Source organism: Sciurus vulgaris (genome assembly GCF_902686455.1).
Source record: "Sciurus vulgaris genome assembly, chromosome: 1".
Taxonomy (NCBI): Eukaryota; Metazoa; Chordata; class Mammalia; order Rodentia; family Sciuridae; genus Sciurus; species Sciurus vulgaris.
The window spans coordinates 176,640,409-176,712,497 of NC_136461.1; the positions used below are offsets into that span (position 1 = coordinate 176,640,409).

General features: G+C 43.0%; 1 protein-coding gene across 3 annotated transcripts; it reads left to right on the forward strand.

Moving 5' to 3' along the window:
• Positions 1-9,461: 9,461 nt before the first annotated feature.
• Positions 9,462-59,090, forward strand: ODF1 (outer dense fiber of sperm tails 1; the record flags this gene model as incomplete). Of its 3 annotated transcripts, none has more annotated exons than XR_013762667.1 (3): positions 9,462-9,574; positions 19,120-19,266; positions 58,579-58,695. XR_013762667.1 is itself a non-coding variant. In XM_079132505.1 (2 exons), the coding sequence occupies 2 exons, from the start codon at positions 49,986-49,988 to the stop codon at positions 59,018-59,020; spliced, it is 762 nt and encodes a 253-aa protein (XP_078988631.1). In that variant the 3' UTR covers positions 59,021-59,090. The 3 variants fall into 3 exon arrangements, 1 of the variants encoding a protein (XP_078988631.1); XR_013762668.1 differs by lacking the exon at positions 9,462-9,574 and adding an exon at positions 15,775-15,873; XM_079132505.1 differs by lacking the exons at positions 9,462-9,574; positions 19,120-19,266 and adding an exon at positions 49,986-50,305 and having other exon boundaries at positions 58,579-59,090.
• Between the last annotated feature and the right edge of the window lie 12,999 nt (positions 59,091-72,089).

Consider the following 72,089-nt stretch of genomic DNA (forward strand, 5'->3'; position numbering starts at 1 on the left):
GAGCACTGAATCAGAAACTGAGGTGAGAGGGAAACAGGCAATGAGTAGTGTGTGCTTAACCCTCAAGGTGACTGTGAAGGTCAAATGTGAAGACAGTGCTCTAGAGGGGAGCCACTGACAACTACCATGGCATACAAGGGGCACTCAGGACATTCTCTCAGAGGCACAGGAGTACACTGCTCTCATCTTGACCTTGATACTTCCTGTCATCTTGACCTTGACCCTCTGGGTGTATGGTTTTTTGGGAATAAACATTTTCACTAGAGAGCTGGCATCAGAGTGCTGTGTGCATTTCCCAGAAAGGTATCTTTTTATTTTATGTTATTTTTAAATTTTGAGACAGGATGGGCCTGTGCCACCACACTCAGCTACCAGACAGGTTTCTTTCTGAACAAGAACTTAAGCAGAAGATTCCAGGGGAGGCCCAGGAAGCAAAACTTGTCTGCAGATGAACATCCGCCCTCATCCATGGAAGTGGAATTTTTAAAGAGAGTCCTGTTGCTCTAGGGATGGTGATGTTAATATTTCTTTTTCCAACATAAGCAGAGTGAGAGACCTGCGCTGCTTCACGCCTCTGTATTTCAGAGTCAAGCTGATTGTGTTTTAGGATCCCTCCTGTTTCCCCTGGCAGTTACAGAATAGGTTAGGTTAAAAAACAAAACAAAACAAAACCCCACCTTGATAGATTTTTCATGGCTTGAAAATAATTCCAGAGCTAGATCATTATTTCAGCTGTCCCTGTCAGCAAGTAACCTTAATGAGTACTATTCTGTGATTTATTGTCAAGTCACATTTTTTGGTAAATATTTTTGTATAAAATATTTAAGGCTACATCTGACTTTAGGTCATTGGAAGGGATTAAGTTTCCTCTAAACGTCTGCTGCATCCTCCAGGGGTTTGGCCACTGTGCAGAATTCAGGATGCTGCTGACAAGAAACTCAGCTCTCTCAGAGGCTGGTGGCTTGTCACCTCCACCCAGCAGAATTTAGCATCAATTGGAAGAGATGCAGCAGCTCTAAAAATGTTCACATTTCTTAGTTAAATTTCCTCTATTTTTCTGCCTTTGCTAGACATCAAATTCAAACTTGAAATACCAGAATGCATTTTGGTATTTCATGTACAAAGCCATCTGACTCCTATCCTGAGGATAGGAGGCAAAAAGGGGCTTCATGGGCCTTGGATGGAAAGGCTCTGTCCCCATTTGGTGGCACATGCCTGTAATCCCAGTGACTCAGGAGGTTGAGGCAAGAGGAGCACATGTTCAAGGATGGTCTCAACAACTTAGCAAGAACCTGTCTCAAAATAAAAAAATAAAAAGAACTGTGGATGTAGATGAGCGGTAAAGCACCCCCAGCTTAAATCCTCAGAACCCAAAAAAGTTAAAGTAAGAGAAACCCTAAGGCCTTCCAGCAAGGGGCGACAGAGGCTGGTCCTACAGCCAGCAAGCCGGACACTTTGGCCAGTCTGCCCACCACGTGGTCCCTGCAGGAGAACACACAGCACAGTCCTTCTGCAATAACAAATGGGTTTCTGTAAATTTCCTGTGTCAGGCTGAGAGAGGCTGATTCTGAGGACAGAAACGCTGACAGAAGCTGGGCTTCCTCAGCTCAAGTTTCAAGTTCCACAGATTGATTTGATTTAGTTACATTACAGTGCAGGATGCAAACTGAGGGCCCTTGAGCAGCTTTTATACACACACGTGCACACTCCAAACCTTTCTTTAAAGGCAGCTCTATTTATTATTTTCATAAGTCTTTTTGGTTGCTCTATCACACATAGATTCTTTTTTCTCCCTGTTTAAATTTCTGCAGTGCTGGGGACTGCACCCAGTACTTTGAGCGTGCTAGACACGTGCTCTACCACTGAGCTGCATCCCTAGCTCTCTGCCGTACATTTCTACTTAGTTGTTTTGAAGATAAAAACTAGCCAATCAGGGGCTATTCTCCAGTAGTGTAGAGTCTTAATCTTGGGTTTACTAACCCCCTGAAATCATGCCAAATTGTATGTATGTACATTTCCCCTAGAATCTAAAGGACCTGTCTTTCATCAAAGGGTGAAAGAGGGCCTAAGTGTTTAAGAACATAAGTCATGGCCTGAGATGTGGCTCAGGGATAGAGTGCTTGCCTAACATGTATGAGACCCTGGGTTCAATCCCAGCACCACCAAAAAACCCTCAACTCACCTACTTGTTCAAATTTTAAAGTACAGCAATGAGTAATTTATATTGCCTGCATATGGAATTTTCCTGAAGAACCATGGTCAAAGTTTTTCACTACTCTCTTCCCATTCAACACATGTAATACAACATATCCGTACATCCAAAACCAACTACACAGTTATTTTCTGAGTAAGATAACTCACTTGTTAATATAGGAAAGTGAGCTTTTAACCTTCCTTTCAAACTTCCTTGAAATTCAGTTGTTAATATTTGTCCTTCAAGGTTTTAAGTTTTTTTTTTTTTATTATTCATTGAAAGAAAGAAAACATTACAGAGAAAGATCTAAGCTGTCTTGGTTCTTAGTTGAATTATCCTTTCCAAAAATAACTACAATGATGAATTTAGCACATGTCTCTTTAGCCCATTATTTAAAGCTTCTCTCTATATGTAGCCCCGAAGAATATATGGTATTGCTTTTGTATCATATGACATCATACTTAACATATCATTCTGCAATTTTCCTATTTATTTATTTATTTTTGCAGGATTGAACCCCAAGCTGACCTACCACTGAGCTATGTCTCCAGTCCTTTTAATTTTTTTTATTTTGAATCAGGGTTTCACTAAGATGATGTGGCTGGCCTTGAACTTGGGATCTTCCTGCCTCAGCCTCCCCAGTAGCTAAGACTAATAGGTGTGTGCTACCATGCTCAGCTAAAAAGTATGTTTTTGAAATCTATTCATATTAATATACAAAAGTCCACTTCATGGACTGGGAGTGTAGTTCAGTGGTAGAGTGCTTTCCTAGCTTGTGTGAGGTCCTGGGTTAGATTCCCAGCATTACATGTTTGTACATGCACACACACATGTACACACACACAATCTAGCTCATGCATTTGCTTTTGCTATGTTGTATTTTAACATTTAAATCCATTGCAGTTTATTCATATATCATTAACAGATAATTGGGTTTTAAGTTATCAGTTTTATAAACAATGTAACAACACATCTCCTTGCATGAGTTGTCTTTCTTGCTTGGAGACTCAGAAAGGGTCTCCCTCTTAGTAAATGCTTCCAAGTGGGTCTCCAAAGTGGAATGCTTCAATTTCTTACAGGGCTGAGACCTTCTGGGAAACTGAGGCAACATGAAGTTCCCCCCACCAAACCCCAATTCTTGAAGTTAAATCAGAAAGATTTCAGACATATCTCTCAGAGCAACAGGTATTTGTTTATTAGAAGGAATAGGTAACAAGTATTAATAGTCAATATTCCACTGGATATAAGATATTATACTAAATATCTTTGCTTAACACTTTGCATTTCTTACCTAAATACTTGTTCAATGGTGGTGCTTTTACAATCAAAGAGTACTTTGATGCAGGGACCATGATATAAAATAATAATAATAATAAACAGACCTTTAAAAAAAAAACTGGCATATCTCACTATGAACAAATTGTTCCAACACAGATCTTTCTCCTATGGTTTTCTTGAAATATGATCTGATACCATAAAATTAACGAATGATTCAACAACAACAAAAAAAGAAGGAATAGGAAAGGAGAAAAGGGAGAAAGGGTCTTTCCAGAAAGAAGAGGAACAGGGTACTTCCTGCCCTCCAGTTTTATTGGGAGTCCCAGAGAAGTTTCTAGAGAGACCCACCCAGGTCCACCTCTTGACTTTTGACTATCAGCAGGATGACATCTGACTTTTGAGTCCCACTGCCATGACAATTCTAGGTCACTTTGGCCCATGCTGACCAGTTCTCATTGGAAGCTGTTCTTACAGATTTTCTGCTCAGAGGATGTATCCTCATCTCCCTGAGTCCCAAGATCCGGTCTATGTAAGGGTAACGAAGTTGCCCCCTTCAGGGTAACTGGTGTTCTTCTTACTGGCGTTTCAGGGTCTAAATTTCTCCTGCAGTTAACGATAGTTAGGTGAGGAATGTGACATATCCTGTTGACTTAAGGCAGGCAGGGCTGCAGGTAAATTGCTTTTTAATAGTGAGAGCATGAGGGAGTGGACCCATTTTACAGAATTATCCCCTTAACGTTGTCTTCCCGCCATTTGCATCTGTCTGTCCCCTATCAAACAGACACTTCTCCAGCAGCATCTGAGACTGCATGAACTCTTTCCCCTTGGGCTCAGATCAGAGTGCACCTGGTCTGAGACCTACCTCCTTCTAACTCTCTGTGTTCAGGAAGCTACTTCTCTGGGCATGGAGACAAGAACCCTTCAAATAAAGGCATTGAGGTTCATCCTTCCCAAATTCTTTTCTGTTTCTTTTTTCTCTTTTTGGTACTGGGGATTTAACTCAGAGGTACTTAATCACTGAGCCACATACCCAGCCCTTTTTGTATTTTATTTACAGACAGAGTCTCACTCATTTGCTTAGGACCTCGCTGAGTTGCTGAGGCTGGCTTCGAACTTGCCATTCTCCTGTCTCAGCCTCTTGAGCCACTGGAATTATAGGAGTGTGCCACCATGCCCAGCTTCCCAAACTGTTTTCAATTCATGAGACACTGGTAACTTGCTGTGGTCTGCATGGTTGGTTTGTGCTCCAGCCCACTTGATAAGCTGCTTAGTTATTATTTTCCCCTGACTTGACAAAACAAGTGAAAATTTTTATTTGCTTACACCTGTGTCCTAATCTGACCCCACCCAGGGACCTGTTACTGAGAAGCAAACAGCATCTCCTTAGTTTGACCTCGAATTACCTAAGGTCAATACTGCTGTGTAGTTTGGCTTGTTCATTCATTACACAAGTATTTTCCGAGTACCTGGGTGAAGGTGGCAAAGAAATAAGATAATACTCATAGCAGTTATCATCTATCGAGGAGACGCACCAGCAGCTTATCTCAACCAGTCCCTCCAATCTGCCTGTGAAGTAGCTACTATTACTATCTTCAGTTTACAGAGCAGAAACTGAGGCTTTGGGTTCTGGAATATCTCACTTGCCCAGCCATAGCTAGTACTCCAAGCCACTTTTTGTTTCTAAATACAATGTCTGAATAACTATGGTTGTCCCTTGGTATCCCTGGGGGATTCCTGGTCCCCTTTGGATACCAAAATCCTCAAGTGCCGAAGTTCCTTCTATAAAATGTGTAATATTTGCATATAACCTACGCACATCTTCCTGAATACTTTGAATCACCTCTAAATTATTTATAATATCTAATGCAATTTAAATGATATGGAAATAGTTGTTATAACAGGGTTGTTTCAGTTAGCTTTTTTGCTGCTGTGACTAAATGACCCAACCAGCACGACTGTAGATGAGGAAGAGTTTATCTGAGGGCTCATGGTTTCAGAAGTCTTAGTCCATAGAAGGCTGGATCCATTCCTCGGTGTTTGAGGTGAGGCAAAACATCATGGTGGAAGAGTGTGGCAGAGGGATTGAGCTCACATAATGATCAGGAAGCAGAGAGAGAGACTCCACTCACCAGATTCAAATATATACCCCAAAACCACACCCTACAATGCCCCACCTCCTTCAGTCACGCCCTACTTCAGTTACCACTCAATCAATCCCATCCAGAGATTAATTCACTGACTGTGTTAAGGCTCTCACAACTCAGTCATTTCTCCTCTGAACCTTCTTTTTTTATTTTTGTATTAGGCTTGAACTTAGGACTCTTCACCATGGAGTCACATCCCCAGCTCTTTTTAATATTTTATTTTGAGACAGGATCTCACTGAGTTATTTAAGACCTCACCAAGTTGCAGAGGCTGGCTTTGAACTTGTGATCCCCCCTTCTCAGCTTCCCAATCTGCTGTGATTACAAGGGTGCACCACCTTGCCCAGCTATTATATTAGTTTTTAGGGAATAGTGACAAGAAAAAAAAGTCTGGGTATGTTTGGTACATACACAAATTTAGTATCTCTACAGTTGTTGGTTGAGTCTGAAGATGTGGAACCCACAGATAGGAAGAGCCACCATATCTTATGCTTCCATGATGTGGTAGGATTTACTCTGGGTGGAGTTGGGATGCTTCGTCCTTTTGGTCGAGAGCATCAGAGGAGAACATGGAAAGGCAGTGGCTTTGGGAATAGGCTTAGAAAGCCAGTTCACATTTTAATGGGAAATGATGGTGGGAAGGGTGGAGAATACACAAGGGCACTAGGTGCGGAAAAGCAGAGTATGTTGGGGAATGATGAACAACAGGCAGCGGAGGAGTGGAGTAGGATGTAAACAGAAAAACCAGTTGGGATCTGATCACAGAGGCCTTGGATGACAGGCAAAGTGATTCAACCTAATTTAGTGGAGAGGATGAATCATCAGAGACTTGAACCAGGCAGTAACAGAATCAGGCTCAGCAGCAAGAAAGAGAATGAAATTGGAATGGTGGGAAGAGCGGGGAAGTGGGGAGAGGTGCAGGACGGGCTTGCCCAGTATCCATTTCCACCTATACTGATAACGTCCAGAAGCTCAAAACTACAATTCGTAGCTACCTCCAGACAAGCAGTGGAGCTAGCACGGGAGGTACAGAAACAGCGTGGTACCGCAGGCACTTACTTGTCCTTCAGGGACTTCTGCAGTGACAGTAGAGGGCTTTGCAATTTTTGATGGAGGGAGTAGGATTCCAAGAATTTGGGGGATTGTTCCTGGAAATTCTGCTTCAAATATCTTCACCAGATTTTTCGACAATTGGCTAGTCACTTGAGCCTGGGTTCTGCTCTAACTAGCTTGAGTGACTCTGAGTCTGCAAAAGGATCCTAAGTGAGGAGGCCATTGCAGCGAGGGAGGAGGGAAGCTCCAGGACACAAAAAAAGGGGGAGTGGATGAGCACATTTTGGAGGTAGAAATGGGCAAGTTGAAATGGATCCTTGTGGGGTGGAGAAAGTTGACAGATGATGCTGAGGTTTTACCCAGGATGCTGTGGGAAGTGGTAGAATTATTAAAGGGCAAAACCAGTGGATTTCTAGAAGTGGGCTTAAATCTAGATCTTTGGGAGGCCTAAATTATAGGAGGTGAAAAGAAGAGTCAATTAAGAATCATTTACCTCATTGGTCATGGTAGTGTATACCTATAATCCCAGTGACTCAGGAGGCTGAGGCAGAAGGATCACAAGTTTGAGGCCAGCCTTGACAACTTGGTGAGAATGGTCTCCAAATAAAATTTCAGAAAGGGTTGGGGATGTAGATCAGGGGTAAAGTCCCCCACTCCCCGAGGTTCTATTCTTAGTATTAAACAAACAAACAAAAGGAATCAATTACTATTCTAGAAGGCTTTCTGCACTAAAGCTGAAGCTCCATATGAACAGGTTGCTTGTCAAGTTTATTCACTATCCTAAACTCTTTACCTGGCTCAGTGATTGGCACATGGCAAATACTCAAGAAATATTTATTGAGTAATAAAGTTGCAAGAGGAATTATGGGAGGAAAACATTTTCAGAGTAAGGGGGTAGGAAATAGTGTAGGAGGGTTAAAAGAGACTGAGAAGGGAGAGGCTACTGGATATGATGATTGGTGATATTAGATGGATAAAGTAGAACATTTTTAATGCACTTCTAAAATAAATTGTCATTTATGATCCTAGGGATTGAACCCAGGGCCTTTTACCATGGAACGACATCCCTAATCTCTTCATTTTTTATTTTTGAAACAGTTCCTGAGGCTGGCCTCAAACTTGCAATCCTCCTGCCTCAACTTCCCAAGTTGCTGGGATTACAGATGTGTACCACCACACCTGGGTTAAAATCAGTTTTTAAAAAATTGACATAAAGAAGTATACAGAAAGTGTACAGCCTATATGTACAGTTTAATGAATTATTGCAATCAAGTAACCACCTTAAATAAAATAATGAAATAGCTCAAGCTTGTTAGAAGCCTGTCTCTTAACTCCTCTCAGTCATTAACCCCCACCACCTAAAGGAAACCGGTATCTTAACTTCTAATATCACAGCTCAGTTTTGCAAATTTCGAACTTTATTAGAGTCATGAAGAATATATTCATTTGTGTCTGGCTTATTTTGTTCAAAGTTATTCTTGTGAAATTCATTCATGTTGTTGTACATAGAGGTAATTTATTCATCTTAATTGTTATATGTGTTCTATAGTGTAAATATACCAAATGTATCTGTTCTGTTCATGGACATTTAGCTTGCTTCCTTGTTTTAACCATAATTACATCTCCTATGAACATTTTTATACAAGTGTTTAATAGGCCTATGTACACATTTATATTGGATACATATCTAGAAGTTAAATAGCTGGAATATAAGGTATGAACGTGTTCAACTTTTGTAAGTACTATTGAACAATTTTCCAAGTGTTTGAATTAATTTCTATTCCGTCCAACAATTGTATTTTACAATTTTCCTACATCTTCTCCAAAAAGAATTAGTGCTTTTTGGGTCCTGTTTAAGAAACCTTACCCAATGTCAAAGTCATGGAAATAGCCTCACATTTTATCATTGAAAAGATTAACTGGTTTGTCTTCCCATTTAGATCTATAATGTGCTTGGAGGCCATGTTTATGTATGTTGTGAGGTAGGGGTCAAGATTAATGTTATTCCATTTGAACAACCGATTGGCCCAGCACCATTTCTTTCTTTCTTTTCTCTTTTTTTCTGACTTGCAGATTTATTTATATGGAAAGTTGTAACAAAATATAAAGAACAATCACAATTAGGCATTAATTAACAGGTTGTTTTTTCTGAAAAGACCAAAAGTCATACTACTCACATAGTAGTCATCTGTTGCTATGTAGCAAATCAACCCAAAACTTCAAGGTATAGAGCAGCAATAGTTGTATTATCTTCCAGAATTTAGTTGGATGTTGCTGATGTGGGATCTCTCATGAAGCTGCAGTCAAAAGATGGCCAGAGCTCAGACTGCTAATGGTGACTATCTGGGTGGCCCAACACCATTTGAAAAGACTGTTCTTTTCCCACTATTCCACAGAATCATCTTCTTCTTAGATTTTATGTCCACATATATAAGTCTGAAATTTTGATCCTAAAACTTTGCCCTCTGAATATTCTTTACTCTTCATTTGCTGAAGTACATATTAATGACCAGTCACTTTCTCAATTTGCATTGAACATGAGATTCATAATGCATGTCAGGCTGGATTGTTCTACTAGGATCAATGTTTCCTAGAATTCCTTTCTTTGTATGATTCTGGGTTGAGCTGACTCAAAAGTGAACTCATTTGTGATTTAGAGATTGTGCTCCTCTAAAGGTTACTGGTGAGAGGTGGTGAGACAGACCACAGACATGCCAGCAGATTCCAGTTGGCCCTTATTCGTCCCAATTCCTGGCCCAGCTACCCTTTCCATTTGCCAGCTCTGCCAACAACAGCAACCCCAGGACGGCCAGGGAATGCTGTGAGAGCTCACAGGGGCAGCAGTCATGAAGAGCCAGCCGACTGGACGTGACTGGGTTCCAGATTTCCCTGCAAGCCATGGCGGGTTAGTGACTTTCCTCTGACTCTTCAATTTCCTTTACCAGGCCCTTACCTCTCTACTTCCTCCCCAAATTGTTTTTAAGCACATTTTTTGTAATTAATTCCTTATCCCATAACTCTTAGTGTTTCTGCCTCCCTGAATGAATCTTAACTGAAACACATATGTTGAAATGATCCACAAGGTATAAAAGTAACTAAAACAATGGTGCATGGTAAATTTTTAATTGATGAAAAAATTGAAGAGCTGCTTAGTAGTATTTTGGGCTGACATTCACACTGCTGATTTTGAAATGACACCTTGAAGCTGGCTATTTACTTTATCACTCTTCTTTCCTTCATCTATCTCTGACTTCCTTGGATCATTTCCCTCATCTTTATACCCATATTCATCTTTCCCTCCAGATTATAAACTCATTTACAGGTTGGTTTTACTCATTGTTACATTCCTCTTTATCAAAAGGGAAATGTAAACCCAGTGCCACAAGAATTCCAGGATGAAAGCTGGGAGCAGTGGTGCACACCTCTAATCCCAGTGACTCCAGAGGTTGAGGCAGGAGGACCTCAAGTTCAAGTCCAGCCTGAGCTACTTGACAAGACCCTGTCTCAAAATAACGGTAAAAAGGGCTGGAATGTAGCTCCGTGGTAGAGCAGTTACCTAGCATGTGGGAGGTTCTGGGTTCAAAAATCCCTGGCGATGCAACAAAAGCAAAACAATAACCACCACCAAAAAATTCCAAGGGGAGAGGATTAGTTCTGGCTGGAAAAGCTCATAAAAGTCTCCTTGGGGTGCTGGCACTTAACCAGGGCCTAAATGTCTAACAGGACCTTGCTAGGCAGGAAAAAAGAAAAAAAAGGAACAAGAAAGAATAGGCAACATTGGTCTGTGTGGAATGTGCCAAATACTACGTTAGGGCTTTATGTGTTGACTTGCTGATTTTCACTTCAATTCTATGAAGCAAAGTGCTACCATATCTTCATTTCATAGATGGGAAAACTGTAACTAGATGGGAACCAGTAACTAGAAAACTATCCCATCACCACAGTCCCCTACTAAGACCCAGGTGAAGACTACAGGTGGGAGTTGGTTTGTCTAGAATTTAAGAGCTCTTCCTTAGGATAGCAATTTCAGAAGTTCAGTATGGTTCTTGAATAGGTAAGGGAGACCTGAAAAAAACAGGAGGAATTTTAATTTGTGAGACAGGAAGAAAGAGGGAGAGAGAGAAAGACAGAGAGAGAGAGAATGTGTGTGTGAATGCACTTGGTGGTTTTTGTGCTTTGTTTGTTTGTTTGGCTTTCTCGAGAGAAAAGAAGCAAGAAGAGAAAAAGAAACAAGATTAGAGACAATTATGTAACCTGGCAGAAGGCACCAGAAATGGCTGAGGGATGTTTTTTTGATCATGTCCAAGGAGGCTCAGGACAGCTAATGTTCACTTTTAAGTAGCCTGATTTTCTGTGATGTAAGTTTCCCTTCTGCCTGAGTTTTTAGTAAAAGTAAAGTCTGCTACACACAGAGATGTGTCAAAGTGAATTTATGGAAAACAAAACAAAATGGCTCAGTCTCACACGTGAGTTATTTAAAACAGCAAGATGAACCATAAACTGAACTACTCCACAGAAGCAGAAGATCAGAACAAGAAGTACCCCGAACAGCCCTCTGCTGGGAACTCGCAGAAGTCTTTGAAAAGCACCGGGCTTTCCAAAATCTGTGGAATGGGATATTTGAGACAATCTTCTCTGGATCTGAAAGGGCAAGAAGTTTCCTGCTGCTGGGCGTGGTAATGCACACCTATAATTCCAGCTACTTGGGAAGCTGGAGCAGGAGGATTGCAAGTTCAAGGCTAGACGGGGCAACTTGGAAAGACCTTGTTTCAAAATAAAAGATAAAGAGTGCCAGGGGTATAGTGGTAGGGCACTTGCCTAGTGTAAGGAATCCCACAGAAACCACGCGGGACACGGGAAATCACATAAGGGAGTTTATTAAGCAAACAGAGTGTCTCCCTGCAGGGTAAGAGAGAAAATGAGAGGAAAAGAAAGGGAACGAGAAAGGGCGCGTGCTAGAGAGAGTGGAAAGCGAGGAGGAGAAAGTAAGCAAGTGTGTAGGAGAGAGAAGCAAGAGAAAAGATGGCGGGGTAGCTACCCTGAAGCAGTTGAATTCTGCTGGGCTAACAGGGGACCAATAACGGAGAAGGATACTTGCAAGCTGACTGATGAACCAATAGCTAGCTAGGATGTTCACAGACTGACAGTAGTTGGGAGGCCGGGAAATGGCTGCACCGGAAAGGGTGCGGGGAGCAGCTTTGTACGTTACACCTCACCTGCACAGGGTCCTGTGTTCCATCTCCAGCACTGCAAGGGGTAGGGGGAAGGCTCTCTCTGACACTTCATTACTTAAGGAAGTGGGTGTCCATAAGGAACCTAGATGCAGGAGGTCTGAACCAAAGGAACTTCTGGAAGGACCAGTTGAGGTTATGGCTGGAGGGTGGGGACCAAAGAGGAGAGCTAGAGGAAGTTGCCATGGGAAAGACACTCATGGACTTCAACATCTATTTGGAGACAGACACAAACTGTAGAAAAGAAGCAAAAACAATACAGGAAGGTGTTTAATTCAGTGTCAAGGGAAGGCTTCATGTGGGTGGTGGATCTGTTTTAAAGTCTATTCACCATTTAGTTATTTTGAGTGACCTTTGGTAGTGGAGATTTTTTGTTGCTTTGTTTGTTTTTTAAGCACAGACCATGTGGCCCGCACCCTTAAATCCCAGTCACTCAAGGAGGCTGAGGCAGGAGGATTCAAGGTCTGCCTCAGCAAATAGGTGAGGCCCTGTCTCAAAATAAAATTTTAAAGGAAGGGTTGGAGATATAACTCAGTGGTAGAGTGCTTGCCTGGCATGCCTGAGTCCTGGGTTTGTAATGGTGGCCCATTTTGTGCTTTGAATATAGCTCTTGCTGCTCGGCCACTACGACTTTTAAAATGGACACATTTCTTTCTCTTTCTCTCTCCCTGCTCCTCCCTAATCTCAGGGGAAATAGAATTACCTTTCTTGCCCATCCTAGGCAGAGTTATCTGTCCTTGAGCACACACCCACCGTAGGAACAAAGTAAACCAGACTTTGGGGATGGCACCAGAAGATCTCAGAAGTGACCATCTACCAAATTAACAAGTGAATTACAACTTCAGATAGGAAATACCTTTGAATCACCTCTCTAAAAGTCCCCTATGGGCTGGGGAGATAGCTCAGTTGGTAAAGTCCTTGCATCACAAGCACAGGGCCCTGGGCTCAATCCCTAGCACTACATACATACATACATACATACATACATACATACATACATACATACATACATAAATAAAATAAAGAGCCCCTGTTCCTGCTGATGGGAACAATCTCAGGGGAGAGGAGTCTTCTGTGTTTCTTCTTTGCTAGCAAAGCAGCAAAACTTCTTTTTCCTTTTTCTCAGAACCATGTCCTCATTATTGGATTGGCATCGGGGACAAGGACCAAGCTTCCAGTAACAGGTTCAATCCCTACCTAATACTGAGGAAAACCGAAAGAATGCCGGCAAGATCTTTTAATGTGCAATTAGCCGGCCTCGTAGAGTCTTGGAGACACCTTCAACATTTAAGCTTGAAAATACCCCTTTCCAGATTTAACTGTCTTTCTTTTAGTGCCTGCTCTTGTTAAAAGGGTTTTTGCTGTTGTTGTTGTTTGTTAAATATTTAAATGTCAGGGGCGTTTTTCTTTTGAGAGATTCTCAGCACGGCTTTGTTTCTCCACAGAGGCACGGTTCCGCAGCTGCGCACTGCAGAGCTGTCGTGCTGACCGCGTGCCTGAAGTGGAGTGACATTCAATTTATTTTTCAGACTTAATTAAGCCTAAATCCCACAAATGCCCTCACTCCCTAACCATCATTTATGATGAACGATAAAAGCAAATGACTTGAAATAATGAAGAAAAACTGCAAAACAACGTTATCTTAGGGTTTTGTCAGAAAACACTGAATCCTCCAAAAACAGTTAATGGAACACCAAAGAGCTGATACCCACCCTGGTACTGTGGTAGAATGGCTGATGGAGATCTCCTCTGCCCATAGGCTGCTTTTGGACATTGGGATAGTCCCTTCTCTTCCCCAATGAAGGGCTCTGCTGTGGGTCCTGCTTGGTAACAGCTTCACTGCAGGGACTGCTGCTGGGCAACTCACTTTTTAAGATTGTCTTTCTTTCCAGGTCTGGGCAGCGTCCTTGCCTCTTCCTAATCTTCCCAAAAGCTTGGTCCTTGTCCCAGATGTCATCCAATAACGAGGAAATGGTTTTGAGAAAAAAAAAAAAAAAAAAAGGAAAAAGAAACTTTATTGCTTTGCTAGCAAAGGAGAAACAAAGGGGACCCCTGTCCCGGAGGCTGTGATTCTGCCCATCAGCAGGAACAGGGAGCTTTTAAAGAGGGACTCAAAGGCTACATTCCCCATGTTCTCTGTCGGAGTTGTCATTCACTTGTTAATTTGGGAGATGGTCATTTCTGAGATCTGGTGCCATCCCCAAAGTCTGGATTACTTTGTTCCTATGGTGGGTGTGTGCTCAGGGACAGATAACTCTGCCTAGGATGGGCAAGAAAGGCAGTCCTGTTTCCCCTGAGATTAGGGGACGGGAGAGATGAGGGAGGAGCAGGAAAAGAGGAAGAGAAAGAAACATGTCTATTTTAAAAATAAGTTGCAGTGGCAAAGCAGCAAGGGCTATATTCAAAGCATAAAGTGGACCATTGTTACACTAGGTTCCTGAGAATTTCCTGGGGCCTCATGCCCTGAGCATCTGCTTCTGTAACATTAGGTAAGTGTATGGATTGTTTGCTGACCTCAAATGTGGTTGCTACTTAGCACTGTCTCAACACAGATCTAAACCTTGGCTCCTTATAGTTGCCATTAAACGCCTCATTAAAGAGGTATTTGTGTGTATGAGAGAGTAGCCAACTCCATTGATGGTTTGGTAAATCGACATAATCAGCAAGGCTCTCTTACAAAGCTTTCTGCCACTTTGCAGATTGCCTGGCTCTTGCTCTCTCACTTTCTTTCCTCCATTTCTTTCACCTAAAATTCAAATTCTTGCTGGGCGTGGTGGTGCATGCCTGTAATCCCAGTGGCTCAGGAAGCTGAGGTAGGAGGATTCCAAGTTCAAAGCCTGCCTAAATAATTTAACCACACCCTGTCTCAAAATAAAAAATAAAAAGGCTTGGAGATGTAGCTCAGTAGTTAAGCACCCATGGATTCAATCCCCAGAACCAATAATAATAATAATCATAAAAAAATAAAATTCAAATTCCTATTTGTTAATGTACAACAATCTCAGTCCTTGCTCCTAACTCAGCTCCAGGCATTACTTTGAATGGGCTTGGCTAAATATCAGTCTGATGAAGTTCTCAGTCAAAGAACATCTGCTACCCCTGCCCAGTGGAGGATTGTGATAGTTTTTAGATGTGTCCACGGATTCACGGACACTTCTCTTTTCCAAGGGTGGCACTTATTTCCCCTCTCCTTTAGCATGAGTTCATCTTAGTGACTCAATTCCAACCAGTAAAGTGTAGCAGAACTGACATGTGACTTCTCAGGTGAGGACAAAAAAGGCACCTGACACTCTTTCAGATCACTCACCCTGGGGAAACCAGCTTCCCATTCACCAGGATGCTCAAGCAGGTGTGAGATCTGGGGCCCAAAGGAACTTCCCCCCTCCTTTCCTCTTTCCATTGCTAACTATTTCCACCGAACTCCACAGCTCTAGGTCAAGGAGCAAAATGTAGAAGTAGTTGAAATGGAGGTGCTGGGTCACAGTGGAGGAGCAGAAATGACAGGAGACAATCAAGCGTCGCAGGTCATGGGCTCCAGAGTCAGAAAAGCCTGAGTTGGAGCCCTGGTTCTGCCTTTTACCACCAGCCTCATTAGCCTTCTAAAGCTTCAGTTTGCTTATCTGTAAAATGGGGTCTTATCTCCCTGGAGAAGTTATAAGGAGTAAGTGTGCTGAGGTGCTCGTAGCTGGGTAGTATTTATAGTGAGAAATAGTAAGTCTGGGGACCATTTTCAGAATACCACATTTAGCCTTAAAGGTAAAATTACCTGAGTTTTAAGGAAAGCAGCTGGAAGGAAGAACAAAATGGAAAGTTAAAAACAGTTAACACTGGAGTGGGACAAATTCACAGCCCCTTGACAAACAGGAAGTGAGGGGGAAGGGCCCACCTGACCAACAGGCAGAAACTGCAAGATGCTCTGTGCCCAAGAGGACGTCCTGCCACAGGAGAAAAAGAGAGGTGAGGACAACTGAAGGTATGTGTCTTTAAATAACCCAATAGGAGACAAGAGGTGTCATGTAGGGGTGACATTTGGGAAGACTGCACACCCATAGTACTCAGTCAATGAGGAAGGGGTGGGGGAGGGACCTTATACAGTAGGCAAAAATTGCTGATTGTAGCTTGCTCTGGGTGCACATGCTCACCCAGACACCTGATCTTGCAGGACCATCATTAAAAGCCTCACTTTCTCTGCCTTTTACCTCTCAGTTCATTCTTTTGGGTTTGTTCAAATAAGCATGTTTCTCTTATTTATTTATTTATTCGCTTATTTATATTTGGAGACAAGTTCTGGCTAAATTGTGGAGGCTAGCCTGGAATTTGTGATCCTCCTGCCTCAGCCTCCCAAATCGCTGGGATTACAAGCATGGGCCACCATGCCCAGAAGCCTGGGTGTTAAGGCCTGACCCAAGGGAAATATCCACTTGAAAGTAATTATTATGGTGATGATTATTGGTTGGACTAATATTATTATTGACTGGTAGTGTGCCTAGTTAGCTCATTACATAAATTATCATGTCTGACTGGGAATGTGTAGCTCAGTGGTAGAACACCATTGCCTAGCATGCATGAGGCCCTGGGTTCAATCCCCAGTTTCAAAGAAAAAAAAAAAAAAAAAAAAAAAGCCACAAACACAACAATGCAAAACAAACATAAATGATGTCAATTTTAATGCTCACACAGCAGCTTAACAGGTTGATGTATTATAGTGGTTGAATGCTGTCCTCCTGAAAGATATCCAAATCATATGCCAGGTACCTGTGACTATGACCTTATTTGGAAATAGGGTCTTTGCAGATATAACTAAAGATCACAGATTTGGGGATGAGATCATCCTGGATCTGGAACAGGCCCTAAACCCTAAATCTAAGGACTGCTGTCTTTGGGGCGGGTAGTACTGGGGCTTGAACCCAGGGGTGATTTACCATGCCAAGCTATTTTTGACTCTAGAATAGCGCAACACTTCATTCCATAAAACAGAGTTTTTAAGTGTTCCAATGAGCCAAGAAGAGGTTGGTTTTATATACAGAAAAGGCCTGAAGGAAGTAAAAAATTGAAATGAAGAGCATATTTTTCATTTCAAAGTTGCTTTCTTCAGCAGGCAGGACCAGGGAGACAGAACAATAGAACAATATCGAGCTGGTTGACATCAGCTCTCTGTGTAAGGGTTAAGGCAGAGGGACCTGCACGATCTTGCCAATTCAAACTGGCCTGGGGCAGAGGAGGTAGAGCAGGCGCGTAAGTGCCAGGCCCTGGGTTCCATCCCAGTACCACACAAAACAATGACAACAACGAAAATAAAAACAGACCTGTTTGGGAACTTTGGCTGCTGTTTCTCTAATCCTTGATCCCTTGGAGGTCAGATAAACAGCTCAGTTTCAACTACAAGTAGAACTTCAGTGAGAATGGTTCCATTTTGGTTTTCAGCTCCTCTGCTGGGGCCTGGTGCAGGAGAAAGCAATGGCCTCTCTAAATTTCACTTAATAGTTGGAAGAATTCTCCCCAAGAGCCTTTGGAGGGAACATGGCATTGGTGACGGCTCCATTCTGTACTTCTGGCCAAGAGAGTGTCTGGGTGTGGTGGTGCAGGCCTGTAATTCCAGGGGCTCAGGAGGCTGAGGTAGAAGGATCGCAAATTTAAGGCCAGCCTCGTTAACTTAGCAAGATCTTGTCTCAGAATAAAAAATGAAAAGGGTCAGAGGTGTAGATCAGAGGTTGAGCACCCCTGCGTTCAATCCCCAGTATCCCCCAAACAATGAGAAGATAAATTACTATTGTTTTATTTTTATTATTATTTTTTTAAAGACAGGACTTGATAAATTGCCCAGACTGGCCTTGAACTCATGATCTTCCAGCTTAGCTTCTTAGCTGACTGGGATTACAGAGTTACAGCACCCACCATCCTGGCTCTCCTTGTAATGTTTTAAACTGCCAAGTTTGTGATTATTTATTATAACAACTTCTAGGAAAAAAAAACACATATATTTACCCCCACTTTATAGATGAGAAAAATGAAGCCTCAGAAAGATGAACAAATTTGCTCAAAGTCTGTTTTCACACAAAGAACCAATTTACCCTAGTTACACATGAAGCTACTAAGTGCCCACCAGAGAAATGATCAGGAGCCAAAACAAGAAAATTAGGACAAATGTGTAACTCCAAATCTCTCCTAGAGAAAGGAAAATAAGTTCACATCATTTCACTTAATGTGCAACTTTGCACAAATACCAGAGCTCATTTAATTAGGTCAAGAGTAACCCTGTTGGAAGGAGAAAGTCAGCAAAATTGAACTCTGGATAACATGTAAAACAGTTCAGCTCAACTCTGCAGAAGAGACGGCTCAGACCAGCCCCAAAGACCAATGACTGAGACTCCTGGGAGACTTAGAGCAGATTAAATTAATAGAGCAATTAGGGACAGGAAACAGGCTAAGCCTCTTAAAATCTGGGAATCGAAGGGGAAAATTTCAGAACAATTTGGTTTGTTGGAAGGAATGGAGTCCTACACTTTAATTTCTCTTTGTTTGGTTTATCAAGATGCTGAAATGGCAAGTCTGAAGAGCAAGAAATAATCACAGGTTTCTTCAGAGATGCAAACAGCAGGGAATCATTAATTTTTAAAATCCACTCATTTTCCAAGGAGCCAGAGTCCTGCCTGGTCTTGGGATTTAATCAATTCACAGAGCACAAGGAACAAGTTTCTCTTAATGTGCACTATTGTTACCCCATGAAGTTTCTCTTGCCTTTCTTTTTTGGGAAAAAAAATATATTTTCCATAATTGCAAAAATAACAAATGCTCAATGTACAAAACTTGAAAAACTTGAAAAGGCATAAAGAAGATAAAAGGAAAAAATAAACACCAAAATCCCACCTCCTTTATCTTGAAATGCATTCTTCTGGTAATTCAGATAGAAAGGCAAAGATTTATATGATCTGAAGAGAAAGTAGAGTATTCGTTATAAGCATGTCATTCAAAACCACACCGTAGCTGCTTCTGTATGTTCATGGGAGGGGTGGCATGACGACAGAATTCAGATTTGTGAGGAGAAAAAATAATTAACATTTAACAGTATTTCCTCTGTGCCAAACACTAGCTAAGCACTTCATACATATCAGCTCTAAGAAACCTATGCCTACCACCAGGTTCAAAGATATTCTGCTATATTTAACTCATTTAATTCTCAGTACCCTTATTAAATATTAGTGTCATCCCAATTTTGTAGATAAGAAAACGGAGGCACGGAAAGAATGGTACCCCACACAGCCGGTAAGTGGCAGAGCCCACATTCACACCAGAAATTGCTCTGGAAGCTTCCGCCGTGCGGTGTTAACATACCTTCTTCGAAAACATGGAGATGACGACATGACAGGTAAGAGTCTCCCCTTGGCCTGGGGTACGTGTAGCGCGGTTGCCGAGCATTTGCCCAGCATACGCAAGGCCCTGAGTACAATCCCCACTACTGGAGGGATGGGGGCGGATCTGTCAAGCCGGCATGGTGGCAGACACCTGCAACCCCAGCTACTCCGGACCGCAAGGCAGGAGGGGCATCGAGGGTTTGAGGCCAGCCATTTAACAAGACCCTGCTCAAAATAAAAAAGGCTGGGGATGCAGTTCAGTAGTTGAGTAGAGCATCCCTGGGTTCAATCCCAGTATGAGGGGGACGGAGTTTCTTTTTCTCTTCTGTCCCAGACCTGACGTGTCAGAATCGCGTAGCGGGTCCTGATTGTCATGCCTGAAGGTGAGGACCACGCACAAGATGAGGGTGGAGGCAGGGAGCCTGAAGCTGGAGAACCTAGAGGGGCGTGTTTTGCTTGCTTGCTTGGACCAGCATCGGGACAGGAAAGGCACCACTTGGCGCTCCCATCTTGAGAAAAAAACCACATGCTCACTGGCCTTGTGCAAGTAGTTTTGGAGAATCCAGCCAAATAGCTTCATCCCACTTCGGAGCTGCAGCATCGAAGGGGAAAAAGAAGTCTGGCTGGGCCGAGAGGGAGCCCCTGGGACTCTGGATCAACTTGAGGTCACCATGCATTGTAATGTCCACAAACCTGGGCGAGAGGATATAACCAATTTTATTTCAGTCTCAAAGGACTAAATAACCTCAGCTGACTTCTGGGAAGGAGATAAATTGTGTATATATACATATATATTATCTGTAACATATATATTTTGGGTTTTATGTAGCATACATGACATGAAACAAATACAAGTAGATATGTAAAAATTATTTCCAAAAGTGACATTAGCAGGGAGTGCTGGCACTTGCCTGTAATCCCAGACTGAGTCAAGTTCAATGCCAGCCTCCACAACTTTGCAAGACCCTGAGCAACTTAGTAAGACCCCGTCTCAAAATTAAAAAATAGGGCTGGGTATGTGGGTCAGTGATAGAACTGCTTGCCTAGCATGCTCAAGGCCCTGGGTTCAATCCCCAGTACCTTGTGATTAAATTCCTGGTACCACTAACAATAAAAAGTGGCATTATTTTACTACATACGTATATATTATGTAGCATATATTATATAATATATAGTATATAATGTAGAAATATAACAGGTAGTATGTTATAGGTATATAGGTTATAACATGAAATATGTTATACTAACACAATAAAACATGGTGTTTATAAGATGTACAAGTACATTTTAATATAATTTTTATTAAAGTGCAACATTATATATGATTTAATGTCCTTCCCTTTTTTTTTTTTTTAAACAAAATGTGGTACTACAATATTTTTGTACACTATTATTGTAGTCCACTACAATATTGTGGACTGGGGATATAGCTCAGTTGGCAGAGTGCTTGCCTCACATGCACAAGGCCCTGGGTCAATTCCCAGCACCGCAAAAAAAAAAAAAAAAATTGCGGGGTGTTTTTTCAGGTAATTGATCTCCCTAAGTAGCTCAGGCTGACCTCAAACTTGAGGTCCTTTGGCCTTAGCATCCCAAGTAGATTGGATTACAGGCATGTACAAGCATACCAGGCAATTTCGCGGGAGTTTTTACAGAGGAGTGTACTGTGACTGTTTTATAATTTTAGTAATATAATCATATCCTTATATATGTGTGTGTGTGTGTGTGTGTGTGTGTGTATTTTTTGGCAGTGCAGAGACTCAAACCCAAGGCCTAGTGCATACTAGGAAAGTACTCTCCCACAGAGCTATACCACCAGTCTGATGTATTGCATATTCTATACAGAAGTACAATAATTTGCTTAACTTGTCTCTTATTTTGGTTATTTGGGCTGTTTGGGCTATCATAAATAATGGTGCTGATGAACTTATATATTTAAAAGAATTTATAAACAGGTAGATCTCTGACTTGATGCATACTGCTGGCACCAAAGAGGGCTTGACAGGAAACAGGTGATGCCATAAAATTGAAAGGTGTCTAATAAAAGGAGGAGGAATGAAGATGTAGCCTGGGGTGCGGGGGGGGGGGGCAAGAATGGAGGAAGGAGGGACTGTATAGAGGGAAAAGAGGGGTGGGAGGGGTGGGAGGAAGGAAAAAATAACAGAATGAATCAAACACCATTACCCTATGTAAATGTATGAGTACACAAATGGCATGCCTCTACTTCATGTACAAACAGAGAAACAAGGTGTACCCCATTTGTTTACAATAAAAATAAATTAAAAAAAAAAAAAAAGATGTAGGCTGGGTGTAGGAAACCAGCCAGGAACGGTGCAGTGCCGTGGGGATTTTACCACCCTCTGAATGATGCCATTCTCATGTCATTTTCTATTTATCTTATTGTGAAGTCAAGTATTTTTTATGTTTAGTTTTCTTTTGTGACTTGCCTTTGGTTTGGGGGGTGGGGGTTCATTGTCTTCTGCTTAGTTTGTGGGGCATTTTTTTATCATAGTATGTTAATTTTTGGTTTGTGTTTCCCCAAATATTTTCAGTAAGTTTATTTATTAATTATTATTATTATTATTATTATTATTTGCAGTGCTGGGGATTGAACCCAGGGCCTTGTGCATGCAAGGAAAGCACTCTACCAACTGAGCTATATCCCCAGCCCTGTAAGTTTATTTTTTATTGGTGTTTTTTTGTCATTTTGAAATATGGGAGTTCAAAACTTTTGTTTGTTTGGTTGGTTGTTTTGGTACGGGAGATTGAACCCAGGGGCACTTAACCACTGAGTGATAGCCCCAGCCCTTTATATGTGACAGGGTCTTGTTAAATTGCTGAGGCTGGCCCTAAACTTGGGATCCTTCTGCCTCAGTCTCCAGAGTAGCCGGGATTACAGGTGTGTGCCACCATGCCCAGTCCAAAATTTCTATGTAGCTACTTCTATTAATCTTTGCCTATGTGTTTAGAATTATGCCAATTTCAACAAGATTATAAATAGAACTTGTAATCTTATAGTTTCTTTTTTAACCTCTAATGCTTATCTTTTGGGGGACTGCTGGGGATTAAATCCAAGGCAAGTGCTCTACCACTGAGCTACACCCTTAGTCCCTAGTCCTTATTTTCTTAACCAGAGATATAGTTAAAACTTTGATTATCAATTAACCATTGAAAAAACTGAACATGATTCCTTCCCCCATAAAATATTAAAAAATTTTTTTTTCTTTTTGTGTTTTGGTACTGGGATTGAACCAGGGGCATTTTACAACTGAGCTTACATTCCCAGCCCTTTTTACTTTTTTATTTTGAGCCACAGTCTCACTAAGTTGCTGTGGGCCTCACTGTGTTACTGATGCTGGTCTTGAACTTGTGATCCTCCTGTCTCAGCTTTCTGAGTCACTGAGGTTACAGGTGTGCACCACTTCACTCAGTACAGACACAAGTATCATTGTGAATGATTGCCTTGCCTGACCTTGTGGTTTTCCATTATAGCTTCAAAGTAGGGAATTCGACTCTATTTTTTTGTTGTTGTTGTTTTTCTTTCCTTTTTTTCCTTTCTTTTCTTTTCAAGCAAATTCAGCTTTTAGGCATCGTGAATATGATAAACTCTGCTTCCTAAAGTGGACGCTTGCCTGAGCTGTGGCAGACATGCTCTGACTCAAGACTTCAAGTAAAGTCAGAGAGCTATTCCAAAAACCACCATTAAGATGGTCAAAATAGATTAAGTAGAGGAAAGATAGATTTAAAAAACAAAATCAGAGCTGGGGTTGTAGCTCAGTGGTAGAGCGCTTGCCTAGCATGTGTGAGGCCCTGGGTTCGATCCTCAGAACCACATATAAATAAATAAATAAATAAATAAATAAATAAATAAATAAATAAGTGGTTTTAAAAAAAGAAACAAAATAAATTCATAGAATATGACAAAGATATAAAATAACATATGAGCACAAGTGTGGGGCCATTACTTGGGTTTAATCTGACTTTACCACTTACAAGCTTAACAATAAGAAAAACCGTTTTCCTTTCTATATGCACACTCTCTTCCTTTCTTTCTAGTATATCTTTTGTTTTTTTCTTTTTCACACTTGTTTACTTTTTTTTTTTTTTTTTTTTCAGGGCTGGAGATTGAACTCAGGGCCTTGTGCTTGAGAGGCAAGCACTCTACCAACTGAGCTATATCCCCAGCCCTTCACACTTACTTTCAATATTTCACTTCTGACACCAGATGTGTGGATTCCGTCCCCTGCACATCAGTTCTCCAGGGAACACCAACCAGAAGACCTACACTTCAGTGCATTCTGGCAGTCTCTGCCTGTCAGTGTTAGATCCCACAGGTGAGGGACTCAGTCCTGCAAGACACTCGCACTTCAGATGCCAGTCACAGATGGAGGCCTCCTGTGCTTCTGCGCACTGCCTGTGAATCAGGGGTTCCCACAGGCTCCTCCTCCAATTCCATTATTTGCTAGCATGGCTGAAAGATCTCAGGGAAATTCCTAAGTTACCAGTTTATTATAAAGGACATTTTAAATGGTATAGAATAGGGAGAGTGGAATTTGTTACCATCCAATAGTGAATATGTTCAATTAAAATTATATAGTCATCTCTTGATATCTGAGAAGAATTGATTCCAAAACCCTGGAGATACCAAAATCCAAGGATGCTCAGGTCCTTCATATTAGACAGTATAGTATTTGCCCATAGTCTACACAGTCCTCACATACACCTTAAATCTTCTCCAGATCACTTATTATGCCTAGTACAATGTAAATGCTGTGTCAATAATTGTTATACTGTATTATTTAGGGACGAATGACAACAAAAAATAAAAAAATAAACCTCTATAGATGTTCAGCACAAACACAATGTGTCTTTCAATACTTGTTTTCTTCGGGGTGCTGTAGACTGAACCCAGAGCCCTACACATGCTGGGCAAGTGCTCTACTGTCAAGGCTACATCCCAACTGTGGAATATTTTTGATCCTTGGTTGATTGAATTGTGGATAGGGCACCTCTGGATATGGAAGGCCTACTGTACGCTAGCAGTACTGATCACTTTCAGCATGTGGTAGTACCTATCTCTGTGAAAAGACATTTTCAAAGATTAAATGAATAAAATTTCATTGCAAATTAGTATTAACAGGTCACCTCTGCCATCGATTTTGATGATAGGAAACTCTAATTCTGAATTCCAGTTAAACAAAATGTTATCCTGTCCCAAGAAAGAACTTTATTCTTCCTATTAGTAGACCTAGATTATTAAACATTGTACTCTTTTATTTTTTTTTTCTGTTTTCTCTCTTTTTATATAAGTACCTACAACATAACCCCTATTTTACCCCATGGCCTACAAAGTTATAGTATTTGCTGCCTGGTCCTTAACAGAGAAATTCATTGACTTCAAATCCAGGAAACATATTACCAAAATGTGACAGAAGTTTTTTTCTGGATATGTAGATTCTGAATATTTTATTTACTTTTTATTCTTGCTCTTTGTGTTTTCTCACTTATCTGAAATGGACATGTATTACCTGTGTAATAAGCAAACTGTTTACAAAATCAGTTTTATAAAGAAAAACTAGCTGGTGTGGTGGTGCATGCCAGTAATTCCAGCAATTCTGGAGGTTGAAGCAGGAGGATTGAAGTTTGAGGCCAACCTGGGCAATTAATCAAGACTCTATCTCAAAAAATAAAAAATAAAAATGGCTGGGTGTAGCTCAGTGGTAGAGTACCCCTGGGTTCAATCACTAGTACCGTGAAAATAAATAAATCGCCCTGTGTGGTGGTGTGTGTCTGTAGTTCCAGTGATTTGGGAGGCTAACACAGGAGGATCAGAAGTTTAAGTTTGAGGCCAGCCTCAGCAATTTGATGAACCCCTAAGCAATGGCGTGAGACCCTGTCTCAAAAAAACAAAAAAGGACTGGGAATGTAGCTCAGTGGTCAAGCATCCCTGGGTTTAATCCCCAGCCTCTCCACCAAAAAAAAATATACACATACATATATATTGATACACATAAATCTATGTGTGTGTGTGTGTATACACCTGCACATACAAACATATGTATTTTTATTTTAGAAATATATAAAATAAATGTATATATTAAGTGTACATATGCTTATATATATGCACACACACGTATATGTCAGCGTGAACAACTATTCCTTCAATCAAGTTGATAAACAAGTACTAGAAGTACTCTGTTCTGTTTTTGTTCTGGCCCTGGGGATTGAGTCTAGGGGTACTCTACCACTGATCTACACTTCTAGATCTTTTTGTTTTTTGAGTCAGGGATTTACTGAGTTGCTGAGGCTGGCCTTGAGCTTGTGAGTCTTCTGCCTCAGCCTCTGCAGTCCTGGAATGAGAGGTTTGTGCCACTCTGTCTGGCTGCTGTTCTGCTCTTGCCAGGCAGTAGGCTCCTGTCTGTGCAATTCCTTGTGCATTTCATCAGGAGTGGGCAATCGCCTTATAACAGACTTCCTCTAAAGAGCAGCCCTTGTGTTTTTGTAGAACCACATCAACAGCAGAGAACTTGCAGAAGGACATTCTTCAGGGCCACAAGGTAAGTTGGACCCGACTTTTAAGAAGCCCAGCTTAGCCTCCTAGAGGGGCAATCAGGTGGCCTATGGGCTGCCCTCTAATTGCAGTGTGTGACATCCCGTCCCATGAGAATGCTCTGTAACAGACGGCACATCTGATTGAAAGTAACTATCCCAAGATTACTTTGTTGTTGTTGTTCAACTGTAAATAGATCTTCTTCTATTGAATTTTGCCTAACTCTGTCCTAATCTGAAATGTCTCCAAATTCTTTTAAAACTCTACAAGGTCTTTGCATCCTTGTTGTTTTAAACATTCAAGTTCTCAAGAGCCCTTAGAAATATCTCAAGGATATTACTTTCATAGGAGTCTTTCTTTCTCTCTCTTTCCCTCCCCCCCCCCCCCCCTCCCCCCTCCCCCCCCCCTTTCTTTCTTTCTTTCCTTTTCTTTTTTCTGTAACTGGGGATTGAACCCAGAGGCACTCTGCCTCTGAGCTATATCCCCAGCCTTATTAATTAATTAATTTATTCATTTATTTAAGACAGGTTCTTGCTAAGTTGCTGGCCTCGCCAAGTTGCTCAGACTGGCCTCAGCCTCCCAAGTCTCTGGGATTATAGGCATGCTCCACCATACTTGGCTCCCAGTCCTTTTCATTTTTTATTTTGAGACAGAGTCTCTTTAAGTTGCTGACGCTGTCTTTGAACCTGCGATCCTTCTGCCTCAACCTTTCGTATAGTTGAGATTACAGTCTTGCATCTCCATACTTGCCTGGACCTCTTTTCTGTTTTGGGGGGCCAGGGGAGGTACTGGGGATTGAACCCAGGAGTGCTCTACCACTGAGCTACATCCCCAGTCTTTTTTTGTTTGTTTGCTTCTTATTTTGAGACAGGGCCTGGATAAGTTGTCCAAGATAGCTTTGAACTTGCTATCCTCCTGCCTAAGCTCCTAAATCATTGGGATTACAGGCATGCACCATGCACCTTGCTCTGGACTTCTTTTCCTGAGGGCCCCAGAAATATAGTTTGGTAGATCCCAATAAGCGCTCACAGAGTAGTTGAGCACTGCTTACTGGAGACAAGGGTACTTGTATGTTGAGGAATGAGCCTGCACTATTCATTCAGATCGGGCTGCATCTCCACAGCAGGGTCGTCTGGTCACTGGAAGATCGGTGGCTTGTCTCATAGAGTAACCCAAGGCAGCATGGGACAGACTGAGTCTGATCCGATAGAGGACTATTCTTTTTCCTTTTCAGAAAGACAAAGAAAACTTCCCCTCCCCTTTTCACATTTTTTATTGGTGCCTTATAGTCCTACGTAACGATGGGATTTGTTGTTACACATTCATGCATGCACACAGTACAACAATATAATTTGGCCAGTGTTACCCCCCCAGCACTTCCCCTCCCTTCCCACCTTCTACCTGGTCCCTTTCCGGTCCCTTTCCTCTACTGATCCCCTTTTGGTTTTCATAAGATCCCATCACTCCCCCAACTTTCTCTCCCTTTTCCCTCTTTGGCTTCCACATATGAGAGGAAACACACAACCCTTGACCTTCTGGGTTTGGCTTATTTTGCTTAACATAATGATCTCCATCCATTTTCCTGCAAATGCCATCATTTCACTTTTCTTTATGGCTGAATAAAACTCCATTGAGTATGTATACCACATTCTCTTCATCCATTCATCTGTTGATGGACACCTAGGCTGTTTCCAGAGTTCAGCTATTGTGAATTGTGCTGCTATAAACATGGATATACAGACACGTATCACTGTACCATGATGATTTTCTTTAGAATAAATATCAAGCAGTGGTATAGCTGGGTCATATGAAATACCAAGTCTTTTGAGAAACTTCCATACCGATTTTCATAGTAATTATACTAATTTACAATCCCAACAGTGTAAAAGTACTTCTTTTTCTCCACATCCACTCCAGCATTTTAAAAAATTTATTTATTTTGATTCATGGTAAATAAATGGGGTACAAGTTGTTTCTCTGGTTGTACATGAAGTAGAGTCATACCATTTGTGTAATCATACGTGCACATGGGGTAATGGTGTTTGTTTCATTCTGTTATTCCAGCATTTATTACTATTTGTATCTTGTTGGCTGCCATTCTCATGGGTGTGAGAAGAAATCTCAGTGTACTGTAAATTTGTATTTCCCTCATTGCTAATGATATTGAACTTTTTTTCATATATTTGTTGGCCATTTGTATTTCTTTGTTTGAGAAGAGTCTGTTTAGCTTACTTGCCCATTTATTAATTGGGTTATTTGATTTTTTGGTATAAAATATTTTGAGTTCTTTACATATTCTAGGTATTAACCCTCTGTCAGACAGAGTAGCTAGCAAAGATTTTCTCCCATTCTGTGGCTTCTCTCTTCACATTCCTAATTGTTTCCTTTTCTGTGCAGAAGCTTTTTAATTTCATGCTGTCCCATTTGTTAACTCTTTACATTATTTCCTGAGCCTTAGGAGTCCTTTTGAGAAAGTTGTTGGATGTGCTGGATGCTGGAGTGCTGATCCTTTGTTTTCTTCTAGGAGTTACATAGTTTCTGGTCTAATTCTGAGGTTTTTGATCCATTTTGAGTTGACTTTTGTGCAGAGTGAGAGAAAAGGGTCTAGTTTCATTCTTTTGCTTGTGGATAACCAGTTTTCCCAGCTCCATTTATTTAAAAAGGCTATCTTTTCTCTCAAGCTTGTTTTTGGCACCTTTGCCAAGAATCAGATGGCTGTAGATGTGTAGATTTGTCTAAACACAGTCTTTGAAATGTGCAGATTATAAGATCATGGGTAATTCAATGTTTATCCCTGAGAGCTCACCCCTTGGGTGCACATTAAACAACGGAGATTATTTTAAGGCAGAGGGATTTTAAAAAAAAAAAAAAAAAAAAAGAATTCTGAAATATGGCTTGGCCCAAATACAAATTAGAGAATGTAAACTTGTCCTGTACATCGAAAGGTAAATGAACAAAGATCTGATTTTCTTCCCCCTACTGTCTTAAAAAAAAGATAATGCAGTTATTCAAGGGTTCTTATCTTCAGCAATTATTTAAGGATTAGCTCTCAAAATCACTTGGGACTGAAGGACGAAAAGAGATCTCTCCTTTAAGAGAGTCCTAAAGGAGCAATAAACTAGTGGTAATGGCTGACTACGTTCTACCTCATGGCAACGCATGGCAACCGGAACCTGGTCAGTGTCAGCCATGATTGGCAGATGCTGTCCTGGCTATCCCCAACTGCAGGGGCCTTCCCCGTGTCTGTTCTCTATTCCATAATCTATTGCTTCCTGTGTCACATAAAAGACATCTGTGCTAAACTGTTTTGGTTTCTGGAATTCTAAATCTGGCATGCACTCTGCCTGGTGAACATCTGTAGTTTTCTTGTCCCCTGCTTGTGGATACCCTACACCTGGTCTATGCAAACAGTTTAAAAAACTTTTTTAAAGACTTGATTTTGGTCATTTTCCTTTGTCCCTCCAGTGGGACACTTTCTTTGCTGCTGCTTGATTCCACTGGGGACTCTCTGGAAAGTAACCTTGTAACCCTCATGTTGACTTTTGCTCCAGCCTACAGAAAAGCCTCTGACAAAGAGTTCTAAAAACCACTTAGAAATTTTATTGAAAAGCTTTGGAAAATTCAAAGGAGTCTTTCTCAGTTTGAATGGTTCTAGAAATTGCTCTTTGCCCTACTCACGGAAGGGCTATCTCCGATTAAAAACAAAATAAATTAGATTACAAGGATTTATCAACTAGATCTCCAAAATATGATTTTCTTAACCCTTTACAAAAGAAATTTCCATTTGAAAACATGTCTCCCTCCGTGGATTAGCTCTTAAAACAGGAAAAGCTATTAAGCCAGCATCTCAAGCCCCATCTTTAAAAATTTGCTTTCACTGGGGCTTGCCTATGCCCACAGAATTTATGCTAAATAATTGTTTTGAGAGGTAAGTTTTCTACTTTGTTTCAACTAAGGCAGACCACAGTTGAAATAGATTAAATTAATAAAGTAAATAAACCCTCATATAATTTTGTCTTTTAAGAACAAATGCCTATAATCCCAGAAACTCAGGAGGCTGAGGCAGGAGGATCACAAGTTAGAGGACAGCCAGGGCAACTTAGTGAGACCCTGTCTCAAAATAAAAAATAAAAAGGACTGAAGATGTGGCTCAGGGGTAGAGCAACCCTAGGTTCAATCCTCATTACAAAAAAAAAGAAAAAGAAAAAGACCAGGTTCATCTGTAATAAGGCTGACTTCTGTCCTTCTCCATGTGAAGGTGACCCCAAAGTAGTCTAAATTTAAGCCCATTTCTAGTCTTGTTCAAAATGATAAATTTTTACTCTAAAGATTATTGTGATCCCAAAATAGAAATATAATGCAAAACTAATTAAATGTTTGAGTAAATTATAAAAGATAAAGATTGCAAAAGAGTTTTAAAAAGAAATAGAATTTATACAAGATTTCATGTGTGATTGAGTTGACAAATTATGGGGTTTTTGTACAGGCTAAAAGATACTGAAGGTACATTAGTGTTATTTTTAAAAAAGCATGCTTCTAGGTTCAAAACTATTATACAAACTAAATATCTTTTTGCTCATTATTTTGTTTCATTTTGTATTTTCCTTGTAAAACTTTATAACTATTTACTCTCGCTCTTTTGAAGAAATACAATTTCTAAAAGAATAACCTGAATTACCTTGAGATATAAGTCATCAGAGGACAGATAGGATATGACACTGACTAGCTGGGCACACACCTATAATCCCAGGGACTTGGGAGGCTGAGGCAGGAGGATTGCAAGTTTGAGGCCAGACCCAGCAATGTAGTGAGACCCTTAGCACCATAGAGAGAACCTGTCTTAAAGTAAAAAATAAAAAGGGAATGGGGCTGTAGCTCTGTTATTTTTGGGGTATCCATATGGGGTCCAGGTCCTTAGGGTCCCAAACAAAGAAAGGAACAAGACACACAGAAGTATCTGGCAAAGTACTGATTTATTGAAGGTAAAGATGAAAGTAACACTCAGTAAAATAGAGCAGAGTGGGCCTAGCAAGAGAGAGGCTCGAGGTCCAGATGTCTGGAAACCAGTGTCTTACGTGCTGAGCTGTGAGGTATCCTCTTCCCATACAGACCTGATGGAAGACCTTACCCTATTTTTCCCATTGCTTCCCTTGTAATACCTCATTGGAATAGTGTCCAATTTGCCAGATCTGTGGGGTAATCCTGTAATCCCTGTGGCTTGGGGGCTGAGGCAGGAGGATCACGAATTCAAAGCCAGCCTCAGCAACTTAGTGAGACCCTAAACAATTAATGAAACACCGTTTATAAATAAAATATAAAAAAGGGCTGGGGATATGGCTCAGTGGTTAAGTAGCCCTGTGTTCAATGCTTGGTACGAAAAAAAAAAAGATAGTGTCCAATTTTCCACAAAGGTTATTTTAGAATACAGAACCTGTGGCAGTAGTTGTCATGGGTGATAAGTCCTCAGTGGCAGGAGTTGTCATGGTAATGCGACTTATCATAAATAGGGACATGATGACTCATCTCCCTGTCTTGTCCTCTATTTTTCTTGTACCCTAACTCCTGACATCTCGGAGTCCCTGAACTCCTACCTAATAGCTCAATGGTAGAGCCTCCCTGGGTTCAATCCCAGTCCAAAAAAAAAAACACAAAAAGAGTTAAAATTAAAACTACTTCAACCCTGGTGGAACTGGCCTTTTGGGTGGTCAACACGATATATAAACCCCAAAGTCAAGGGTAATGAAAAAATAGCCAATATTTTGATCCTTGCCTCCACAGTCTGTCAGGCATTATGAGACCGTTCTAAGGGCCTCCCAAATCCAGTGAGTCCCCCAACCTCCTGATCAGGAGTATGAGGACCCTAGGGAACAGGAAGTCATCCAATGTATGTTCTGCAAAGAAGAGGGTCATTGTAGAGGGAAATGTCCTAATGCTTCCAAGGGAAGCCAGACCCTGATCCATCCAGACAGATGTTATAATGGGTAGAGGAAAAGACCAAAGGAGCCAAGAGGCTTCTCACAGGTTTTTGAAAGTAACCCCTTAATAGTAGAAAGGAAACAGGTTAATTTTTTGCTAACAGATTGGACATTGGCATGTTGGGAGTAGTATATCTGTAAATAAGTACATCCTACTTTAATTTTTAAAATTTAAAAAATGAATTTAAGGCTGGGCACAGTGGCACACGCCTGTAATCCCAGTGGCTCAGGAGGCTGAGGCAGGAGGATCATTCGTTCAAAGCCAGCCTCAGCAATTTAACAAGGCACTAAGCAACTCAGTGAGACCCTGCCTCTAAATAAAATACAAATTAGGGCTGGGGATATAGCTTAGTGGCTGAGGGTCCGAGTTTAATCCCTGGTCACTGCCCTGCACTCCCAAAAAGAATTTCAAATTATTTTAAAATGTGTTATTTATTTATTTTTTTGTACTGGGGATTGAACACAGGGATTCAGTCTACCTTTCCTTTTCCGTATCCCCAAATTCCTCTCCCCGTCCTCTCCTCACAGGCCTGCAGCAGAATAAGCAACTCACCCCACGTCCTTGGCTCGTGCCCTTTGCCTGCAGCAAAGGAACACCAGGGCTATGACCAAGTGCTGGAGACACTGGCTCAAAACTGTAACTCCCCCAACTCCAACTACAGTCCAGCCCCGCAAGCAACCCTCTATAAGTAACAACACCCCACTCCAAGGGCTTGCTGTCTCTCTGTCTGGAGAGGGTCACATTGTCCCTTTAATGTGAATTCCTTGCGTAACCCCAAAAGCTTCTCACCCTCAAGATGACCACCTTTTCCTTTGTACTCTCAGGATGGCCACGTTCCTCCCTGAATTACCCCAAAAGTTGTCTCTCTCGAGACAGACCACATTCTCCTAGCGTGTGTATCTGCTTTCCTAAATAAATCTGTTGGTGCCTGTAACTGGTTCATACTGGAATTCTTTTCCATCTTGTACTCCTGAGACCCCATTTGTCCTTGGTTGAGATCTATCTGGGAGCTCCTCATGAGCTCATTCATAAATTTTCCCCTGTCATTTCCAGGTGATGCCTAATGTATTTTAGTGTTTCCACCCAATTTCCAGAGCATAACACTGAGGCCCATGACTCAATTGAATCTTATCTAAGTGTCTGATTGGAGAGTCCACAGTGTGAACCACAGCCCCCTCCCAGCTACACACAGCAGCAACTCACACTCTGGAGTTCAAGTACGGAGGACTGCAGAGACCTTCACCTTGAGAGGATTCACCCCATCACAGTACCTAGAAGGAGTCTTGTCCCCTCACACATGCCACTACAGGAATGGCTCGTCCACCTGCCAGGGCCTCTTCCCTGCCACACCAGATTGGTGGCTTGTTCTCACTGGATGTCAAGTACGCAGCGATCTCCCCAACCCTGCATGTCCTTTGTCTCAGGGATCCATAACCACCCTCTGCCTGAGTCTTTATTAACACGACAGGATCACCCAGCACCTTTTATTTTTAGGATCACAAAGTGTTCAGAATAAGATATTTTCCTTATTTTCATGTGCTCATGACTGGGAAAATCTGAATCACAAAGACTGCTAGGATCACAATGATTCCGAAGATTATGCAACAAACAATTCAAAGCCATGGAGGGGAGAGGCCTGCCTGGCTGGGGGGTGGGGGGAGGGAGCTGGTTCAGAACCAGGCACAGAGCGCAGCTGCACCTGGGTTTCCAAATCCGCTGACCTGGCTGGGAACGTGGGACTTGCCGATCTGCCTGAAAACAGCTTCTTCCTAGCAGGGCCATGAGTGACAGGCAGGGAGGCGACAGCTGGGCTGTTTCGACGTGAAGCTCACCCGCGTTAGCCATTTCAACAGTGATTTTAAAAGCATTTCAAACACTAGGAATAGCAGTTTGTCACTTTCTCTGTTGTTGTTGGGTTTTTTTTTCTTCCACAGACATATTAATATGGATGTGGCTAGCGGGTTCCAAGCTTTGAATCGTGCTCATTAAGTCACAGCTGGCTGGGAATATGTGTCAATCCTGTGCCTTTATTTCTCAAGTCGATTGTATAATGAAATTAAAATGGACTCCTCCAGCTACCCCCTTTCCTGGAAGCAAAGCAGATTCGCCCTCTAGGGAGTAGATACTGTGTTCCAGTGATGCTCTATTCTCAAAAGAAATGCATATGTAATTTCGGTAATTAAAACATTTAATGTGGTGATCACCCTCACAAAAAGAAAACTGCTGGAATTACCCTGGTGTGGGAACCTGCCATCCAGCTGTTACACCCCCAATGCCTTCCCTTTAAGGGAACAGCCCACCTGTTTGGGATGTTCCCTTGTCACTCATCATGTCCAGCTTTTCTGAGTGGAAGTGTGGCCAGCCAGATGGCCCCCCCGAATTACTCACTTTCCTCAGCTGAAATACAGGGTTTGATTTCTGAGATGCGGTGATTTTTAAAAAGAGAGAAGGAAAAAGCTGTTCCTCCAGAGGAAGGTCTTCAGGGAAGAGAAAACCTGAAGGAGACCAGACATGTCACGAAAAACTTCTGGGTCTGAGTAAAACTAGAAATATGAAGCAGGGAGCAGTGGTGAACACCTGTAATTCCTGTGCCTTGAGAGGCTGAGGCAGGAGGATCGAAAGCTTGAGGCCATCCTGGGTAACTTAGTGAGAACCTGTCTCAAAATAAAAACTGGGGATGTAGTTCAGTGGTACAGTGCTCCTTGATTCAATCCCTAGTACCACAGAAAACAAAACCACACAACTATAGGAACAAAATATTAGTGACATCAAGTAAATTCACTTGGGAATTCCTGGCCCCCCACTCTGGACCAACTGAAAAAAATCACACAGGATTCTGGGCAGAGACTCAGGAATTTGACTTTTTAACAAGTTCCCAGGTGGTTCATTTGCAACCTAGAGTTTCAGAGCCACAGAGATGAGGGCACCCACACTTTGTCAGCAACAGTGGGCTTGGGGTGTGGCCCTGAGTCACTCAGGAAATGACAGTGTCTGACCTTTGACTAGGTACTGCTGAGCTCACCTGGCAGTCTCTGTGCTTCATTTGGAAATGACAAATTAGAGAATGATATGCAATTAAAATTTTCATGAGGCAGTTAATCAGTTGCTCCCTCTTGTACTTCAAAGCCAGGCTTTGTGTCCCTGGGTAATCAGGCAAGTCACTGGGACTCCCCCTGTTGTGTGGATTGGAGGCTGATGGACCAGAAGCCACACGTTGCCTGTCAGCCTCAGAACAGGCCAGGCGAGTCCTGTAGCCCCACCCGTACTGGGTTCTAACTCTCAAGCTGCCACGGAGGAGCCCAGCATGTTCACCTGTGTTTCTGCAGTGGCTTCTAGATGCCAGCCCTACCTACCCCTGTCCTGAACTGGCCTGTCTATGGCAGAGCCTCCTGAGGAGGCGTCATGGAGTGACTTGGAGGTTGAATCCTGAAATCTTACATGTAGCCATCCTCTCTGGGGCTTGGGAGCCACTGTGAACAGACAGCACGGTTGTTGTATCACGAAGTTATTAGAAATAAACCCATAGAGAAGCCAATGTAAAGAAAGGAGTCCTCACATGGAAGGGGGATTGATGCGTGATCTACCAACAGTGAAGCCTACCAGATGTTCTCATAGGGGACTGCAATCAAGGAGGACCAAAGAGAAGCCTTCAAGGGCGGTTGTGTCATTCACATTTATTTTGTTCCCATTTAGCACCAGGAGCTTCCAGAAAATGCTGAGATCGGTGGGATGGAGAAGATTCTAATTGCATAGGCTGCGGTCTTTTGTAGGGAGTTTATAAATTCTCTTTATTAAAAAAAAAAGAGAGAGAGAGATATTTCATGGGGTGCAGTCCTGCACTTCTGAATTCAAGCAACTCGGGAGTCTGAGGTAGGAGGATCACAGGCTTGAGACCAGCCTCAGCAATTTAGCAAGTCCCTAAGCAACTTAGCGAGACCCTGTCTCAAAACAAAAATGAAAAAAGTTGGGGATTCAGCTCAGTGGTAAAATGTCCCTGGGTTCAAGCCCCAGCACCAAAATAAGGGAGAGAGAGAGGGAGAGAGAAAGAGATTTTCAGTGGTGTGCTGTAAGCGCACACTTTAGAGGAAGGGGAGAGAAAGATCAAGCCCTGATTTGTACTGCTCGCTGATTTTCTTGGGATAAATACTCCCCTCTATGGGGGAGCTATTGTTGCTTGTTTGTTTCTGGTGCTGGAAACTAAATCCAGAACCTTAAGCATGCTAAGGACATGTTCTACTGTTGAGCTGCACCCCCAAGCTCTCTGTGGTAGGTTTCAAACCACCAGTGAGTTGGAAAGAGATGGAGCTGGAAAGAGATGTGCACAGCAGACTTTCTGCTGCCTGCCAGGCACGCGACTGTTCCAGCACACCTCTGGATAGTTCCCATGCTTGTAGGAGATCTTCCTGCGATTATCCAGCAGCATTTACAGCATCACCAAAATGTGGCCATACTGAAATACCAAAGAGATGGGGATAGCAAGGCATTGAAAGGGCTCTCTGACAGTGCTGCTGGGTACTTCTTTTCAGGTTTGCAGACACCAGAATTAACAGCCAAGCTCTTCTTACCTGGACCAAAAGTCAGCAGCCTAATTTCCTAAGGAAGCGGAAACATGCAGAGGAAGCAGGAATTAAGAATTTCAAGTAGAGGAAGGGGCTCTTTGAATTCTGCAACTGATCATTCAGAAAAGACAAAGAGTTCACAATAAAGGAAATGGAGATGCTACCCTTCTGCCCTAGTATACAGATGGCAGATTCTTCACAGCTGCAGCCCAAGGCAGAAGGGAGAGGGTTAGGTATTACACACTCTGAACAACCTGAGTTGGAGTGGACTGAAATCTCCAATTACTCATTCAAATTTGTGCCTAAGGAACCAGGATGTTCAATTATGAATTTCAAGTACTTTAAAAAATGGCTCCAGGGAGAGATGTGAAACCCATGATGGATAAAAAATTAACACATTTTCCTAGGTAGATTAAAATGCAATAGGTAAATAATGGGAAAGTTAGAAAAGGTTGCTGGGAAATTGTTCATTGGCATGAGTAAAGAAGCAATGTGGGTGGGGGTGGGGGGCATGGAAAAGGCAGATCCTGGTCCTGGTGGGAAATATCTTTTCCCATTCCAAGTCCTCCTAGGAAGGGACGGCTTTGACTTTGAAACAAAAACCCAACCCTTCCTACAGTGCTATTCCTATGTTTCATTAATGTGTAAAACAGATTTAGGAGTGAAGAGTTTAAGAAGGGCAGAAGAACCCATGGAGTGCTATATTTTCAAGTCATTTGCTGTTTTGGAAACCTAAGCCCACCCTGTGTGTGTGTATTTGGGGTGGGGTGAGGGCCAGCTAGGAAAATATTATTTTATTAAAAAAAACAAGCTAGTGAGATCCGGCCATGCAGTATGCTACTAAAAATATTTGCTCCTGGGATTGGCTGACAAGTGGCATGACTGGAGCCAGCATGTGTCCCTTCTCAACTTGATATTCAGTGATATCACTCAGATAGCTTGAAATTGGCCCTAGTGGGAGTATTGACACCATAGTAATTAGCAAATCCTACAAATCAGCCCATTTGTCCCTGGAGAGCTAGTTGTTAAAGATCTATCATCACACAGCTGCCGGCAAGTTATCCTACTGAGAGGCTGGATCATAACCAACCATGTGTGTTAGTCAGCTCCGGCTGCCTCCACAAAACACTGGGTGGCTGAAAAAACTGAAATTGATTGCTCACACTTCTGGAGGCTTGAAGTCCAAGATCAAGGTGTGAGCAAGTTTATTCTCTCCAGAGGCCTTTCGCCTTGGTTTACAAATGGCCACCTTCCCACTATGTCCTCCTGTGGCCTTTTTGTGCATGCACATTTCCAGTGTCTCTTCTTCTTATGATGACACTGGTCATAGTGGATTAGGGTCCAATGCTTATGATCTCAGTTAACCTTAATTACATTTTTATTTATTTATTTTGCATTATTGGGGATTGAACTCAGGGGCGCTCTACCACTGAGCTACATCCCCAGCTCTTTTTATTTTTTATTGGAAATGGAGTTTCACCAAGTTGTCCAGGCTGACCTTGAGCCTGTGAGACTCCTGCCTCAGCCTTGGGAGCTGCTGGGATTATCGGTGTGCACCATGTGGTCTGGCTCAGTTATGTTTTTAGAGGCCCAAGTTCAAATACTGTTTACATTGATGGTTAGAGCTTTAACATATGGATTTTGGGAGATGAAATTAACTCCATAACATCATGTGGCAGGCACTTGGGAATATGCATCTTATTTTTAGGTAAGCCAATATTTACACTCCCAAGGAAGGTGGATTTCAAGGAATTGCAAGTCCCCTCTCATGGTGGAACATGGGAGGGGGTGATAATTCTGTGAAGTAAAGGAGTCTTCATCCTGGCAGTGGTACTATTAGGAATTCAGCTCTTAGACAAGATGACAATGGTCATTTTTTCCCAGGGACCCCTGGTGCTGAATTCTGTTATCATTTAAAACTTTGTAGGCTAAAGGGGTGTGGTGGTGCACACCTGTACTACCAACAACTTAGGAGGCTGATACAGGAGGAACCCAAGTTCAAGGCCAGGCTTAGCAACAAAAACAAAACAAAGCAAAACTATAAAGGACTGGGGATGTTGCTCAGTATTAAAGCACTCCTGGGTTCAATCCCCTGTATCAAAATCCTAAAACAGACAAAAAATGACCTTTCACAGCAAAAGAAGTGAGCATGTGACATCAGTTGGTGCAATCAGAGTGAAGCTCTGGACTCTTGGTAGTTGTGTGATAGATACTGTCATCCAGGTGTAGTTTAGGAACTGTGGACCCTTGTTATTGCTATTAGCCGTCTCTGATCATGAGGAAAGCAAGCCTAGGCCGAAGCCAATATTCTGAGGAGGGCAGAGAAATGTACTTAGAGTCTCCCTCCACTTAAGAGAAGGATCTTGCTAAATTGCCCAGGCTGACCTTGAACTTATGATCCTCTTGCCCCAGCCTCCCAGGTAATTGAGATTACATGTGCCACCTGACCCAGTTTAAAGCTATGGCCTCTATCAAACAGTACCTGCAGCTGGGTATACAGACGAGTGGATTATGTATGTTAATTATGTAAGTTAATGCTATAATTTAGATGTGGTTAGAGTGTGTACCTTAAGACTTCATGTGTTGAGACGGGTGTGGGTGATGCACACCTGGAATCCCAGCGACTCAGGAAGCTGAGGAGGGAGGATTGCAAGTTCAAGGCTAGCCAGGGTGACTTAGTGAGCCCTGTCTGAAAATAAAGAATAAAAAGAGCGAGAGATGTGGCTCAGTGGTACAGCATCCCTGGGTTCAATCCTCAGTACACACACACAAAAAGTCTTCAGTGCTTTCTATTTGTTTGTTTTTGGTACTGGAGATTGAACCCAGGAGCACTTTACCACTGAGCCACATCCCAGAATTTTAATATTTTATTTTGAGATAGGGTCTCACCAAGTGGCTGAGGCTGGCCTCAAACCTGTGATCCTCCTGCCTCAGTCTCCCGAGTCAGTGGGACAGCAGGTGTGCACCACAGCATCCGGCTTCTGTGTGTTATTAAGAGAAGGAGTGGGCTGGAGCAGTAGCTCAGGGATAGAGCACTTGTCTAGCATGTGCAAGGCAAGGTTCTGGGCTCCATCTCCAGTACAAAAAAAAAAAAAAAAAGAGGGGGAAGGAGGAAGTTGGCAAGTAGGAGATTGTGAACAGAGCAGAATTTCCGAATTCAAGATGTGGGAGGTAAAGCAGTTCCAGGAATCAACAGAAGCTGGAGGACTTTGGAGGAGGATGTCAAGGTGAAGGTAACTGAAAGCAAGAGATTCAAGAGGCCAAGAATCTAGACAGGTGCTGGCCTGGTGGCTGGCAGGAGTTAGAGGGAAGAGCGAGCACGACCCAGTGAGGATGGGAAGGAGAACTGGATGAAAGACCACGTCCCCTACCACAGCTGCCCCTGCCATTGCCGTCACTATCTGGGAACATCCTGAGGAACAGGAGGCCATTTCTGGGAACATCCTGAGGACAGAGGAACCCAGGGCCTCCCACAGGCTAGGAAAGAGCTCCACCACTGAGCTACCTTCCCCAGTCCTTTTTATTTTAAATTTGAGCCAGGGTCTTGCTCAGTTGCCCAGGCCGACCTCAAACTTGTGACTCTCTTGCCTCAGCTGAGTAGCTGGGATTACCAGCATGTCACCAAGCCTGGCTAATAAGCCATGTGTCTTTGGGTGGCATCCCTCAGGGTTGGGCACCTGCAGCCCTCTGCTGGGGTTCCCCAGTGTCCCTCGGAGCTGTGTGGACTGACTCTAGAAGGCCACAGCAGCCCACGCTGGTCCCGCTCAGGGACCACCCACTCTTGTGCACCTTCTGCTCCAGCTCACTTTGCCAAGGTTCCTGGTCCTCCGGCTTAGATGTCACCCATAGGTTCCTACTCTTGTTCCCAGGGCAGTGCTCACTTGAGTACTCTGACATCCTAGCCATGGGTGGGGCTTCTGGAAATGGCACTGCCTCCCGCAGCTTCCTGTCGCAGCAGTGCTCCTGGATGCCACTGTTAGTTTCAAGAGGACCTCTCTCAGCTCAGCGCCGAGCATCTGGGGCCATAGCCAAGTGATGGGCTGACAGATCTGGCTCCATGAGAATGTTATAGCCAGACTATAAGGGAAATAACCAAACAGACTCCATTTTGCTCTGAGACTCCATGTTATGTAGGAAATAAGCTTCTCCCATGGGAAGACACCACCTCTGTACCCATCATCTGTTACTTAGCCTGACATGTTTAGCAATACAAAATGACAATTCTCATGTAATGAAAAATTGCTCTCTTTTGATTCCTATTGCTCCTAACCAATGTACCATGTAAATGGTAATTGTGTGGATGTTAGTAACCATTCTTCAGTTTATACCTAGGTAAGGGACATTTTGATCCACTTCCCCCTCTATCGATCACATGATGTTAGTTTGTAATTTCGAATCATAACAACAGACACTTATGATTGATGTGATTTTTGGTATAAGAACCCCTACAACCCTATGGTCAGGGCTGTTCTCCAAATAGCCATTTTTTAGGGGCATTGTGTGAGGCAGTCAGCTGGCCGGCTTAATAAAGACTCTCAAATTTGGACTTCTCAGTGGTGAGCGGTCTGTTCTTAAGTTGCGCCCCATAACAGCCAATGTGCTGAGGCTAGATGCTACCAAAGCTCTGGTCTGGTCTGTGGGACCTTTGAAGAACCAAAGCTGTCCCATGTTTCAGGTTGGAGTGGGGAGACCCTTTCCCCCCTTTATTGAGTGTGATCTAGCCGCTGGCTGGGTTGCCGCTGACCTGGGCACTCATGGGGAGCCCTTTGTGCAGACCCAAGGTGCTAGCTGAGATCCCAGTGGGACGTTGTTGTTCGCACAGTCTCCAGAGGCCTGAATTCTGCTTTTGTCCTTCGACATCACCCATCTGCTATATTCTGCAGGCCAGCTTGATCCTACTAGGAACCTCAACTCATTCTTTGATTTTTTCTTGAAAAACAGTTCTACTCATACAGATGATCTGTGATGATCATTTGAGATGTGCTAGATATTACTGAACATTGAGGAGGATATGGAAGTTTATATCATAACAACATATATTCAAGGAGACTGGGCATTCTTAGCGTTCAGAATAACTCACTACTGACTGCATATGGGTACTCACACATTTTTGTTGTTCTTGTTTTGGTACTCAGGATTGAACCAGGGACTCTACCTGAACTACATCCCTAACCCTTTTTTTTTTTTTTTTTAGTTGTTGATGGACCTTTATTTTATTCATTTATTTACACATGGTGCTGAGAATCGAACCCAGTGCCTCACACATGCCAGGCAAATACTCTACCATTGAGCCACAACCTCAGCCCTATTTTTTATTTTGAAATAGGGTCTCACTAAGTTGCTGAGTGTCTTTCTGAGTTGCCCAGGCTGGCCTCAAATTTGCCAACTGTCCCAGCCTCCCAAATTGCTAGGATTACAGGCAGGTACCACCACTCCCACCTGGCTGTAAGGTGGTCCTAAGATCAAGAAGTTTGAGAACATCTGATGAAGATCCAGCAGATGCTGTTACATTTCCTTCCCTGCCCATCTCCCCACCCCACCTCCTTGGGCTGTCCAGTCCACAGCTCCAAGCAAAGCTTCTGGCATATTCATCTCTCTCTGCTGGGCTCCTGCTGGGAGGTAAGAAAGAGTCAGAGATCAGAATGTGTCCCAGCTCCTGGGAGCTTTCCCTGGAAAGCTGAGTCAGACAGAACACTAGGTAAAAAGAGGGTTTCCAGACTCCACATTCTTTCCTGTTAAATGCAACCCCAGTTGGAGGTAGAACAATCTGGTAGAAAATCCCCTCCCTGTGCAGACAGTCCTCTGCAGGAAGACTTGTTCTCCTCTGTAGGAATGTTCTGTTCTGAATCTGTGGTGTGAATCAGAGAGTTCACGCTCCTCCACAAAACAAGCTAGCCCTGCCTTCTGAGGGAAGCATTCTTGGTGAGAAACATTCTCCTGGGAGAGAAAAAAACTTTCATTGTCAAGGAAAGCAAGAGAGTTTCAACCCGTGAAGGGGCACTTAGGAAGCAGTCCCTGTCATCCCAAGGCAACTGCAGGTAGGACATCGATGCCACAGAGCAGGGAAAAGCCCATTTTCCTTCCTTCCTTCCTTCCTTCCTTCCTTCCTTCCTTCCTTCCTTCCTTCCTTCCTTCCTTCCTTCCCTCTTTCCTTCCTTCCCTCTTTCCTTCCTTCCCTCCTTAGGTCTTGCTAAAGTGCCCAGGCTGGACTTGAGCTTTGATCCTCTTACCTCAGCCTCCCAAATAGCTGGAATTACAAGCGTGTGCCACCACGCCCGGTCACATTATTCGTAATTTTATTTTATGTTTTATTTTGCAGTACTGGAAACTGAACCCCGTGTGCTCTGCCACTGAGCTAGATCCTCAGTCCCTTTCATTTTGTAGTATTTATTTATTTTTGGAACACAAACACTAGTATATTTCATGTGCACAGACATGTAAAAGAAAAGACAGAACCCAACAGAGACATAGCAGGCAATGGGTACACAGACCAGTCATGTGTCTTTCTCAAGAGCTTAACAGTTGGAAGACAGTCCTGCCCATTTCAAAGGTCCCCTTTTGCTGTTCCTCTAAGTCTGGGGAACCCCAGGGTAGAAGGTACATTCTCTGCCTTAGCCAAGGCTCAAAAGCTGCCCTTTATTTTGAGGAAGGGTCTTGCTAAATTGCCTAGGTTGGCCTTGAACTTGGGATCCTCCTGCCTCAGCCTCCTGAGTCACTGGGATTACAGGCTTTAGCCACTACACCCTGTTGTCACATTGTTTGAATGACAAAATGTACAGCAAATCAAGCTCTAGGTGTGTGGATAATGATAGAAGCAGAAAATCTGGGGGTTAGAATCCAAGGCCTTGTGCTTGCAAAGCATGTGTTCTACCTCCAAGCTCACCCCAGCCCTGGGAAGTTCTTTTCTTTTTATTTATTTATTTTTGGACTGGGGATTGAACTCAATGCCTGGTAACTTCTAAGCAAGTGGTGCCCTACCACTGAGCTACATCCTCAGACTCCTCTTTCATCTTAAAGCTGAAAATCAAAAGAAATTTTTTTCTCAAAGGTCATTAGTCTTCCAGGACAAAGAGGCTGGAGCTGACTGTCCAGGGGAGCCCTGGCTCTTCCAATTCCTGTGGGAACTCTCTGCTCTGGTGTCTGTTATGGTTTGGATGTGAGATGCCCCCCAAAAAGCTCACATGTGAGAGGGTTTCAAGTTCGAGATCAGCCTGGGCAACTTAGTGAAAGTGAGACAGGGTCTCTCTAAGTAAAATACAGGAGGTGGATGTTTGGGATGTAGCTTAGAGCCCCAGGACGCAATCCCCAGTACCCCTCCCTCCCCCACAAAAAGATTCCTTATTACCTTTAGAGCCAGAGGGTGGAACACAGTTTGTACCCCAGATAACTGTTCATCCCAGGTAAATCAGAGTGTTTGGTCAGCCTAACACCCTATCTACTCCTCAAATCATTCAAACAAAATTTTTTGTAGTGCTGGGAATTAAACCCAGGAGGTCATCCATACCAGACAAGGCCTCTGCTACTAATCTATGCCCAGCCCAGGATCCATCCTTCCTTCCTTCCTTCCTTCCTTCCTTCCTTCCTTCCTTCCTTCCTTCTCTCCTTTCTCCCTCCTTTTCTTTCTCTTTCTTTCTTTCTTTCTTCCTTCCTTCCTTTCTTCCTTCCTTCCTTCCTTCCTTCCTTCCTATTTCTTTCTTTTTTTCTTTCTTTCTTCACTTTCTTTCTTCCTTCCTTTTTCTTTCTTTCTTCTTTCTTTCTTTCTTTCTTTCTTTCTTGTTTTGGTATTAGGGATTGAACCCAGGGGTGCTCTACCACTGAGATACATCTCCAGCCCTTTAAAAAACTTTTTAAAATATTTTTGAGACAGGTCTCACTCAGTTGCTTAAGGACTCGCTAAATTACTGAGGCTGGCCTTGAGCTTGCAATCTCCTGCTTCAGTCTCCTGAGTGGCTGAGATTACAGGCATGTGCCACTATGCCTGGCTCCTCAAATACTGATGAAAAATTAGCTCATGTATTTATCTGACATGTAAATTTCGCCTGACTCCTTCTCAATAATGTCTGAATCATCAAATTTGCTGAAATAAAAAGGAAGATAGGTTCTGAGCTGCTCTCCAGCTTTCAAACTGCCAGGCAAGAGCAACCTCCCCACTGCAGCAAAGTGGACCCATTGGCACAGCTGCAAGGACAGTATTTCATGCCTTCCTCCCACTTAACGTTCACCTTGTTGCATAGGAAGGTATTTGTTTAAGATCCTATACAGCTGATGGGCTACAGGATGATAAAATTCGATAAGCCAATATGGTGGGTCACAGAAGTACTGTCACTCAAACCAGTAAGTGGGTACCTCAGCCCACGGGCAAGGCTCCATTTCTGCCATGCTTATCTGCCCAGGGTGATCCAGCTGTCACTCTCTGCTCAGTAGGAAGCTGGTCGAGAGACATAAATTTTCCAGAGCTCATAACCTGGAATTCTGACCTCAATGAACCCCATCTTGCTCTTAGGATAATGTTCATGGATGGGTCTTCCTGGGTATTTCCAGTCATTTCCCCTCGTTTGAGTCACTATCCTTTGTCCTGTACACACAGGGCCTTCAGGACGGCAACTATCCTGATGTAGCCAGAATGGGTTAAGAGGGAGGACTGAACTCACATGGGAAAATGTCCCCTGAAGCAACAATTTAGCCTGGAGTGTCCTTCCATGGTAGGTCAAAGGGGACAGGCTATCATTCCAGTTGGGTTCTTTAGTCAAAAGAAATAGAAACTGACTGACCAACTTAAGAAACTCAGGAATTTATTGGAAAGACAGAGAGGAGCTCACAAGCCCAGAGAAAAGTGAGGACCATTTTGAAAATGACAGCACAGAGCAATCAGATCCACTGTCAGAGTTCATCAGCTCCAGCCATCTTTAGGCTTCGTGTCTACCTGCCAGACCCCAGGGCCTTGACGAGGACTCGAGGACTGGATTGACCTGCTCCGCTTCTGTGCTTTTCCTTCAGCAGGACACCTTTATTGGTAGGACCTAATGGAGAAGGGTGAGAGTAGGAGAGGAGAAAGTGATTCCAGCAAAAGAAGGTGCTGTGGATGATGGGCAGGCCAAAAGCAGATGTCTATCACACAGGAAGAGTCCCCTGTGGCCTGCTTAGAGCCACGGTCTTAAAGCCCACCTGGATTTCAGAGACAGGGGACCAGGTGAGCTTAGTCATTTAGTGCAAAGCTGACGGTGTGCTAGCAGTGCGGTACTGGAAAGTGTTTCATTATAAAACTGATGATACCCTCCTCGAAGAAACTTAGAGACCACAAAAAAGTCTAGAGAACTCTGTTGTTGTTTTGGATGCTGGGAATTCGAACCCAGGGCCTTGTGCATGCATTGTACCACTGAGCTGTCCCCCTCAGGCACAGAAAAGAGAATTTAAAACACCAGCTATAATTCTACTTCTTAGTGATAACCACAGTTTTTTTAAGGGTGTTTCTCTCCTTTTTCATGAAGTGGAGATCACGCTGTGTATATGATTTGGTATTGAATGTTTAAGCATGAACATTAATCCCACAACTGCTAGAGGAATACCTTCGTGACATTGGCCTAGTGAACAGACCTGACCTGTAGCTGCCCCATCGTGGAAAAGGCAAAAGGGACACTGAGGCCCAGGAAAGTGTTGGCCAGCTTGGGAAGTGGCCAAGGCCTGCCCTTCATTCCAGAGGATGTTCTCTCTGGACACAAGCCAAGGTGCATGGGAACTTCCATGGACTCTCTTGTGTAGGGAGGGGATTGCCACCTCCTCGTTAGAGCCCATGGAAGCTCCTTGTGTTTCTGACTCAGGAGATGAGCCCATAGACTATCCTCATGGGTTTTAGTAGGTTCTGATGAATTTCAACATTGTCCATCTGACATGAATAGATCACATTTCCATCTATTCTCTACAGCAGGCGCTACCTTTTATTTAGTCACTCTAAATGATGTTAAGAATATTCTTCATGAAGAGCAAAATCACCAGCAAGGTGGTGTAAAGGGAGAATCCTAGTTGAAATACAGCCAGAGTCATCTTAATAATGCACCATGGAGATTCAGATGTGTGTATTTAAGCTCTTGAACCTGTGTATTTAACAAGTAGAAACTGAGAGTTTGCCTGTTTCAACCTTTGCTGACATTTGCTAAGGGATGGAATTCAAGGGGATAGGAGAGTTCAAAAGTCTGTCATCCAGAGCTACCGAACACCTCCTGCAATTAACTCTCAGGAGAGAGTAGCCATTTTCCTATGAGCAAGAGTTTGCCTCTCAGGATTGGGTAAAAATTGGATAAAATCTTTTTTTTTTTTTTTTTTTTTTTTTTTTTTTTTTTTTTTTTTGAGATCTCACTCTCACTATGTTGGGTAGACAGGCTCAGACTTAAAGTTCTGATTTGCCTCCTGAGTAGTCGGTACTACAACCACATGTCACTACCCCCAGCTAAAACCACTCACGAAGGGCATTGGCTTTCATCCACAAAAGAATATTTTTCGACTTTGCTGTTTGATCCATTCCGTGTGACTCGAGGGGCCAGCCTCTTGTTCCAGCACCTCCAGGGACACTTGTTTTCTTAGCTAAGACACTCATCTGCGCAAAGGGGCCTCTCAGGTCAAGGCTGGGGAACGCCAAGCCACTGGGAGAGCCAGGCTTGGTCTCGTGACACACGAGGGACTTCGGCTGGGGACGCCGGCCTCTGACTCCTCCTTCTATCAGCCTCCTGAGCTCCTTCATTCCACTTCTCCAGGTTTCTGGTCATTCACGGAACTGGGGCTCCCTAGTTCACACCTCGAGCCCAGCTTCCTTCAACTTCCAGACCCACTTAACCACAGGCCACGCCCCAGTTCTACCCCAGGGTTGTCACTAGCCCCTCCTGTTGACCACGTCCCCCAAACTTATCCCTCTTGGTTTCTTATCTCAGTGGTACCAGGAGGATGCCAACTAGAGACCTGGGAGTCACAATTGATTCCTCCCTCCATTTTTGTTCTGTCCACTAAATTGTTTAATTCATTCATTTGGTCGTTCAATGAGAAAATTTTAAGCACCTACTGTGTGCCACTTATTGCGTTAGGTATAGAGTAATCAAGATCCCTGCCCTTGTGGCTTTTAGTCTAGTTAGGGAAACGAACTAGACTAAATTAGACGAACTAGACGAATTAGACGAATAAGTTTATGTAAGAAACGTGTGGAGTTATGAGAGGGTTTGGTCTGGGGAACAGAGAAGGCTTCTTCTAGGAGGAGCATGTAAGTGGAGGTCTAAAGGATGCTTCGGGAATTAAATAGATCGAGGTTCTAGGGTGGGAGTGGAGAGTCCAATTTCCAAGCAGGCAGAGCAGCAGGTGTATAATGTCTATGCCATGGAGATTCAGATGGAGAGAGTGCAGAATGACCTTCGAGGAAGTATGTGGCCTTCTGGGGAGGCCATTGTGGCTGAGGTGCATGAACTGGAGTAATAATGATGGGAGAGGAGATTGGGGAGGTGGGCAACAACCCTATTGTCAGCATCTTATAAGGATTTTTTTTTTTTTTTTTTTTTTTGCAGTACTGAGGATGCTTTGCCACTGAGCTACAGCACAGCCCCTTTTATTTTTAACTTTGAGACAGAGTCTCCTTACATTGCTGAGGTCTCACTAAGTTGCTGAGGCTGGCCTCAAATTTGGGCTCCTCCTGCCTCAAACCTCCAGAATTGCTGGGTCACAAGTGTGTTCCGCCACACCAGTATCCTTTTTCCTTTTCTTTTCTTTCCTCTCTACCATGGAGCTACACCTCCAGTTCTGTTTATTTTTTATTTTGGGACTTTATCTTACTAAATTGCCCAGGCTGGCCTCAAATTTATGATCCTCCTGTCTCAGCCTCCCAAATCGCTGGGATTATAGACATGTACAAACACACCCAACAGATTTTAGTCCTTCTTTTAAGAGGATAGAAAAGACTGAGAACTTTTAGGTTAACAGGTGGGTGGGTGGGGAGGCTGAGAGATGATAGAGCTATATATAAAACTACTCTGGCTACGATGTAGAGAACAAACAGCTTGAGTGAGTGTGGGGGGATGCGATCCCACCAGCTTCCTCCTTGCCTATATCCCTATACCCATGATCCCCAGTCCAGACTGTTCCTGTCTCTCTCTCACTCTCTCTCTCTCTCTCTCTATCTATCTCTTGATACAGAGGATTGAACCCAGGGTGCTTATCCACTGAGCCACTTCCCTGGTTTTTAATTTTTTTTATTTTGAGACAGAGTCTCACTAAGTTGCTGAGGTCCTAACTAAATTGCTGAGGCTGGCTTTGAACTTGTGATCCTCCTGCCTCAACCTCCCAAACCGCTGGGATTACAGGCGTGTGCCGCCATACCCAGCTACCTTTCAACTTTCATCAATAAAGCAACCTAGCAAGACCCTGAGCAACTTAGACCCTGTTTCAAAATAAAAAATATCAAGTGGTAAAGCACCCCTGGGTTCAATCTCCAGTATCCCCCTCCCCGCAAAAAGACTTTCATCAATTAAAAAAGAAAACTGATGATCCTTCATTGGGCTCAAAATACAGTTCAAACTTTTTAGTCTGGCCTTCAAGTCCCTTCCAACCTGGCCATTATCTCCCTCTCTGGTGTCCACTTGTCCTCAGGTACTCTATGCTTTAGTCTGTGAAAAGGCGAGTCAGAGCCGGGCAGCAGTTCAAGGGCAAGGAGAAGTAACACAAGCCAAGTCTGAGGCTGCGTCCATGGCCCAGGAGGTCCATCCAAAGTAGAGCATGGTACACTGGTTGGGGCGAGGGTTTCAGGCCATCATCCTCAAGAGTGTCAAGGACCAACACATGGGAAACACTTGGGGACAAGGCATGTGGTGGCCTGGATGCAAGACCAGAGGTATAGTTGCTGAGAGTTGGTGACTGAGGACAGGGCTCTGAGCACAGAAGGGGCAGCTTAAGGGCAAGACCCCCACCCATGGACAACTGAGGTCCCAGGACAGCCAGGACCCCCAGCAAGCCAAGATCAGTCAGTTGAGGTGAGGCTGTGTGAGGTCCTGGGTTTGATCCCCAGCAGGGGTTGGGTGGGGGGAATGTGCAGGACTCCATATTTGGGACTCAGAAGGTCAAGGACAAAGGCTGATTGAGGAGGACTTGATAGGAGGAAGAGAACAACATGATAGTTATTTGTATTCTTCCTGCCTGGAACCAAGTGAATCCCAGAGTGCGAGAAAGGCTAAGTAAGCCTCAGGCAGGACCCAGGTAGAGGGCATTGAGGAAGGAACCAGGCAGCTCCTGCCATGGCCACACCAAGCCATGGCTCATCCTCAGAGCACACACAAGGCAGGGACGTTCAAAGTTAGCTCCATGAACCCAAGAGCCAGGATTGCTCGAGAGACCCACCCAAAGTGAAGGTGAATGAAATCTCAACATTAATGTGTTCCTGAGAGTAGCTCTGTAGCTCTAAGGAGGGCCTCTGGAGACCATGACTGGGTCTGGTTCACATGGCAACCAGAAGATTATGACATACTCAGAGGTTGGTGAGGTCACAGAACACAAGCCTTAAAGTAAGTGAACCATGTGTGCCTCATTTATTTTTAAAAGAAACCTCTGAGAAGAGCTTAGAACAATTTTTTCCCCTGAGTGCCATTTCCCAAAGGTACTCACAGAACAATAAGGTGTGACTGTAATGGCTGCACTGAGTTGTCTTTTGGACAGTGTTAGAAGGGACATAAAGAAGGTGGACAGAGAACTTAGACAATTGAGATGCATCGATGAATTCAGCACCCGATGCCTGTGCGACTTGTACATGCACCCTTACTGCTGCTGTGACCTGCACCCCTACCCGTACTGCCTGTGCTATTCCAAACGATCGCGTTCCTGCGGCCTGTGTGACCTCTACCCGTGCTGCCTGTGTGACTACAAGCTGTACTGCCTGCGCCCGTCCCTCAGGAGTTTGGAGAGGAAAGCCATCAGAGCCATCGAGGACGAAAAGAGAGAGCTTGCCAAGTGAGAGAACTCGCTTTTAGATCTTTAGAGTTGGTTGATCAGCCTGATAAGTTGGAATGGGGCGGGGGCGTAACACTTGATACTTGAACAAAGATAGAAAGCATTCAAGATAATGACTCTGGTGACTTAGGAAAGAGTTAAGGAAAGAAGAGTAAATGGGTCCATGATGGGAATTGTGAGACTCTCCAAAGACAATGTAACCATGTTGACTGGCAACGGAGTTGGTATAGCGGGAGTGCCAACTTGACAAATTAGGTGGCTTTAATGAGGGAAAGAATTAGGGGGTGTCATTAAAAAGCTATTGGAAGCAGCAAACTAAACATTTTTTCTGGTTATGAGTAAAATGATTTGAGTACATTTGGACTTACAGAAATGTCTGCAGGACAAGTAATAATAATTGATCAAATCTTTAATGTTTGCCACAGGCTTTAGGAGCAGGAGAACAAATTGAACAAAAGAGGCACTTCCTTCATTTTGTAGGAAAATCTTTCTCCCCTTCCTCCCAACTCCAGGCAAAGACTTAAAGTTCCTCTGGAGTCGCGGCCATTACGTTGGCCTCCTCTTCCAACTCCAGAAAAGTTGTACAAATAAACTAGAAAACTGAGTTGCCACTTTCTGAGTAGACTTGAGTGGGTTTTCATCGAATTAGGGAATTTAAAAAATGTTTTGGTTTTGATTCTATTTTCTTTGTTGCCTGGAGCAGAGAAGGAAACTTTTCTAACTGTCTACATAAGCCATTTAGTCTGTTACTACAGATGAAAAAGCAGGTGGAAAGCATTGTCCTCTGGCTAAGTAAATTATGGTACAGCTAAACATTGGAACCACATGTAGATGTTAAAAGGATGGACGAGGCATGTTTAGGTATCAATGTGGTAAGTGAAAAAAGCAAGTACTGAAAAACTGTGTTCAATATGGTCCTATTATTTAAAAAAGATAAACCTGGGAAAACAGATGGTGGATGGATGGGGGGTGGGTGTCTAGAGGGAGGGGGTCCCTTGACAACAGTGACAGTGGTGTTTCATCGGAAAGGGCAATAGCACAGTTATTGTCGAGTCATCAACCTTGGCCAAACATCAGGACTGGCCCTCCCTCATAGACTGGAGCATTCCCCTACAGATTCAGCCACATTCTCTTTGAACCATTGTCTATTTTGACTCCTTAGGGAATCTAGTTTATAAACTGTTCACTCTGTGAGGAAGGGCTCCTTCTGAGCAGGTCCGCTGTGGGCACAGAGCTTCCCTCTTCTCACACCCCTTGGGGGAAATAAATGCCTCCCTGTCCTTTGCCAGCAGGCTCCTTATCCCTCTTCAGGAGGCCCTATTTCTTGGTACTCAGTTGGTGGCACTTTAAGTTTCATTCCCAGCAGAGTAGTTCATAGGAGAGGTAATACTTTCTCTAGTTTGTGATACTTATTCTGACAATGTCTGGGTCTTGTGTGTGTGTGTTCCCCCAATGCCAGCAGCAGTATGTGAAGCTGGTGATTCCCTTACATTAATTCCTGGATCTTGAGCGGATAACTCCAAGACCATTTTAGAAATCACCTCCAGCTTGCTATCTTTTATCTCTCCCTAGCCACTTTTCTTCCCATTCATACTACCTTGTGAGATTTCTATGCTCTATTTCTGACAGCTTGACATCTCACTATCCAAAAGGGCTTAGTATCACCTGTAAACCTAAATCTTCAATTTTGCTGAATAGGGGTGAAAATGTTAAGCCCTGATCCCAGCTCCAATCCCAGAGGACTCGTGCTATTAATATTTTTTTCTTCCAGTAAAATACCTCTTCTTTCATATCTCTAAGCTAGCTCCTGATCCTTAATAGATCCTGATGATTAAATAGATCCAGAAATATTATGTCAATGCAATTTTTTTAAAGATAATCTTTGGTGTGAAAACTTGTCCAAGGTTTTGTGGGTTTAGAATTCATATTCACATGACCTTTAACCCTCTTACAGAATGTTGAGGAGTTGGTTAGTTATGACATGTCTTTTCAGATGTCATGCTGCATTGTCCAGAAGGTTCTTTGTTCCTTGTCTATAGCTGCCTCAGTCCCACTGAAATTACTCTCTCTACAAGAGTCAATCTGCTCTGTGTCTGGGTATTACTTTAATAATTGGTAAAAACCCTTGGCCAAAAATTTTTAAATTTCATCCATAAGTTTCTTGAACATTCCTTAGTATCTATCATTATGTGTGTGTGTGTGTGTGTGTATGTGTGTGTGTGTGTGTGTGTGTATAAAATATATGTATATATATAATAACTTTATGTATATATACATATATATGTTTTTTCTTTAGATTAGGCATAGAAGGTCCATAAGTTTCTTGAACACTCCTTAGTATCTATTATTATGTGTGTGTGTGTATATATATATAACTTTATGTATATATATACATATATATATGTTTTTTCTTTAGATTAGGCATAGAAGGTCCATAAGTTTCTTAAACATTCCTTAGTATCTATCATTATGTGTGTGTGTGTATATATATAATATATATAAAACTTTATGTATATATATACATATATATATAATATATATAACTTTATGTGTATATATATATATACACACACATATATATATATATGTTTTTTCTTTAGATTAGGCATAGAAGGTCCAACTCACTTCCATTGTTTCTTTTCTTTTTTTTTTTGTGCCCATGACCTTGTGCTTGTTCTTGTTGGAGTGGTTACTTCAAAAGCCAGTGTCAGTCAGGTATGGTGGCAAACACCTGTAATCCTAGCTACTACTTGGGAGGCTGAAGCAGGAGGATACCAAATTTGAGATCAGCCTGGGCAACTTAGCAAGACCCTGTCTCAAAGTGAAATAAAAAGGGCTGTGGGCACAGCTCAGTGGTAGACTAATTGACTACCTTGGGTACTTGCAAGGCCTTGGGTTTAATCCCCAGTACCACAGGGGTTGGGTAAGGGAGGCAGTGTCTTCCTTAGTAGGCACCCAAGTTTAGCATTTGTGTTTCTTTAGCTTCTTCAATATGCCTGTTCCTTCCCCAGTTACCTTTTGCACCCCAAGCACTAGCAGTGCCCCTGACTTTTCCTTGTTCTTCTGGATTCAGGACTAAGGTAATTGGATTTGGTTTCCTTTGGGGAAGCCACATATCAGCCTGCATTAGGTTTATATCACTGCACTTCATGGGTTTCCCTGTCCCTCTATTAAAGCAGGAGAAACAAACAAACCCCTGAGCATACAGTTTATGATCTAGTGAACAAATGCTGGGCGTGGCTCTGACACCTGGCACTAGTCCTTGTGGCCAAATGACTCTTGGTTGGCAGTTGTACCTTGAGCTACACCCTCTACCCTTGTTTGGTACCGAGAAATGAATCCTGAGGCTGAGCTTGCATCCCCTCACCTAAGCACCTGGGGTTGGCCTAAATCTCAGCAAAAAATTCCCTCAAAAACACTTCAAAAATCTGCCCTCTCATTTCTTTTCTGGACTCCCCTTCACCCTCATGAGTCTGAAGTTTTCAGTGAATCTGCTCTTAGTTAGTGAGTCTGTGCCAGACTGGGCCTTTATGGCTGATGAAAGACTGTTTTCCACAGAGAGCCAGTTCCCCTGTGTCAAGTGAGAGGCAAAAGCCTTGGCCCCTGGTTTGCCCTCTCATCACAATCTCTTTGTATCCGTTGTCTTGGAGCCCAGTCCCCCTTGGTTGCAGGGAGGAGGTGCCACCTAAGCCCCCAGCACCTCTTTCTTCCTGTGGGAGTGTCACTAGGGCCGGAAGCCAGGGGAGCTGTACCACTGAGCTCCACCTCTAGCCCTTTTTATTTTATTTTGGGTTCGGACCTCACCAAGTCACCCAGGCTGGCCTCAAACAGGCAATCCTCTTGCCTCTTGAGCAGCTGGGACGACAGCTCTATGTCACAATACCCAGCTGGCAAAAAACATTTCTATTATTTATTTGGACCTTATTGCTTAATGATCTAGGACTTGGGCCTTGGTCACTTAAAAACCCAGATTTTATCTGGGTCTTGTTTTTTATTTACTGGTGTGAAAAAATAACTACATTCTAGTAAATCAAGTGTGATATGTTGGTTTCAAAAGTTGTGTTGGGGAAGTTGTTGGGTTTTTGTTGGTTTTTTTTTTTTTGCATCAATAATACTGTTTACTTCAACAAATAAAAGCTTTCTGAAGTTGCTTCCTTTATCAGGAAAGAAAGAAAGGAAAAACACCTCAGGTTGTGGGTAAGTCTGTTTAAGGAAGGAACGATGAAGAAGAATACTCATCCTTTATTTGAGTGAAATCTATGTACCCAGTACTTCACATTCGTTCAATTCTCTTAGGGTCCCTTTGGGCCACTATTAATGAATCAGATCCAGGGGCAACGTTCTTGATCACTAGGACATCATAGAGCCCTGACCTGAAGACACATTCACCTGAATCAGAAGTTCCTGTGCTTCACCACCTGGATAGTGGTTCTCAAAGTGTGGTCCCTGGATTAGCATTAGCAACAACACCTGGAACTTATTAGAAATGCAAATTATCAACTCCACACCAGACCTACTAAATCTGAAACTCTGGGGGGTGGGACCCAGACACCTGTGTTTTATCCAGCTCTGCAGGGAAGTCAGACACAGCTGCACCACACTACCCAATGCAAAAGTCTGGGGAAGAGAGAAAAGGCAGGAAAAGAGGGGAGAGGGAAAAGAAAGGAGAAAAGAAAGGGAAGGATGTGTTTGAATGGGTCTTCGGAAGAAGTCTAAACGCAGAAGAAAAGCAAAGTATTCCAACAAAGCTTAAAGGAAGGCCTGCTTCCCCTTGCTCTCGGGTGGATATAGTAATTTCTGACATCTTTTTTACTTTATTAATCACAGGATGAATATTAGTTATATCTATCTGTAAGAAGATGGCTGCTTACATAGCTCATCATGGGTGTGGGTGGTGTGTTTCACATTCAGGAGTGTGGTCTGATGTGCAGGTGAAACTCCGCTGCAGCAGAGCGAAAAGGACCGGCAGCGTGCAGACACAGGTGCCTGTGATCTGAAGCTGTCCCCAGCTGTTCTGAGTCTTCAACGGAGAACCAAAGGAACTGATTGTCCTGTGTGTACAGCAGCTAAACTCCATCTCAGTGATAAAAGCATAGGAGGCCATCTCCCTTTGCCTAGAAACCCAGAGAGCTATGGGAAATCCCATTTAGGCTGATGGGTTCCTCACCAGGAAGAAGTCAAGTTGCAAGTTCAGAGTTGAGTCTGATGAGCAAAATGTGATTCTGGCAAGTTCCCTTAAACCCACACATTCTTGCTAATAACCACTGAGCTAAAAGCAAGAAGAGACCTGACCTGGCCAAGAGTGTTAGGCAATTTCTCAAAAGACCCCCAGTGTAGGACAGCTGTACAACTGCTGCAGGGCCAAAGAAGCCAAAGTGGTAGGAATAGGGGAGAGAGGGGGAATCCAGAAACAAAATACAGGAAGCTGTACCTGGGATCCAGGCATCTAAGAGGAGATGGCCCAGGAGTTGGCCTTGTCTGATGGGTCCAACTCCCAGAACCACCTAGATGTCAGGAAGGCTTAGTCTGGCAGAATCAGCCCAGGCAGTTGCTGGGGCCCTAGAAATCCTGCTTGGAGTCTTTGACCCTCTTTTATTAGGTCAAGCCCCCCATCTTTACAGCAGGATTTGGTGCTGTTTGACTCCGCCCACATGCACACAGTGGAGATTCTGAAAAACCGAGTGTCTACTCTGCTCTGTGCTTCACTTATGGCCTTGGCTGTTCTGCTTCCAGCTCTGATTTTAGTTTTTTGGTACTAGGGATTGGACCCAGGGACACTTTACTACTGAGTCACGCCCCCAGCCCTTTTTATTTTTATTTTGAAACAGGGTCTCACTAAGTTGCTGAGAGTCTTGATAGGTGGCTGAGGTCGGCCTTGAAGTTACAATCCTCCCATCTCAGCCTCCTGAGTCACTGGTATTATAGGCATACCCAGCTTCAAGGTATGATCTATCCAGACAGGGCAATGTGCCTAGAGTTTGCACTGTTTCCTGCATTTTTGTGAGCTATTCTCTGCCCATCCAAGGAGATAATGTGCTTGATCTCTGACTTGGCGCTCAAAGAGCAATTTCAGAGTCTAGTTCTCTTCCTTTCGTCTTAGTATGGCCTAGGGTATCCCAGTTTACCCAGAGCAAAAAAGATTACTGTACCCCTGCCACCCTCAGGTTCCTGCGGTTAGGGGTGGAAATGGAGCTGAGTGACTGACAGTCCTCTGGGTATAGTACTCAAGTTGTTTTTGTTTACCTCAGTGTCTTGTCTTCTAGAACCAAATTCTACTTTTTCATCTTGTTATTAGCCATTAAGAATCTTGGTTTAGGACTGGGGATGTAGTTCAGTTGATAGTGTGCTTGTCTCTCATGCACAAGGCCCTGGGTTCGTATCCCCAGCACCCCACACACCCAAAAAGGGTCTTGGTTTATAATTTTCAGTACAAGCGGATCACAGTATTAAACCAATCCTGTGAAGGCTTGTCTAGTGAAAAGTGGAGATTAAATTCAGTATGCATAGCATGAATTTAAGAACACATACAAAACCCTGCATGTAAACACACACACACACACACACACACACACACACACACACACACAAGAAAGTATAACACCAAAAAAGTTGTGTTGTATGAGATTATGAGTATTTTTAAAATATTTCATTTTTTATATTTTCTGGACCTGAGTAACTAATGTAACAAAAGAAGTAAATGTTTAAACAAAATTTAGCATAAAAATGTGATACAGTGATGATCACCTGTGCATCACAGTTATTGTGAAGATTAAATGGAATAATTCTTTTAACATGCTTAGCACTTTCCATGACATATCGTAAGCAAACAGCAACAACCACAAAAACAGACAAAAGCCTAGCATCTTAACTATGTGCCAATCGCCTTTGCAAATATTTTTCATGCATTAACTAATTTAAGCCTCACAACAACATAATGAGGTAGGAGACTACTTATTGTCCCAGTTTTACAGATGAGAAAACTATGACACAAAGAAGTTAAGAAACTTATCCACATGGCAGAGCTGAAATTTAAGTATTGCTATGCTATGAGTCTGTGTTCTTGGGCACTTGACTTTACTAGCTCTCAATGTATCCTAACTTATCAATCAGTGTGAGCTGCTGTTAATATCTTATTGTTAAGGACTTACATGGTAGGACATGAGTAGCAACAGTCAGCTTCTCTAGGAACCATGACAATGGCATTTGACAACCAGCTCTGATTTGTAGCATTTTCCACTTACCGTGGTGTAAATATTCCCACCATGACTGATTTTGAAATATCAATGTGGAATCACTAAATGAGGAGCTGGGAAAAGAAGCACACAATGAGCTATTGCAACCTGGTTCCCAACCAGCAACTGGTGGGTGGTTCCATTTCTGATGGACACAGCCCTGACAAAAGTTCTGGATTCTTGCTGGTATACCACTCCACTAGAATCTGGAGCCACCTCACAGCAGCAAGAGGAGCCAGGCCCAATGGGCAGAACCAGGCCAGATCTCTCCTGGCCTGTCATTTGCTAATGGAGCTTTTCAAGTCAAGTGTCTGTGTGATTGTCCAGTGGCAGAGTTGACAGTCATACTTTTATTTTTATTTTTATACAGGATCTTACTGTGTTTCCCAGGTGGTGGGTCTCAAATTCTTGGGCTCAAGCAAACCATCTGTCTTTTCACATAGCTGGGACTACAGGTGCATATCTGTGCACACCTAGCTTTGACAGACATCTTAAGCATGTAGTGTTTAAACGGTATCTTTTCAGTGGCATCCCATTAAGAAAAATACCGTCTATATTTAATTGCTGTAACAATAATGATAATGGTAATATTAAAGCAAGATTTGCAACATGCCAAGCTTAGTGTTAAGTAAAATGCTATCTCATCTAATCTTCCAACCGTGCTGTGATGTAGGTATTATTATTATCTCTACTGATGAGGAAACTGAAGCACAGAGAGGTTAAGGAACCCATCCAAGATTCCATAACTAATAGGAGGAGCTAGATTGAAACTTAAGAGAAAGGTTTGAATGGGTAAGCACCTATCTGTCCTTAACAGAGACTGACCTATAGGGCAGTGTGAGTCACCAAGTGGGACTCTCCCTTTTTACCTTATACATGTCTGTAAATTTGATTTTTCATGATGACTAGCGTTAGCTTTTGCTATTAAAGAGAGAGAGAGAGAGAGAGAGAGAGAGAGATTCAAATATGGTTTCTCAGGCTGGGTCTGAGATCTAAGGTCTGAGCTGCTTCCTCTCACCAGGTCCTTTTTCTCAATTCCAGGCTCAGAAGAACAACAAATAGAATCCTGGCCTCCTCTTGCTGTAGCAGTAACATCCTGGGGTCAGTGAACGTGTGTGGCTTTGAACCTGATCAAGTCAAAGTGCGAGTGAAGGACGGAAAGGTGTGTGTGTCGGCCGAACGGGAGAACAGGTACGACTGCCTCGGATCCAAAAAGTACAGCTATATGAACATCTGCAAAGAGTTCAGCCTGCCGCCATGTGTAGACGAGAAGGACGTAACGTACTCCTACGGGCTCGGCAGTTGTGTCAAGATCGAGTCTCCCTGCTACCCTTGCACTTCCCCCTGCAACCCCTGCAGCCCCTGCGGCCCCTGCGGCCCCTGCAGTCCCTGCGGCCCCTGCGGCCCTTGCAACCCCTGCGACCCCTGCAATCCCTGCTACCCCTGTGGAAGCCGATTCTCCTGTAGGAAAATGATTTTGTAAATTGTGCTTAGGAACCCATGTCTTAGCCCAAGTCAGGTACTCCAGCCAGGCAGCTCTTCCAGCATTTCTCTTCCCCTTCCCACTGCCCTTGTTGTTCAAGTACATAGGAAACTAAATACATAACTGCAATCCACTGCTGTCGTGTGCAAGTCTTTTTGTTCCGCCTACTATGGGAGCTCTGCAGAGTTAGTGGGCATTGGAAGAATGAATGGATGGGATGCTGAGATCCGCTCTCCTGGGTTGTCCTCCATACCTCACCACCTCCAAGTTCCAGGAAGCATCCTTAGACAGTCTTTCCAACTGATCCAATGAAACGGCCCGGCCCTAAAACCACACTGCCACAGCCGACACTGGGTACTCTGTGTACTGAAGACAATCACTTTTTATTTTTCCTTTTAGTGGTGCTGGGGATTGAACCCAGATGTGCTCTGCCACAAAACTACATCACAGCCCTTTTTATTTTTATTTTGAGACAGGGTCTCACTCAACCGATCAGGCAGGCCTTGAATTTGCCATCCTCCTGCCTCAGCCTCCCGAGTCGCTGGCGTTGCAGGCACCACCACACCTGACTCTATGGCAGCTGTCTCTTCCCCTTAATTCCTGAAACTGGTTTTAGGCATGGAAGTTCAGCTCAAAGTTCAGGAGTGGAAAAGTACAGCTTTCCCAAGATGATAGCATAGTTCTCCTGAATTTGGATCTTCATGGACAGAACCACCGAGCTCTTCTTGATTGTGAGGACAGAAAAAGGAGTAAAGGAAAAACAAGATGAGGGGAAGGGATGGTTTCAAACCTGACTCTGAGCTTGGTAACTTGAGAAGCTGAGGCAGGAGAATTGCAAATTCAAGGCCTTGATCCTGTCTCTAAATAAATAAATAAATAAATAAATGGCCAGGGATGTAACTCAGTGTTAAAGCATCCCTGGATTCAATCCCCATACCACGAACAAAACAAAACAAAACAAACTCTGACTCTTAGAGGGAACATAAAACCCTCTAGTTTGCATAGTAAGTCTTTTCATTAGCCTTAGCTGCATAAGGGTTGAAGTGGTGATTCTCAGCCTTCACTGCACATGGGAATTTCTTGAGAAGCTTTAAAAATATGCATGCTGGAGCTGGGTCTATAGCTCAGTGATAGAGCAGTTGCCTAGCATTTGCAAGGCCCTGGGTTTGATCCCAGTACTCCGGAGGGGAAAAAAGCCAAACCAAAAGATTTTTGGTACTGGGGATTGAACCCATAGTCTCAAGCACACTAGGCAAGCACTCTACCACTGAGTTACATTGCAAATCTTTTTTCCTTTATCTTATTCTTTTTTTTTTTTTTTTTTTTTGAGACAAGTTCTCACGAAGTTTTCCAGGCTGAACTTGCAATCCTCCTGCCTCAACCTCTTGAGTAGCTGGGATTGTAAGCAAGTGCCACTGCACCCGGCCCAAAACTTTCTTCAAAAGAAAAAATACAGATGCCTGTGTTTTCTCTCTAGAGAGTCTAATGTAATAGATTTGAGAGGCAACCTGGGCATTGAGATTTTTAAAAGTTTCCCCAGGTAATTCAAGCATATAGCTAAGATCAGGAAGCTCCAGGTGAGATCTTAAAGTCTTTTCTTTTAAAGCTTCCTTCAAGTTCAAGACTGAAAAATATCGATGTTAATAGAAGACATAGTTTGCTTTCAGTTGAGGGAACTAATAGCCCTCTATTACACATGGTGAATAAAAAACATTGGACATTCCCAAAATGACCGACCTAGCAACTAGGTAGGTATAAATGAAAATGTGCTAAATTGTAGAAAAGTCCTCATATCTGGCCACGTTTTGATTATATGTTCATAAATATTCTAGTTTCTAAGTTATAATTCTTTTTTCAGTACTGGAGATGGAACCCAGGATCTTGCACATACTAGGCAAGACTCTGCCACTGAGCTACATCCCCAGCCTTTTTATTAATTTTATTTTGAGGCAGAGTTTTGCTAAATTTCCCAGGCTGGCCTTGAACCTAGGATCTTCCTGCCTCAGTCCTCCAAGTAGCTGGGATTACAGATGTGTGCCACCACACCCAGTTAAAGTTAGACCATTTTTTTCTTCTTAGTGGTACTAGGGATTGAACCCAGAGGTTCTTTCCTACTGACCGATATTCTCAGACCTTTTAATTCTTTTAAAATTTTTGAGAGAGGCTCTCTTAATTGCAGAAGCTGGTCTTGATCTTGTGATCCTTCTGCCTCAGCTTCACTGGGATTCCAGTTGCGCACCACTACAACCAGAAATGTTTTTAACAAATTTCATCATCTAAAGTCAATGGAATCTCACTGGGGTCTTAATTCCTTGAACACATGGGGACCTCTGTCCTCTGGAAAGGGGCCATTCCAGGGCACTCCCAGGAATAAACAGTTCATTTTTCTATTTGCTCACCCACCTACTCACCCTTCCGTTAGTCCAAGCATTCATCCATTTATCCATCATCCCGCCAGCCTGATTTCCTCATTTGAAATGCCAGGTACTGTGTTCTGCAACAGGGAAGGAGAAAAAATACCTTTTCATGAATGCTTTAAATTAAATGCAAGGGATGGAGAGTGTAAAATGGGAGTTTCAAAGAAACTGAATTCAAAAGGGCTAAGAGAGGGCAGAGGGGCCTTCCAGACTGGCCATAGGCCTTTCCATGGTATGTACTGTTGACATCACTGCCTGGCAAGATGCCCCAGGGAAGCCAGAGTCCAGCCTGTGGAGAATGGTCTTCCTTCATCTGCTGGCCACCTCACAGGGAAAGACTTGATATAAAGACAGGTGATTATTGACTGAGTACCTGCTCTGAGTAGGGCTCAGTGCCAGGCACTATTGTTAATAAGTACCTTTCCAGGAACTTCTGTAGGGGAAGGTAAGACCAGCATCTGTGGCGTAATTGTCAAAGCACTTGACAGCGTGTACCCAGAGCTACATTGTCTGGTGTGCCTGTGGAGTGCCCTCTAACATCAGCAAAGTGCGTGTGGGAGGTGAAGGCAGCCAGACGAGGAGGCAGGGCGTGGGTGGGGGCCTTGTCTGAGGCTTTGGGGAAAAGCAGGGCTTGTTCCATGAACTGAGGACTGGAAGGAAGTAGATCTGAGGGAGAAGAAAGAAACACTTGCTGCTTCCAAAATTGTCGCTGCACCCCTGGACTTGGATAGCCCTGCCATGGTTTTGAATGCAGTTTTTTAGATCAGAGTCCAGCTGTAAATGCTTTACTTCATCTACATGGTGGGCAACGGGTGGTGGTGACTTTTGAATGGTCAGGGACAAGGAGTTGGCCCAGCAGGGAACTGAAAGATGAGACTCTATGTCACGGTCCACATGTGTGTAATGGATGAATGCCTAGATTAGGTAGATATGCCACCTTTTAATTAATGTGCTTGGTAAATAGTGTTGAATTAAGGTTGAAGAGAAGATAATTAAATGTCTTAGTGTTCATGGAATATATTCTAGAACTGAAGAGCTATTTAATTGTATCATGAATAAAAAATTTCTCAAGCATAGGGCTGAGGGGAATCTATACTCAATGGCTACCATATATTGTTTGATTACCTTCAAAGATCATATAGTTGGTATTTTATAAAATTACATTAAAAATTCTCAGTAACTGTTCTTTAGTTCTTATAAAATAGTTTTCTTCAGTGAACTGTTCATATCCCCAGAACTAGTGGACTAAGTAACAGTTTTTAAATTATCTCAACTTCTGGGGCTGGGTGTGTATGGAGCTCAGTGGTAAAGCACATGCTTAGAACATGTGAGACCCTAGGTTCCATCTCCAGAAACCTTGAAGAAACAAAAACAAAATTTCAGCTTCTCTTCTCTACAAAGAAATCCCCTGTTCTGTCTATTTCCCTCTTTCCCACATGATTGTCATAGCCTGGACTAGGTTGGGACACTGATTTAGCCCTTTGGTTCAGGACATTATGCTGAGAGTTAAGGTAAAATTAATACTGTAACCAGAGACTGGGAATTTGTAAGAAAAGTAAATGAGGGAAGGGGTGGGATTAGGGAAGACAGTAGAATGAATTGGACATAACTTTCCTATGTTATGATATGAATACATGAAAAGTGTAACTCTACATCATGTACAACCCCAAAAATGGGAAGTTATATTCCATGTATTTAAGATATGCCAAAATATATTCTACTGTCATGTATAACTAAAAAGAACAAATAAAGAAAAAAAAAAAAAAACTTACCAAAAAAAAGTAAATGGAACCAGCTGCTGGGGAGGCTGAAGCAGGAGGATCACAAGTTTGAGGTCAGCCTCAGCAACTTAGTGAGACCCTCAGCAACTTAATGAGAACTTGTCTTAAAAAAAAAAAAAGCAGGGGGCCTTGGGATGTAGCCTAATAGTGGTAAAATGCCTCTGGGTTCAATCCCCAGTACAAAAAGAAAGAAAGAAAGAAAGAAAAGAAAGAAGGAAGGAAGGAAGGGAGAAAAGTGAGTGGGAAGCATATTGCTGGGTGACTGGTGAATTCCAGTGGAGTCTGCAGGGATTTAACCTTTATCATAGCACAGTTCTCAACAGATGCCTGGATGAGTCACTTTACTTGTGACCATGAGAGGAAGACTGGCTCAGAAGTAACCCCCAGGGAGTAGCTACTCTTGACACTAACCTGGAAACACTTTATTCCAGTTCAGAGAAGTACAGTAAGTATTAGCTCTTTACCCCTGAAGATATAACACAAAGCCAGAATGCATCCATTGTTTAGGCGTCTGGATCCTGATGAATGTATAAAATCTGACAGACAAAAGTACCCACCTCCCTGACCTACATCAAGCCCTGGTTACAGTACTAGACACACAGAGGTCAGCAAGCCTGGTGGATGGCCTGCCACACTGTGAAGGCTCATAAACTGGGCCTTGGACTCATGGTACTTCAGAAGATGTCTTGGTAACAGAAAGTCCTGGAGCTGGTGTTATGGGGCACAACTTAAGTACAGACCAATCACCACTAAGAAGTCCAAATCTGAGAGTCTTTATTAAGCCGGCCAGCTGACTGTCTCACACAATGCCCCAAAAAAGGGTATTGGGAGAACAGTCCCGACCATAGGGTTGTAGGGGTTCTTACACCAAAAATCACATCAATCATAAGTGTCTGTTGCTACGATTCGAAATTACAAACTAACACCATGAGATCAACAACAGAGGGGGAAGTGGGTCAAAATGACCCTTACCTAGGTACAAACTGAAGACTGGTTACTAACATCCACTCAATTACCATTTACATGGTACATTGGTTAGGAGCAATAGAGATCAAAAGAAAGCAATTTTTCATTACATGAGAATTGTCATTTTGTAAAATTAAACATGTCACATTAAGTAACTGATGATGGGCATAGAGGCGGGGTGTTCCCATGGGAGAAACTTATTTCCTACATAACATGGAATCTCAGAGCAAAATGGAGTCTGTCTAGTCATCTCCCTTATAGTCTGGCTATAACATTCTCATGGAACCAGATCTGTCAGCCATCACACTGAGATGCCAGGAAGGGGGTTTAAATCTAGCAATCTCTGTTCCTAAGGCACCGGCCCTTCACTTAGAACCTCTTCCAACAGAGAGTACCATCAAGTGCATGGCATGACCCTGCATGGTTGGAGTAAATTCTTCTTTTGGTGGGATGGGAAACACCAAGCATCAGAATGTCCAGGATTTTCAGTCTGGAAGGGTCTAGAGCAAGAGACTCTTCCTCTTCAACTCAAACTTTGGTGATAACTGCATTTTCATATACCGAACTAAGAAAACTGGGATACAAAGAGTTTATCTGGTTTGTGAACTTCTTTTTCCCTTTGGTAGGGATGCTTTGTCTCTGCTCCTTTTAGAAAGACCTGAATGGTTGGAAACTTCTGAAGAGGTTTCTCTATTTGCCATCTGGGCTAGGGTGGTGCTAGGGCTGAGCTTAGCTGACACTGCATCTGGTTTGTGATTTTATATGACAAGTCTTACAGTGGTGTAAAAAACAAACCTTATTATACTCATAAAGAACTACATTTAGGTGAGCATGGCGGTGTATGCCTATAATCCTGGCAGCTTGGGAGACTGAGGCAGGAGGATCACAAGTTCAAAACCAGCCTCAGCAACTTACTGAGGCCCTAAGCAACTTAGTGAGACTCGGTCTCAAAATAAAAAATAAAATAGAGCTGGGATGTGACTCAATGGTTAAGCGCCCCTGGGTTCAGTCCTTGGTACAAAACAAAACAGATGAGAAAAAATTGCTTACTGAAAATACAGTGTTTAAAAAAAAAACCACAATATTCAGCATTAAAAATGTCTCCACTAATAACCATTTGGAATTGATAGTACTGTAGAAGGAATATGGTCACCATATCTTTGTAAACAATGGTAACCAGACACAAACAAGCTTTATTCACCATTTTCCCCAATTATGTTTGTAGTTATTAAAACCTGGGGTTGTAGTTCAGTGGTAGAGAGCTTGCTTAGCACGTGTGAGGCACTGGGTTCAATCCTCAGCACCACATAAAAATAAAATAAAGGTATTGTGTCCATCTACATCTAAAAATGTTTTTTTTTTAATGTTTAAAAACCCATATTAATTGAAATGGATCAAAGCTTAGTATTGATTCTATAAATAAAAAGAGCACATATCCCAGATCATCTGAAAGAGCCCAGATTTTCAATGACTGCATACTGGTCTGGGATGGGAAGATGTGGTCCCCACGTGCCACCTGTGTGGTCATTGGGTCTCCTACGGAAGTGAAAAGGAGCTAGTGTAGATCCTTCAGGTAACACCGAGAACAACAGAAAAAAAAGGGAACAGAAAAAAAAAGGGACAAAAGGGGTGCTGGGGACTAGCTGAGAGCTGGTGGAGAACCGTGCCACTGTGGCAGGGAAGCCTGGGGTCATAATGTGAGAACAACCTGATGATAGGTTAGGCAGCTGTCCTGGAAGAGGAAGTTGTCTTCAGTGAGCACCTCAGCTGCCTTCCCGTATCAGAGGTTTGTCAGCCTTTAGGACATGACCATGGGCTTCTGAGGAGGCTCTACCTCCCAGAAAGTAGGGTAAGTTCTAGAAGGGTGGCCCCACAGAGTTCAATAGTGGGAGAAGCCTTCACTTCTTCATCTGAATTCACATGAGGACCTATTCTGTGTGGGGCAGCCCTGGTGAAGCCAGGCAGGAGGCAGGACACAAATCTTGGGCTTTGAAGAGTTTTTGACCTAGTGGGGAAGGTGGACATATAAACTGGTAAGTGATAATTCCACCACATCAAGGATTTCTATGGAGTTAGCCCTGAGAGGCACTGGGAGAACAGGGTGGTGGGGGTGACCAAGGGGGCCACTGTGGCTGGATCTCAGCCTTCTCTGTCATCTTACCCTGTCAGTAGATGAATGGGGAATAACAATGCACTTCACACTAAACTCCTGGGTTGGTTCTTCCCAGTTTCCTTTTGCTCCCTGGTTGCATTTCTCCCCTTTAAGGATCTGTCAAAGTTCAAGCAGGAAACAGTACACACAGGTGGGATTTGGAAGACTTTTTAATGCAGTGACTTTACAGAGGCATTGGGGAGCTTGACATGAGTGACAAGGGGTGTGGACACACACAGCAACCACCCTCAGGGGGAAGCTACTCTCGTACTTGGCCTTCCAGGCAGGGGGAAAGATGGAGTCCTGGACCAGAGGCTGCCTGATGGGCTGGGGCTGCAGAAGAATGGGGTATAGGAATGGGTGGATGGACTTGGGGAAACAAACTCTTAGGGTTTGTTCTATCTTTTGCAAAGTCAGGGCACTTAGCTTCTTGCTGCTAAAACCACAATGCTTGAAGAGACCCATGAAAACTCATTCTGCTGACCCTAGGAAGCCCAGTGATGAACCACGCAGAAGTCAAAGGCAAGATGCTCACTATCCCCCAGGCCCTCTGCTATTCTGCTATTCTTCAGCATTTCTCTCTCTCTCTCTCTTTCTCTCTCTCTCTCTCTCTCTCTCTCTCTCTCAGACCTATGTACAGTCCTTTGATATGTAATGGAAGAGATGTTCAGAAGAATATATATATTTGTGGTGCTGGGGATTGAACCCAGGGCCTTGTGCATGTGAGGCAAGCACTCTACCAGCTGTGCTATATCCCCAGCCCAGAAGAACATTGTTTTTAAACTTGGGATGGAGGAAGGCAATCAAATCAAGAGGGCCGCCAAAAAACGTGACAAAAATCATGCTCAATTATCTAAATATTGTCAGGCGAAAATCATAAAGTCAATAGAGAAATAAGAGTAGGGAAAAAATAGTTCAACTTTAATTCATATCCTTACTACAGACAACTCAAAAAGCAAAAGACAATTTTGAAATAGACAAGAAGAATGTTTCTAGCAACTTTACTCAACCTCCAGAAACTAGATGCAAACAAGATATCACTTTGTTTTAGCTTTTTCATTGCTGTAGAGGAGGAAAAGTTTATTTAGGGACTCATGGTTTCAGGGGTCTCAGTCCATAGACAGCTGGCTCCATTCCTTGGAGCTCAAGGCAGAACATCATGGCAGAAGAGTGGCAGAAGGAAGTGCTCAGGTGATGATCCGGAAAAAGAGAGAGAGAGAGAGAGAGAGAGAGAGAGAGAGAGAGAGAGAGAGAGAGAGAGAGAGAGAGAGACACTCCACTCACCAGATACAAAATATATACCCCAAAGTCTTACTCCCATTGACCCACCTCCTCCAGTCACACCATTCCTACCTTCAGTTACCACTCAGTTAATCCCCATCATCAGGGAATTAATTCACCGATTGGGTTAAGACTCTCATAATCCATCATTTCTCCTCTAAACCTTCTTGCATTGTCTCACATGTGAGCTTTGGGGGCACACCTCAAATCCAAACCATAACACCCTTAATAAACAAACATAATATATTCATGCATGAAATAGCATTCTGTTAGAGAAAGAAATGAGCTATCAATCCACCAAAAGACATGGACAAAATTTAAATGCATACTGTTAAAAGAAGCCAATCTGAAGAGGCTACATACTATGTGATTTCAGTGACATGACATTCTAGAAGTGACCAAACTATAAGATAGTAAAAAGATCAGTGGTTGTCAGAGGTTTGGTCAGGGTTCTGGGAAGTAAAGGGTTAAATAGGCAACGCATGGAATTTTATTCAGTGGTGAAACCATTCTGTATGCTACTGTCATGGTAGATACACGACACTAAACAATTGTGAAAACCCATACAACCTTACAGAACAAATAGTAACCCAGTGTGCACAACTTTTTCTTAAATAAAAATAAACATTTAGGAGGTGAGGGGTTCCAGGATAGACTGCAGACTGGGACAAAAGAACCTATATGTGACAGATGTGTCAAAACAACTTACTGAAGGGGATGAGGAAGAAGGGGTTGATCTAAGTAATTTTGGAAATTAATAGAGTCCATAAGACCAAAGCCCAAAAGAACTGCAAAGAAATATCATGTTCCAGTTGATAGAATAGTGACCACTTCCCCAGAGATGACCATGTTCTAAGTCCTGAAACCTGTGGATATGTTACTTTACATGGGAAATGTATTAAGTCAAATCTGCATGTATTATTAAACGAAGGATTCTAAGATGAGGAGATTATCCTGAATTATCCAGATGGGTCCATGTAATTGCACCAATTTTTAGAAAAGAGGCAGGAGGGTCCCACCCGGGATTGGGATGTAATGATAAGTGGAGGTTGGAGAGATGCCGGCAAGGGGTCATGAACCCCAGAATTCAGGTGGCCTCTGGGGACTGAAAATGGCAAGGAAATGGATCTCCTTAAGCCTGCTAACACTTTGATAGTGCAACTTCTGACCTCCAGAAAGAGAAGAAAATGTGATTATTTTGAAGCTACTAAGTTTGTGCTACTTTGTTATAGCAACAATAGAATTCAAATATAGGCTCACATTGTTTTCTTTGTCGTATTAAGGAACACCCCACCACTGAGCTACATCCCCAGCCTTTTTTATTTTGAAACATGCTCTTGTTAAATTGCCCAGGCTGGCCTTGAACTCATGATTCTTTTGCCTCAGCCTCCTGAGCAGCTGATGTTACAGGGGGGTGCCATCACTCCCAGCTATAGGATCACACTTAAGAGAGGAGCCATCATTTCTACTTTAGTATTCTGAGTTCCTAAAGGGAGATTTTTATAGACTAAAAGAAGTATCCTAAAAAAAGAAGAAGAAGAAGAAGAAGTATCCTGAGAAACTCAGATTGTAGCTGGGAAAGAGTCAGTCCCAAAGTGTGTAGAAAAACCTTAAAATGTAAAATTTATAGAAGGCTGGCAATGATCCTTAACTCTGGCTATGCATCCGAATCATCTGAGGGCTACTGAAACACTCCTGCGGAGGGATATTCACCTGGGCCCACAAGAAAACACAGGTTAGCTGCAGCTTTGCTGCATTTAGGAAGAGTCAAAGGTCCCTTGGGCAGCCATCACTAGCAGAATGTAAAGTCAGATTGAGCGACCCTGTGCAGAATTTATACATCGATAAGAATAGAACTTTAAACAGAGTATGAAGGAGAAGAGGTAAGAAACAATGAAATTTACAGAACATACATTAAAAACACACACACCCAAGCAACACTACCTATTAATAAAGACAAGATACATTTTTAAGAACATGTATCAAATCCATGGGATACTCATAGCAAAAGCCTAAGCATGGAGATGAGGTATGGAAAGGTCATTAATAATATATAATGTATGCATAAAATGTCAAAATACAATCTACTCTTATGTATATCTAAAAAAAAAAAAAAAAAAAAAAAACCCAAATATGAAAAAACTATGTAAAATAAGAAAATAGGCTCTCTGAATGTACTAGTGATGGTAAAGAAATTTGGTCAACTCTGCCCCTGGGCTCCAAAAAAGAAAAATCATGTTTTAAAGAAGGTCCAAGGGCCAGGTCTTAATCATTTTTAAAAGCTAGGGAAGTAATTCTGATGTGCCTCCAGGGCTCATGCCAACCACAGGCAGATCTATAAACAGTTCTCTAGAGAAAAGGGGACTCTAAAGAAAGCAAGAAGCAGAGGGAAAGAGGAAGGCCCCTAAAATGGCAGTTCTTGTGCCCCTAAAATGGCACTATGGGCAATTCTCTTCCTGTATCTTCTACGTTATTTTGAATGTCGTGATTTTGCTTTTATGTATTTTTAAATGCCATTGACTTTTTGTTTTTAAATTGTTCAGAGTTTCTAGGGAGAGTTAAGAGCCATGAGGGAACTCAATAGCCACTCGAGATTTTAAAGTTCAGACTGAATAGCAGCAGGTGCCAAGTTTAGCAAAAATAAACTTTAAGCTGCAGTCCAAACGGGAGTTAACGCTTTAAGGCAGGAAGAATTCTTAACAGACCTAAAATATTTTTCCTTATAGGTTGCATTTCACAGTTTAAATACAGGAAGTGAGTTGAACTAATATTTGCTATCTGACTAAATGATATGATAACTGAGAGTATTTACTGGCGAAAGGGTGTTAAGGCTGAATTCTCCCAGAAGCAAATGCAAGACAAGAAGAAATGTGAAAGAAAGTAGGAGAGGAGCATGCGAGGGAGCCAGAGTGGCTGAGAGAGTGGTTTCAGCCATAATGCAGGTCTGACCTGAGTGAAGGGGAGAGAGCAGGCAGGTAAGTCCTGCAGCCTCAGTTTGGGTCTGCATGGCTGTCAGGTAGTTCAGTCAGGCGCCAGTCAGAGGCGGCCCCGCCCCCAGAAAAGAGCCCGCCTCCATAGCCCTGCAGCGCCCCGCCGTTGGCTTGGAAATAGCCTAGGGGAGGCGGGTCCTTGGTGTGACAGGTGATGGATTTGAGTCTGACAGCTGGAGACTGTCTGCAGTTGGAGAATAGAGATGCTTTCTGGTGTCTGCCTCAGCTCCTTGACTTTGCCAAGTGTTTATAAACCAAGCCTAATGTCTGTGCTTGGGCCGCGGTAATGACATCATTCATCAAGTGGTGGCTCTTATTTGGTGAGAACAGGAACAAAGTGGAAGGATTTTAAGATTTTTCAAGGACTTGTCTAAAACTTTCAGTTTCTTTTTTGTGTGGTGACAAGATTAAGGAATGTGGAAGGTGGAGGACAAATGTCTCTTCTTGGAAAGACTTTCCATTTGTAAGGAAAACTGAGAACCAACTCAATGACAGGTCCTACACTTCCGGTTTCACATGCTTCCTATGTGATTGATACTGTCATTATCCCTGGAAGGGATTGTCTGTGTTTGGTTCTCCTTGAATTTCACACCACTTACCCTTTGTCTCAGAGGAAGTTTATGTTGCTGGATTAGAAGGCAGAAGCTATGCACATCTAGCCTGCCTGCATTTCAGTGGGGGAAAGGGCAGGGGACCAAGACTGGATCCTGGGCAGGCGAAAAGAACAGAGAGAGGGTTCTGAGGTTGTTCCTCAAATAGTTGAGTGACCTGGCCCTATTCACAGTGCAAACTGGAGAATAGAGCAGGAGGCAAAAGACTCCAGGTGCTTCTTTGTGGGAGGTCAGCGCTACTCATCCTGAATTGAAGGATAGGCCTTCCTTCATTTGAGACATGCAACATTACGGAGATGGAGAGAACACCAATAATGTTCAGGATTGATCTCCCACCAGCTTGGCAGGGTGAAGTCTTGGCGACTAAATTTAATTTAAAGCAAGTAAAAATGTGTGATGTCTTTGGCATTTATGGAGAATGAGTCACAGCCATTTCAAACCCATATGGTATATGTGGGGTGGTAAGTCCAATTTCAGTCATTTTTTCAGGACACTCCCCCTCACGGTTGTACAAGGGTCCTGGGGCAAACAGAGGTCAGAAGTCTTTGGTCTGCAGTCACTGTTGTGCAGCCCTGCCAACCTGGTTGTCAATTACCTGGAATGGGTCACCCTTGTCTAGTGACCAGCTAGGTCAGCAAGGTTCTTCAGATGATGGACTACTTCACTGACAGCACCTGCTCCCTCTATGTCCACTCCCTGATTAAGTCATATGGCTTTGTGAGCTTCAAACCTACTGTACCCAGCTTAGTTAGGGTGATGCTACCCCTCTCAACAAACTCTTACATTTTCAGTGGCTTGAAAAGTAATTAGTTTTTGCCCACATTCAAGTGCAAAACATGTATTCTTGGTTGGCAGGCCACTTTCAGGGACC